Source organism: Papaver somniferum, chromosome 6, assembly GCF_003573695.1.
Source record: "Papaver somniferum cultivar HN1 chromosome 6, ASM357369v1, whole genome shotgun sequence".
NCBI classification, from domain to species: Eukaryota; Viridiplantae; Streptophyta; class Magnoliopsida; order Ranunculales; family Papaveraceae; genus Papaver; species Papaver somniferum.
Window position 1 is genome coordinate 67,971,415 of NC_039363.1, and position 72,089 is coordinate 68,043,503.

General features: G+C 37.0%; 4 protein-coding genes and 1 non-coding gene across 11 annotated transcripts; 2 read left to right on the forward strand and 3 right to left on the reverse strand.

Moving 5' to 3' along the window:
* Nucleotides 1-23,827: 23,827 nt before the first annotated feature.
* Nucleotides 23,828-26,744, forward strand: LOC113285749 (isocitrate lyase-like). The gene is made up of 3 exons (XM_026534522.1): nucleotides 23,828-23,917; nucleotides 24,635-26,237; nucleotides 26,368-26,744. The coding sequence occupies exons 1-3, from the start codon at nucleotides 23,888-23,890 to the stop codon at nucleotides 26,463-26,465; spliced, it is 1,731 nt and encodes a 576-aa protein (XP_026390307.1). The 5' UTR covers nucleotides 23,828-23,887; the 3' UTR covers nucleotides 26,466-26,744.
* Nucleotides 24,478-24,549, reverse strand: TRNAW-CCA. The gene has a single exon. It is a non-coding gene; the product is annotated as a tRNA-Trp (tRNA).
* Nucleotides 26,745-26,894: 150 nt separating the features above from the next.
* LOC113287868 (syntaxin-132-like) lies at nucleotides 26,895-36,876 on the reverse strand. Of its 6 annotated transcripts, none has more exons than XM_026536734.1 (13): nucleotides 36,571-36,876; nucleotides 35,118-35,316; nucleotides 34,913-34,969; nucleotides 34,630-34,678; nucleotides 34,424-34,512; nucleotides 34,171-34,346; nucleotides 34,040-34,082; nucleotides 33,499-33,559; nucleotides 28,691-28,716; nucleotides 28,537-28,614; nucleotides 28,227-28,307; nucleotides 28,091-28,156; nucleotides 26,895-27,205 (listed from the first exon to the last, which is right to left on the reverse strand). In XM_026536734.1, exons 2-13 carry the CDS (start codon nucleotides 35,172-35,174, stop codon nucleotides 27,044-27,046), a joined length of 945 nt encoding a protein of 314 aa, XP_026392519.1. In that variant the 5' UTR covers nucleotides 35,175-35,316; nucleotides 36,571-36,876; the 3' UTR covers nucleotides 26,895-27,043. The 6 variants fall into 6 exon arrangements, with proteins under 6 accessions (XP_026392519.1, XP_026392517.1, XP_026392516.1 ...); XM_026536732.1 differs by having other exon boundaries at nucleotides 36,338-36,876; XM_026536731.1 differs by having other exon boundaries at nucleotides 35,118-36,139; nucleotides 36,338-36,876.
* A 926-nt stretch (nucleotides 36,877-37,802) lies between these two features.
* On the forward strand, nucleotides 37,803-53,296 carry LOC113290887. The gene is made up of 3 exons (XM_026540475.1): nucleotides 37,803-38,448; nucleotides 52,482-52,546; nucleotides 52,697-53,296. Exons 1-3 carry the CDS (start codon nucleotides 37,803-37,805, stop codon nucleotides 53,294-53,296), a joined length of 1,311 nt encoding a protein of 436 aa, XP_026396260.1.
* Nucleotides 53,297-53,734: 438 nt separating this feature from the next.
* LOC113287869 (probable dolichyl-diphosphooligosaccharide--protein glycosyltransferase subunit 3B) lies at nucleotides 53,735-57,748 on the reverse strand. Of its 2 annotated transcripts, none has more exons than XM_026536738.1 (2): nucleotides 56,535-57,748; nucleotides 53,735-53,752 (listed from the first exon to the last, which is right to left on the reverse strand). In XM_026536738.1, the coding sequence occupies exon 1, from the start codon at nucleotides 57,608-57,610 to the stop codon at nucleotides 56,567-56,569; it is 1,044 nt and encodes a 347-aa protein (XP_026392523.1). In that variant the 5' UTR covers nucleotides 57,611-57,748; the 3' UTR covers nucleotides 53,735-53,752; nucleotides 56,535-56,566. The 2 variants fall into 2 exon arrangements, with proteins under 2 accessions (XP_026392523.1, XP_026392522.1); XM_026536737.1 differs by lacking the exon at nucleotides 53,735-53,752 and adding an exon at nucleotides 54,203-54,346.
* Nucleotides 57,749-72,089: the final 14,341 nt, after the last annotated feature.

Consider the following 72,089-nt stretch of genomic DNA (forward strand, 5'->3'; position numbering starts at 1 on the left):
CACATTGCAATTTTCCTTGTTTCTGGTGTCTTGTGTTATTTTTTTACCGCACTGTATCGTTTATCTTTGTAATTTGAAATATCACAAGTAATAAGTTAAACAACCTAGATAGTTTTAACTCAATTATAGAGAACCGGAAAGACTATTTCAGGTACATACTAGGTTGTCCTGGATATACAATCATGTACAAGAATCTTTTACTGTTGATCTATAATTATTGATTGTACAAGGATCTATCCATACAAGTTCACGAACCAAAAAAATGGTGGTGTATTAGGTATCCTCTCTTTTTCAACCCTCATTATTTTGTATTTTTTTCTCCGAATTTTATATGCATTCCTGAACCAACTTACTAATAAAAATTATACAAAATCTTAATGCATAAAGCAGTAGTTTAATTTTTTTTAACTTCAAAAGGTGCGATTTTAGGGAGACAAACGCCAAAACAACCGATTCACTGACATGGTGGCAAGCGTTTTTCGAAACTTCACAAAAATGAGCCTTCCCACTAGCACACTTAAATAAAAAGGTGCATCCCCCATAGAATTTTCATTAAGACTTCAGTAAGTTTGCATGACCGAAAATTTTGGAAATAGAATAAAAGCAGACATCACTATAATATATCGGTAAAGTTGTTGAGTAAAGATACCAGCTATCTGAGTTCGAAATTTGTTGGGATATGGATAGGGAATTCTTTTTCATTCTTTGCCAAGATATTTGGGATTGCAGGTAGCAGGTCTCTTCTTATAAATGAGGTTTCTAAAAAAAAAAGTTACACAACTATAACAACTCAAGTACACCTGGATCGAGGGTTACAATGTCCATACCAAGAAATTGTAAGATAATTTAAAAAAATAAATGCTACACCAACATACTATAAAATCTGCCATTTCTAGGGGCGGCTTTTTTATTCCTATCTAGTGAAGATAGCTATGGGATGTCTTAAAAATAAAATTTGTCTATATTTTCATAATTGGTAAGTAAAATAGATTGTTATCACATATTATTTTTGATTACAAAATTCAATTTTATGTACTAAAAATTAAGAACGATTGGTAAAAACGAACATCACTTATCTACCGATTATGAAAATAAAGAAATTCAAAATCCCATTAGTTTAGAGAAAGCTAGATTTGGGGCGACTATCACAATCGGTAGATAATGAACATCACTTATCTACTGATTATGAAAATAGAGCAATTCAAAATTTTATTAAGTTTGAAAAAATTTACATTTGGGGCGACTATCACAATTGGTAGATAATGAACATAACTTATCTACCGATTATAAAAATAAAAAAAATCGAAATTCTATTAGCTTTGAAAATTTTATATTTGGAGGGACTATCACAATCGGTAGATAATGGACATCACTTATCTACCAATAATAGAGAAATTCAAAATTCCATAAGTTTTGAGAAAACTAGATTTGGGGCTACTATCACAATCGGTAGATAATGGACATAACTTATCTACCGATTGTGCTTCCCTATTAGAACATAAGAGTATAATCGGTAGACAAAGTATTATATTATCTACCGATTCTGGGACGTTAATGGCGTTGAATGCATTCAATCGTCTCTCTTCATTATTGAACCTTCACAAAGTATTATATTTCTCTCAGTTTTTTCTTTTTCCTTCTTCTTCTACTCTAAAACTCTAAAACTCAAAAGAATGACCTAACACTGACCATAAATTCTATTTCTCCCGATTATAATTAAATTACGATTATAATATTAACTACCACTTAGAAAAATTGAAAAATATGGGATGGCTTCATTTTAGGTTTGAGTGATTCGTTTTTGTCTTATTAGTCACCCCTAGATCCTTTTGAGCCATCCCTAAAAATGCCAGCCTATAAGAGGGCAAGCAAACCTATGCGCTTCAGGTCCAAAGGTTAGTTAGGAACTCGTAACAGGTTTAGCTCCAGAATTATCCTAGTATCCATGGATTTTGTTAACGATTTATTACAGGAATGATAACCAAGCCGGAACAAAATTACAGGAATGATATTTTGCGACTTTCATAGGACTTGAATATATCATGTAACAAACATGCAATGTGGTTGTGATAAATCTTAATATATTAATAGGCATTACAATACGATTATCACTTAAGACCCCAAATTCTAAGTGAAAATCAGAAAAGTGGATATTAGTGCAATGCACTAAAAAACTATATTCAAATACGGAAATATATTTCAGTCAACCAAGTCATTTGTTATGGAGCTATACATCTTAGTAAATGGTTCATGGTTGGGTGTAAGTATCCAGTTGTGATATTTTTGTTGTAGCTATGGCTTCTAATCCACCAATTGTCTTGAGCCCATGTCCAATGCTTGCGAGTTTGGGTTGCATAAATGCGTGGGCCTTTAAGATCGATAAACCAAAGCAAAAGATTTTCACTCAGATTTTATTAGGAACTCTTTATTAGGGTGAATATGGATCGGTATGCATTGGTTATCACCTAATCAGCATCCAATCCGATATATTACGGATTTCATGATTGGGATGTGCATCCAATCTAAATTTGCATCTAATATATACAAGGATGAATGAACTGAATGCGCATAATCTAATGGTTTTGTTTTAATTAAAATTTATAATAAGGAAATAAAGTCAACAACAACTTGTACCGAGGAAATGGGCGAGGATAGATTATTCATTTATAATCATCTAATTATATGCCTCACTTTCTCTAACAATTAACTATTTTTTTTCCATACTATTGTTTTGGTGCGTTTATACTTAGGAACTACATAGAAGAGATATACACTAAATAAACCATGACATCCCAATTTTACATACAAAGTACCTAATTTATGTTTAAAAAATAAATAAAAAAACCTAACCGTATGGCATAATCAGTGGAGAAAAATCATGTTTTAAGAGAATAAATTTTCTCAAACTTATCTATTGGGTAGGATGTCCAATGGATTTTTAAGGTTACATTCGGACCCAATCCGTTAGCAGTTGGATTTTAAAAATAGGATCCACATCGAACCTATTAGCGAACATCCGAGTAACCATCCGTAAAAATACGATTGGTCTGAATCAAATCCTGGGGGTTCCGGGCATGCTCACCCCTAGGATCAGTTCCAACTCGTCAATCCAAATCCACTTGCAATTTGGAGGTGGACATCCAACATGCTCATAGGTAGGTTGGACTTGGATCCATTCTTGAAAGTCCATTAAATATTTGATCGAGCACGGGTACATGTCCAGAAGTTCATTGGATACCCACACCCACAAGGTTAAAGGTATTTTTTAAAATATGCAAGATATAAAAGTAGTAATTTATACTCAGTAGTATATCTACTTCGCAGACCTGGTTTAACTCTTCTCCTCCTGAAATCATATCTTTGTTACAAGAGGATATTAATCATGTACCTGCTTTATCTTAATGAAATAAATCTACTTTCAATTTCAAAAAAAAATAAAAAAGATATACTCAGTGGTATATCTACTTCGCATTATTCATCTATGAAAGTTTTAATTTTACACGTTACTAGTAGAGATGGCGAGGGGTTAGTTAAACATATATATCTATTATCATGATTTAGGATACTATAAATTGTTAATTAAATAACATTTTTATTAGTTTTACTTTCATTTTACTTAAATACAATTTTTAATACAAATCCACGGATCCAACCGCATCTAACCCATCCACCTGCCTATATGCGAATATTTGACCCGAAGTAACAGATTGGACGCGGATAGAAATCTAACACTCGTCATTTAGATAAATCAGTTTTGGATGATACCAAATCCATGGATATTATCCATTTCTCATGCAACAGAGATACTAATGACATAACAAAAATTGTTCCTATATGCAAAAAAAAAAACCATTTCTGCTGGCAATTTTTGAAAAGTTGCTAGATATTCCTGAGAAACAACAACACAATAATCACTTGTTTAGATTATTTTACGTCCGATTTTAATTCTTAAAATGTTGACTTGCTGATCCAACTCAAATATAATATTCAAACTAGGGGCAGAGCCTTCCCATTGCAAAGGTGTGCACTTGCACCTCCTGCCCAGTTGGCTCCAAAGTCCATCTTAAACCCAATTAGATAAAAAGGTTCATATATAAGCCTGTTTCGTTTTTTTTTTGCACCCCATCTTATAATTCTTAGCTCTGCCCCTGAAGCAAACATATAAGTTTTAGCTAGGATATGTTTCCTATAATCCAATCAGTGCTCTCAACTCCTAAGATTTTAGTTCCGCAACTGTTTTTTCAAATTTAGTTTGCAATGTTATCCTTCTAGGAAATCCTGTCAGAGTGACTAGCGGTAACGCATCGAGTTTCAATTTGTCCTCCTGATTTACTTAACTGGTCAGGATTCGGGAGTAAACGAAAAAACATAACACGCAAACATGAAAAGCTCTTTGTTAAATATTTTTCAAATACTTCCATAAAGAATGCAGCTGTAACTAAGGAGGCGATCATATATACCTCTTGGCTCTTGCTATTGAGAGCAGTTCCTATGGAATGAACAAACATGAAAAATAGATGTTCAAATCAACAGAATTGTTGATTTGAACAACGAGAAGGAACACCCAGCGTGTGCCTGTGCTAAAAGTGGGCAGGCTTGTCAAATACGCCGGCGTGTGACACAAAAACGCCAGCGCATGTAGTACCAATGCGCGTCGTCAGTTAAAACGCTAGCGTGCCTCATAAATACGCCAGCGTCTGATCCAAAAGCGCCAACGACTCAATCTGAATGGCTGAAAAATCTTGTGATCCAACGGCTATAATTCTTGAATTCTATAAATACTCCTCATTTCAACTCTAAATTCACACATTCTTCACTCTCAAATCATCTTAGAAAATGCCTACCAGAGTTCCGGGTGTTAGATTCACTCAACAAGAGGATTTAGCTATTTGTATTCATGATCTCCATATCCACAATGTTTGCGGTGTAATAACTCCTTCTTTAATTTGGCTTTAAGTTTAAAGTTTTTTTGCAGAGTGTTGCAATATTTTCTTGTTCTTCTTTTTTAATCTTCATAGCATCATCTAGCATATGTGGTTCCTCAGGACAATTGGGATCTTGACATTGCAAATACCTGAGCTTTTCCGGTTGTGATTCAATCACCATTATGATGCGTGAACAACCTTCCCGTGGACACTTTGAATACATTCAAAGACATTGCATAAGACTTTGGTTATCCATGCAACATAATGGACAAACCTCTTTTGCTTCGACACATAATATTTGCTTCCCTTTGCCTTTAGAAATCATGGTGGATTTTGAGAAAGAAATATGTTGGTTTGGTTGTTGAGAGTCACCCCTAGTTTGGCGTATTTATAACAAGAAAATAGGCGTTGGTAAATCGAACGGGCGGTTTTAGTAAAGCCGCGCGGTTTTACTACAAACGCCACCTTCTATGGTAATTCAAACGGGCGCTTAAAGGAAATTCGCGCGCTCTTACTACAAACGCCAACAGCTAAATCTCCAGCGGCCAGATTTTGTTTCTCGACCTATAAATTTCTTTCCTATCATCTCCAAATTCACATCTTCTTATTCTTCATTTTTGCTAAAGCTCTTCCACTCTGCAGAAATGTCTGTTAGAAATCGTGGTCCCAAGTTTATTGAAGAAGAGGATATAACTATATACAAAGCATATTTTTTTCATAGGGTAATCACTGATGTCCTTTATCAAGACGTTTATTTTTGGGATAACGTTTTTTCAATGTTCATCTCACTGACGGGAAACCGAGGAAACCGAGATGCTCGTCGATTGCGTGCTCGTTTTCAATCTATTAGGATTGTAATACAGTCATTTGTTGCTCTAGTAATGGAAATTGATCGAGAAAAGTTCGTCGGTTTAACTGAAGATGAAGTGATCCAAACAACTCTTGAAAATTGGGAGGATGCTCACGGTAAACCTTTTATTTACGAAGGGTGTTTCAGAATTCTAAAAGATGGTTCATCTCAAGCACATCGTTACCGCACTCGAATGCCGCTCCTGGTCTTTACAATGGAAGAAGATGTTACTCTTGTTCGATGTTGGTTACATCGTATGATGAGACCAATGAACCATGACCATTTTTGGGAAAAGGTATTGGGACATTTTGTAGCATCGCGGAACGAAACCATAAGAAAAAGTAAGAGCCTAGAACTAAGAATTGCATTCATCACTAAGGAAGTCAAATATTATATGGAAGTTTTGTGGATGGTTCACCGTAGCAATTCTGGACTTTCCAACGAACTGGTGAGTATATTATTACCTTTATCCTCATGGACTCAACTGCATCATAAATATCTGAACTTGTTGTTTGTTTTACTGAAAACCATCGCTCAGACCAAGTTGACTGAATAAAGCGGAAGATAGTTTAAGCATTTTGAATGTTATAAACTCTACAAAGAGAATGTCGCTGGATTTGATGTAGTTTGATGTTTTTGTTGTGGTTTAAAATGTAGTTTGATGTTTTTGTTGTGGTTTATTAAAATGTAGTTTGATGTTATTTGCAAATTTAAATTGTAATAAATTTCTCTTAATCTTAAGTGGAAATCTATTTTCATTCACTGATGCCAATTCTTTTACAAGATATAAACTTAGGAAATAATAAAACGTATTAAACAACTTCAATAAAAAACGAGTACAAGTTTTGGCTTCCTGTTTATCTTTATTTGACGTATCTTCCATTCAACGCGCTCTTTCACAGTTTCGCCTTTGTTTTTGAATTTTTTGTTGTTAACTTTCAAAACTGGAACTTTTCTTTGCCTTTTAGCGGAACATATTCTTGAAGAAACTTCAAAAACTTGCACTTCCCTCTTACAATTTTCAATCTTTTTAAAACTCTTACATATCTTAGAAACAACAGCTTCAAGTTTTGCATCGCAAAAAAGTGTGATCTCCTTTTCAGCCATTTTAGAAGAGAAAATTCAAGAGAAGTGAATTTGGTGTGAGTGAATTGTTTGAAGATGGTGGTAATTTAAAGAGTTGAAAAGTGAATTTCGAATTTTAAAAAACTACCTGTTGGAGGGTGTATAAAAAACGCCAGAGTTTTATCTACAGACGCCATGTTTGTCCTCCCAACGCCAGCGTTTTTTCTTGCTACGCCAGCGTGTTTCCTCCATACGCCAGCTTTTTTCTTATGACCGCGCGCCTGACCTTCAATCACCCTATCGTTTACCATAGTGGAAAACCCGGTTTTGCCATCCACGTGGCTCAACAAACATTTTCAAAAGGCCATTGCCATAGGAATTTCCCTGAGTCCTAAAAACATAGGGAAAATAACAACGCTAACATTGATAACAAACAGCAAAGTATGTTAAATATTTTTTAAGCACGATAAAACTTCTTTGAACCCCTTAATTGATACCTTACCAGTAAAAGCCTTCTTCTTCCAGCACTGTCTAATAAGACTGCACAATTTCACAATACAAGAATGTTTGGTGCACCGTGCGGTGTGTGCACCGTGTGAGAGGAGAGTGGGGCCCACTACTGCCCCACTTCCTATCCCGATGTTGAGAGGGGATCCTGGACTGTCTGATCCCCTCTCGGTGCACATCATGGTGCATAATCACGGTGTGTCTATCACAGCCGTTCACATTATGCTTGCGTCTATAATTAAGCTGACAAAGGTGATTTCCAGTTTAAAACAATTCATTTGTTCAGTTGAGATGAGATAACAACCCAACACCGAAATTACATAACATGTCAACTTTGATCATTTATATTGTGAAAGTTTTGTTGAAGAATAAAACAAGATATTATGAAGAAGACAGAAGGGATCAACAAGAGTTGTTGATACAGTAGTATGGATCAACTATGAGAGTTGACAGAGTATGGTTGGATCAACGGGTACAGTTGACATGAAGTGAATGGATCAACAAGTATTGTTGACACGTAGTACGGTATTTAGAAGTTTACTTGGGTTGCAAGTATTACAGGTTTTAGAGCTTGTTTACGTAAGAATTTTCTAGAAGTGTCTTTGTTAGAGTTTGATTAAGTTAGGAAAGTGTTTATTACTTGAGAGTCAAGTTTGTTAATCTTATAAATAGGATGTTGATCCATGAGTCGAATTACATCAATTAAGAGAAGTATTGTTTGGGTTTAGTTTTGTGTTCTTTCAATAAGTCTTTGATATCATATTTTCTACATCTGGTATCAGAGCACGGGTATCAGGTTCTAGGGTTGTGGGTATTAGTTGTTAAGTTGAAGAAGATGATGAGTTTAAGTTCAATTAAGGTACTAGTGTTTGAAGGTAAAAACTTTGAACACTGGAGGTTGCAGATGGAGAATATATTCATATACCAAGAGGTATGAAATATTGTGAAAGATGGTTATGTAGAACCAGCATAAGGAGTTGTAGTTGAAGGAGATGTGCAAACTCAATTAACTGAAAACATAAAGAAGAATTCTAAAGCAACATATATTCTTCATCAGGGTATTCATGAATCTCTCATGGATAGAGTTATCTACATCAAAGAAGTTAAAAGAGCGTGGGATGATTTGATAAGCTACTACACAGGATCTGACAAGATCAAGAAGGTTAGATTACAAACTTTGAAAAGAAAATATGAATTATTGCAGATGGAGACAACTGAAGCAATTTCAGAATTTTTCTCAAAGACACTTAATCTTGTCAATGAGATGAAGGCCAATGGTGATACTATAGAAGATTCAGCCATTGTAGAGAAGATTTTAAGAAGATTGCCTTAGAAGTTTGAATCAAAGGTTACTTCTATAGAAGAGTGCAATACAGTTGCAACTATGACTCTTAATGAGTTGTTGGGTTCATTACAAGCTTATGAACAAAGATTGCTAGAAAAACAGTAGCTGCAAAACAAGTTGATGAGGCACTTCAGAGTCAAGTTAACTGGAGAAGTATTTAAGGAAAACCTAATATTGGAAGTTTTCAAGGAAGATATAACAATGGAGAAAGATCAAATAACGGAAGTTATAGGAAGCCATTAGACAGATCAAGAATACAACGTTATAATTGTGGCGATTTTAGACATATTGCTACCGAGTGTCCAAAACCAAGAAAGACAGTTGCTAATAATTACAAAGCAAATTTCAAAGCTAATATTGCAGAAAGTCAAGAAGAAGAAGCATAAGAGCAGAATGATGAAAACATGCTACTTGCATGTCACACGGCAGAAGAACAACCACAACTTAAATGGTACTTAGATACTGGTTGTAGCAATCATATGTGTGGCAGAAAACATTTATTTGAAAAACTTGATGAGCATGTCAGATCAACAGTAAAGTTTGGCAACAGTTCTACAATTCCAGTTATTGGAAAAGGCAGAATTGGAATAGTTCTTGAGAATAGTTTAAAATCATATATCATGGATGTGTTTTATGTACCAGGTTTACATCAAAACTTTCTGAGTATGGGCCAACTGTCTGAAATAGGATATTCTATGAATATTTACAATGGTCTTTGTTTCATCAGAGATAGAAGAAGAAGGTTGATAGCAAAAGTATAGATGACCAAAAACAGATTATTTCCTTTGAATATTCATCATCAAAAGTAAAGTTGCTATATAAGTAGTGTTCATAATGATTCTTGGTTATGGCATAAGAGAATGGGACATGTGAACTTTAATAGTTTACAAACCTTAGCAAAGAAGGAGATAGTGTCAGGATCACTTTTCATTGAACTTCCAGAATCAAGATGTGAAAATTGCATCTTTAGCAAGCAGCACAGAGATTCATTCCCAGTTAACAAATACAGAAGAGCTGATCAACAATTGGAGATTGTGATCCTGTAACTTATGAAGAAGCATCAAAAGAACAAGGTTGGATTCAAGCCATGAATGAAGAACTGAAGTCAATTGAGAAGAATGATACATGGGAATTAACAAAACTTCCACCAGGGAAGAAACCTATTGGTGTTAAGTGGGTTTATAAAAGAAAATACAAGTCAAATGGTGAAGTAGATAGACTGAAAGCAAGGTTAGTTGCTAAGGGATATAGACAAAGACAAAGAGTAGATTACTCAGAAGTATTTGCACCAGTTGCAAGACTTGATACAGTAAGAATGATAATTGCTTTAGCTGCACAAAGCATTGTGAGATATTTCAGATGGATGTTAAGTCAGCATTCTTAAATGGAGTTTTGGAAGAAGAAGTTTATATTGAACAACCAGCAGGTTACATTATGGAGGGGAAGGAGAATGAAGTATACAAGATAAACAAAGCTTTGTATGGTTTGAAACAAGCACCAAGAGCTTGGTATACAAGAATAGATTCTTATTTCATTAAGAAAGGATTTACAAGATGTCCACATGAGCATACTTTATATTTGAAAGCTGATACTCTTGGCAATCATATTATAGTATGTTTGTATGTAGATGATCTTATTTTCACTGGAAATAGTTCTGAGATGATCAATGCATTCAGGGAGGATATGGCGAAAGAGTTTGAGATGACAAATCTTGGTTTAATGTCATATTTTCTTGGCATAAAAGTACAACAATCTGAAAGAGGAATTTTTATAAATCAGCAAAGATATGCAAAAGGTATACTAAAGCGTTTCAAGATGGATAATTGCAATCCAAAAGGTATACTAAAGCGTTTCAAGATGGATAGTAGAAGACAGATTGAAGTTGACAAGAGAATAATCAGGAGAACTTATGAATTCAACAGACTTTAAAGGTCTTGTTGGATGTCTGAGATATTTGAATTCTACAAGACCTAACATTATGTATGCAGTTGGTTTGGTTAGTAGATTTATGGAAGAACTCAGACAATCACATTTACAAGCTGCAAAATGTATTCTGAGATATGTTAGAGGAACAATTAGTATCGGAATTGTCTATAATGTTTCAGAAGATCCAAAATTAGTTGGTTTTACTGATAGTGATTGGGCTGGTGATACAGAAGGAAAAAGAAGCACATCAGGTAATGGATTTCAGTTAGGAACTGGTTTTTTCTCTTGGTAATCAAAGAAGCAACAAGTTGTTGCTTTATCTACAACAGAAGCTGAATATATAGCTGCTAGAAACTGTGCTACACAAGTTGTATGGTTGAGAATGATACTGAAGTCATTGTTTCAAGAACAGAAGACACCAACAACAATAGTTTGTGATAACAAGTCTACAATTTCACTAACTAAGAATCCAGTACTTCATGGAAGAAGTAAGCATATTGATATCAAATATCATTACATCAGAGAGCTTGTAAGAAATAAGGAGATAGTTGTTGAGTTTGTTGAGAGTGAAGAGCAAGTGGCAGATATTTTCACCAAGTATTTGAAGTCTAACACTTTCATTTACTTGCGTGGAAAGTTGGGGATGATTAGCAAAGAATATCTTGGTTTAAGGGAGGATGTTGAAGAATAAACCAAGATACTATGAAGAAGACAGAAGGGATCAACAAAAGTTGTTGATACACTAGTATGGATCAACTATGAGAGTTGACAGAGTATGGTTGGATCAACTGGTACAGTTGACATGAAGTGAATGGATTAACAAGTATTGTTGACACGTAGTACGATATTTAGAAGTTTACTTGGGTTGCAAGTATTACTGGTTTTAGAGTTTGTTTACGTAAGAATTTTCTAGAAATGTCTTTGTTAGAGTTTGATTAAGTTAGGAAAGTATTTATTACTTGAGAGTCAAGTTTGTTAGTCTTATAAATAGACTGTTGAGCCATGAGTCGAATTACATCAATTAAGAAAAGTATTGTTTGAGTTTAATTTTGTGTTCTTACAATAAGTGTTTGATATCAGATTTTCTACGAGTATGATTTTCAGTCTTTGGCTTTCTTTTGATTTTCTGTCCTCTATGACATTTTACGCACAGGCTTTACTAGCTTAGTAACTGCTTGCTTTTAAAATTTTTATTTACTGGCTGTATACGGGAAGGTTCTTCTTTCTCGAAGTGCTCAAAGTAAGGCTCCCAGTAATAATTGATGACCTGCGGGCCGTTTGCAGATCCCTAGATGGAATGACAGAGAGACAGACGTAAATTGGACAATCCATAATTCCATATCCTTGCAATGCACGAGCAAATCTTATCATCTGCATCCACCCGTCCATGGCAAAAGGCTCATAATATTCCACATCGATATAAACTCAATCTTGACGGTGTGGATAAGTTTATTTAAGGAGTTACATGGCATATTCATAAACCCTACATGAGACATGTAGCATCCCAAGTAGATGTTATCTTGCCCATTAACAAAAAGTAAGCGTGGATCTCTCTAATCTCGTGGTGCAACGGTTGAGGAGATAATGATCAGACGACTACTGTCTTGGTTTGTCTGGTTATGCAAGTAGTACTAGTAAAGAGATCAGATTGACTGCGAGCAGGAAAGAAAGAGAGTTGAATTTGCCCACGTCTGTTCAAGTTGCCAAAAAGAAAAGGATGATGAAAGAGGTCTTGTTTTTCTACCTTCTTCGGTACGAAGTTCTTGGGAATGCAAAAGTTATAACGGTTTAGTCGTCAGTGAACAGGCCACAAATAAATAAAAAACAAAAAACACCCCAAAATGATGCGGGTACAAATTTGGACTCGGATTAAAGGTTTGAAAAACCGACTTCGGCTATGGCGGAAATGGAAAACCTTTTCACGCCAATTTGAAAACGGTAGATTTTATAAACATGAAAATTTGAAGACGGTAGATTTTTAAACATGAAAATAATATGCATCTTAAATGCACATGAGAGTAGCCGAGCGATTTGCAATCCAATTCAACATTTTCGTTAAAAAGGAAAATAAGAAAAGAAGCTTTTGGATATTAATCACCACAACAGTAGGTGATATTTTGGGTCATGTCGATAGTACCCAGAACGACAACAAAATGCAATTAGTCAAAAGTGCAATTCTGATATTTTGGATCGGATTCAGAAAATCTGCATTCGATTTCTAAATTCTCATACTGAACCTCCAAGATGGATCGTAGTTATGATTATCGAAATCAAGCAAAGAATGCACCAAATTCTAAAATGTCTTATCCAGCACAATTACAGAGAAGGAAATCGTGCAGCGGATGATTTGGCGAATCATGTATCAGATGGTAGCCAAACTGGAAATCTTACAACAATAATTTGAGACCACACGATCCCATACTTCTTTAATCAAACTGTATTAAACGACTCTATGGCTTAATAAACCCTCGTGTGATCGTTCTTTAATTAGCTAAATAAATGTCATGCTTCAAAAAGAAAAATGAGCTGGTGGCGGCAAAGTCTTTTTTTTCTTTTTGTTCTCGTGGCAGAATCACTTTTGTTTTTGGGGTTACTATATTAGCAAGAGCTTTTATTGAAGATTTTTTTTATTTTTTTTTATTTAGTAATAAGTTTTTCTAACTTGGGTTGTAACCAGGGGCGTAGCCAACCCATGGCAAGGGTACAGGCAGTTGCCTACCCTGCTGGGCTGGCTCTTAAGCCTAACTTTATCTATCTCGAGATATTTTTTTCTCGTATCCCAAACCTATTTTTTTCTTTTGCTTACTCTTAACGATTTTTGCCTCTTATAGGTAAATTTCTGGCTCAGTCCTTGGTTGTAACTGTCTTTCCTAAATTCTTTTTTGTCAACTAAACTGAGGCCTATTAGGGTCCAAGCTTATAGCTCAATGGTTCCCCATCAACTTCAGTAAGGAAGAACTCAGTGGTTCAATCCCCACCGTAAAGGATTTGTATTATTGGGTTTGGCGGGTTGGATCTGGCAGAGGGACCAGTCCGACTGCCTGAATCCGGCTTTCGCGTATCAAAAAAATAAAAAAATATCTAAGGCCTACTAAAATTAATTGAGACCTACCAAATTTAGTCCCGACTAGGGGTAGGAGATATAAGGTGTCTAAAAAGGATAAAAATACTATGTTACTCTCATTGGTTATATTTCTATCATTTATCTCTAATACTTTTGATCCATTTTTCTCAAAACCTAATACTTCCAATTTGATCTTTTCTAAAAACAATCTGTTGATACGGAAGCTACAAGACGGTGATTATGATTGATGCTCTTCATTCATGAAGAACATCACTCCAAAATCGGCCGATTTTTTTTTCATTTTCAAAGATGTTTGTATACAACTGGCAGATGAACTAAAGTACACCTGCGGATTCTTGGTTATACATATCTTCGAAAATCATACGTAGAATTGGTAGATATTCTGCATTTTGTGATTGTTTGTACTCAATCCATGGATGCAATGAAATATTTATGCTTAGAGAATAGGTTTTTCGCCACTAATAAAAAATGGTTGAGTAGTGGGTTTTTATATTACTTCAAAAATGATAACTTTTTTTTTATCTTATCTAGTAATCTGCAGTTAATTCGATACGTCTTAATCTAGCCGGATTTTCTTTGATGATTATTCTAAAGACTGCAAGAATTCTGAAGGGTGCATTTTGACTATACACATTAACAATGAGTGAGATAAGGAGTATCTAAAACGTAAGAAATGAATAAATTGTCCTTTCTTTTAAAAGAAAATTACCTGACGATCATTTATTTTAAAAAGATTTAGTTGTACGAGCGAAGAAGGGGTCTCCGCTCCCCCAAAAATTTTACCCAGAATCAGTTAGGTTTTCTAAGCGATTATGGTGTGTCAACCCAGGATTGGTATGAAACCTAGTCGATGCTTGGTATACTCATTCTATTTTAAGGTCGACTATCAATTTACCCAATTTTAAATTAAATATACACTTATACTCATTCTAAAATCGATTTTATACTAATGACTATAGACTTATATCCATTTTAGTACTGAGTATGAGTTTATATATGTTCAAACTAAATAAAGTATTCATATATTTGGAAAAATAATTACACATCTATCTATTGTTAGGTTGAACATGAATTTTCTAGTCGTACATTGATTTTACACTATCTACGGTTATAAAATTATGAACTTTCTATGGTTACCAGTTCATCATTTCCTAGTCATAGATGGGTTTGTTCTTCGTAAGTGAAGAACTAATCCAGATACGGTAAGGATTTTTTTTTTAAATGGCCTGGAAGTAGATATAAGTTGAAGTATTTGCCTGCTTTGTATATTATCATAAGCTATTTTTCCTGGCGGTAGAGAATAATTTTTTATGTTTGTGAAGTGATGTCTACTCTACGGTTAGTAAAAAAAACTTCTCGGCCTAACTGAATACAATCCTATTGTTAAAGACGGTAGGGTACCAAGTACACCAATATCTTTTTTTGTCCGCGAACCTTTCTAGACAAAATCTAATACAATCAACAATTATATAAACAATATCGATCATTGTATATAATTGTATACAAATTTCTCTTTTTCTTGCATAATTAATATCTACATCCCAGAGGTTCATGTACCTGATTGTGTACAAGATCTCTTGCATGATCTCAAAATTAATATCCAAGATCAACCTAGTACTTAACTGAATTGTAAAAGATCAGAGTTCTAACAAGCACAAGGCTTGTAATCATTATTTCAACAAGACAAATCTTGTGAGATCTCAATCAACTAGCGCTCGAGTACTATCTAGGTTGGTTATGTAATACTTAAGATATTCCTATTATAAAGATAAAACTACATAATGCGGAAAAAGAAATAACACGAGACACCATAATTTTGTTAACAAGGAAAACTATACTATGCATAAAAATCCTAGACATTAGTCTAGTTTTAATACCACACTATATTAAACCACTGCAGACACTAGCGTGCTATAAGATTTCAGACTAGAATGTGATTAAAACCAGATTCACCCTCTGAGGAACTCAGGTTCAGTTGTGCCTCTTACATCTCTGGATCCAACGTCATCCCACGCATTTGATTAATTCCCTTAGATGACGTACTTTATAGCTGAAGAGTTGTTTCAGCCTAAATGGAGACTTTTGAACTTACCTTCCTCTAACAAAAAGCCTATTAATTTCCTTCAGATATGTTTCAATCAAGGTAATAGAAATTTGTTTACAGTAGAATAATCCTCAACGAAAGAAGATGTTCTGGCAAACCTCAATGATTAGGGTACCTTACTCTCTTCAAAATTTATAGTGAAGATTAATCAATTTTTCCTCACAAGATCAATCCAAACAAATCAAAGAAGAGTTTATATATCTATCTTGTGGAATCACAAATTATGATACGAAGAGAACTTTAGGGTTTCTGTCTAACTTGTTCGGTTATTCCTGATCTATAGTTCGTGAATTACAATATTCAATAAAACAAAATCTCGATACAAAACTATCAGGTAAAAGATAGTTTGATCGGGATTCACGAATCCTTGGGTGAAGTCTTGAAAGTCGTATAACCTAATAAAGTTTCACAAAGAAACCTATGTTCTAGAGGACGACTCTAGCTTAGAAACTACGACACCAGAGCGCTAGGGATTGAGAATGCAAGAGTCTCTTTTTTATAAAGATATCAAGGCTTGGGGTTGCTTAGAGTTCAAGTTAAAACAAATTCGCTAATTAGATAATTCCAAGTTAGAAAATCATGTGAACATGTGAGGTATTTTCCTTGTATCACAAAAAAGAATATGCATTCGTGGTTCGGTTGGTAAAAGTAAGGTTGTGAATCAATAATAGTGGTCATAAACATTCAATACTAAACAATAATTCACAATCCCAATAAGATTTTGTGAATAAAGTTATCATAAAAGTGTACAAAGCTATATCAAAATTGACATGATTGCATACCCTTTGGAAATTATTGCATTGTAGCCTTATCTTAAAAGACAAGGTATGCATACACTTGGCGTTTCATGTACTCTTGCCTTTATAAAAAAGTTCCATAACTATGTCAAAATGGACATGGTATGTAGGGCTTTCAATGGGTACGGTTTTTCCTGGATACCATTGGACTTGGAATCTAACCCGATAAAGATGGGTCTGAGTCCAAAAGGTTTCGGTTCTAATTTAGTGGATCCAGAACCGAACCTAATACAAACCCTAGATAGTCGTTAGGTCCAGATACCCGTTGGATATTGAAGAACTATTAAATATTTTCTTGAAAACTTCATATATATATATTAATCTTTTTGATTTAAATCTGAATTACTTTTATACAATTAAATATAAAAAAAAAATCAAAGTCAAAACCAGATAAATACTTTGAATTTCTCCAAAAGAACTAATGACAAAATGAAATAAAAGGTACCCGCCGGGTATCTACATGGCAAATGAATCCACTTAGGATTTTGGACTGGACGAATCAATCGGGTCCAATAGGGTTCTAGATAATTGAGTACACATTGACCACCCTAATGGTGTGCATACATAAATTAGTTCATGTACTTTTGTCTTTCATATATATCCATTCATAAACATACCAAAAAATCACAGGTATGCATACCAAAAACAGTTTATGTTACTGTTTACTTGGTTAATTTTCAAAAGATCAATTTAGACAAAAAAGAAAATAGTTTGTAAACAATAAATTGATCTTGACTAAGATTGCTAAAGATCTATAAACAACCATTGCTTGATTCATATTTGGAGATTGATCAAGACAAGCTTGAACTTGAAATTATTTGTTTGGAATATTCAAATCATACTAAAATGATACAACATATCCTCATAATATAGAACGGTAGAAATATTGAATAAATAGGATAAGTTAGTCTTCACATAAGTTTGTTGACAAAGTTCCCACGAATATCCTCTTTTTCCCTTCAGTTTTCAATCTTCGGGGATATTAGTTGATATTTGATACTAAACTACCATGCTTTAATCCTAATATGAGAGTTAACTTTAGTATACTTGAAATCAAGATATAATATTCTTCAACAAACTTGGGATAGAAATACTTATGAGTTTGTCCGAGTGATACCCTGACAGTTATATTTAGACAACTTCAAGTAGGGTCTACAATTATGCCGAATGTTTTTCTACCTAAATATTAATTTTTATTTTTTATTTTTTGAAGTATTGTTTATAGGAACAAAACTGTTATACCTAACCATGCATAAATAGTTTTGTTCCTGCAAATCACTTCAAGTATGATCTACGATTAGGTCGAAAAGGGTAAAAATCTAGCCGTAAAACCTATTGTTTGTGCCCATAATTACGTAGTGATTGACTAGTATAAACTATTATGTACGAATGCCATTCGTTATAATATATGGTTACAGGGTTATTGGTTTTAATTCCACATAGTCTTATTTCGTCTTATTTTGTATCCCTTCAAAATTGTTGCAGCCGCAAAAATAAGGTTTGTCCATCATTTCATGTAAAATATACTTGTAAACTGCTTTGAAATGAAATTAAGTTGGAAATATTGATGTCAAAAGAGAGATATATTCTTTTAATCGCTTAATTTTGTGTACCCTTTTTAGCTACTCTTAATCTATATATACTTGTTGCACTAAATTTGAGGTCCACAAATCATTTTGTTTTACCTAATCTAGTTACAGTAAAAACCCCATATATTGATACTCCATATATTAATAAACTCTATATATTAATAAAAAATCATAGCCCAACTTGGGTCAGTTATAAATAGTAATAACCTCCATATTTTAATATTAATATATTTTTCTAGTCCCATCATGAGGGATTTACCTCCATATATTAATATAATCAGTCATTATTAGGAATTTATAGATCTTGTAATCGAAATTTAAGATGAAATAAAATATTGATCTATAGTTGTTTGAGAAAATGATGTAACTTTTTGGATTGTTATGGAATCTTTTGATTTGCATATGCGTAAGATTGCAATACTATGGGCTCTTTATTATTGAATCCAAAATATTTCCAACTTGTCGAGCATGTTTAAAGCTTTTTGGCATGAAACTTTTGGTATTTCTGTACTATCATCATCATCATTATCTCCCTTTTCTCATTGTCTAATTCCATCGTTGATTTCTTCTTTGGTTAAAGCATATACGACTTATTGCTCATTCGAATGATTAAGGAAGACATCTATTATCTTTTACATACTTTGAGTTAGCAAAAAGAGTCATTTCTTTTGGTATACCTCCCTATATTAATAAATTCCATATATTAATAATTTTGTGAAGTCCCAAAACTATTAATATATGGAGTTTTTATTGTATCTATATTATAAATCTCATTCCCAATGAATTGATTGTAGCTGCGTTTTTTCTATAATTACACCCAAAAAAACCTACCGAGAATAACCCATGAAACATGATGTAAACCATAAACATTAAGTAAGTGCAGGAAAGTAAATATATCCACCATGGTTTTTTACGTCACTTCCTTGAAATTATTTCCTACTTCGCCCGTTTCTTCATTAAATTTTATGCCTCATATTTGAACTTGGTCGTCAGATGGCATAATCAACTTTCAAAAAGTTTTGACTTAGTTTAAATGGTAAATACCTTGGTTCAGGTGCAACAAATTATAAGGTTTTGTTTTTTGCTTTGTGTCTTAGCTCTTATTTCACTTCCCTTCAATCAAATGCTTCCACGTGATAATCAAGATATTTTACCCTCACACATATGTCACACAATAATTCCCTCTACCTAAAATCATGTTATCTAGATTATCAATACCTACATACAGATTGCAAATCATTTTGACCGGTTTTTCTTATCTTTATTAGAAAGAAAGAATGGAAAACAACATATTAAAGAGTTCCTGAATAAAGACAAAATACAAATAGAACCGGCTTAATGGGGTGAATCCACTGTATGCACGTAACATTCCAAATGTATTACCCATAAATAATCGATCGGTTTATCCAAGAACTCATATTATCACACGAATGACAAAAGGTGGATCAATGCGGGCACTGTCTTCTATCAAATGGAAAAGAGGTGAAATGAGAACCCTTTGGATTGTTTTCTCTGATACTGCATTAAATCAAGTTACGACTCTGATCAAAAGATTCTTTTAGTTTACTTATGGTTATACTATTAGAGTATAAGATTAATCATGGTAAAAGTTTTAGTATTGGGGACACACCAAATTAAGAACGTATCCTAGTTTAGAAATTTCTAATAGTTTCTTGTTCGTGTTTAATGTGCAAATAATTGTTTCTAATAGCTATGCTAGATTTAGGGATTTCCTTCCCCTGTCTTCTCTACCATCTTTGTTCCTATTCTTTTGTTGGTTTCCTTAATTTGGGTTCAACCTATCTTTTGACATGTCGAATCTATGATTTCAGCAAACATTTAAGGCTTTCAACTTATTAAGATTTTGGTTTTTCTATTAAGTTTTCTTTTTTTTGCCGATGTCATTGTAGTATCGTGGTAAATTCATTGGGTGATGATACCAGTGACCGGAGTTCAAAACTCGTCAGCACCAAAACCAATCAAAAAAAAAAAAATCTTGTTTTTCTCTGTCAAATCATCTTTGGGGTTTGTTATTAGGGAATTTTGTTTCAAAATCTTGTTGTTTGGATGTTTTTGCTTTGTCAATTCATGATGTGGGTCAGATTCACTGGAAAGGTAGTTTCCAATAGAACGCCAACTTCAACAAGAACAAAACTAACATAAAACACTTCAACAGAAACAACAAGGAAAGCAAAAACAACAACAACAACAACAAAAGCAACAGTAATATCAACAACAACAACACCAGTCTCTGAGACTCATTAACCACTTCAGACTGATTCAGGCCACAACATACCGGTTCGGACCATTATAGATCGATAAATACCGATTCTGATTAAGCTTGTTACTTTCTACTATATTAGTTTAATTTTAGTTTGTTACTTTAGCAACTTTATTATGGAAAATCTTGAAAAGTGGATGGATCATTTGCCGATTGTTGTCTTCAACAACCCAGACATGACCTTTTAATTTAACTAGTTATGACAAACCCTGAGAAATAGATTGGTCACTTGTTGATCCTAACATCTCTATATCGTGCAATTATGTTAATTTTTTTGGTTTTGCTTATAACAATCGAAATATGGCCATTTGACCTAGTTTTGTTTATCTATACTAGTAAAATCGCATGCACGATGCGCTTGCCTCTTGAACCGGCGATTCCGCGTTGTGGTGAATATAAAGTCATATATTGTATTTCATTTTTCTCAAAACACAGGTGAGTTATACACATCACGTAACAATGAAGACCTAAAGGGCATGATGCCTCGTCATGGAAGGATAGACCTATAACTTGACCTCTCTCTGACATAGTAATTTCATGGTATGCATCAATATCGGAGAAATTATGGAATAGTTGAAAACATGCATAACCTTGCATATAAAACTCAAGCAGACACAAACACCAACTTGATTACAATTCTCAACTACATAAACAGGGAACTAATCATACACATCATAAGAAATCAGTAGTGCTAGGATGACCGGGAGGAATCTCGTGGATTCTCCGAGGGCTCTAATAGGGGCGGGCCCTGCAAATCTCAATGGTGTGATGGAGCCCAACTTCTATTAGAGTCCCGGAAGAATCCACAGGATTCCTCCCGGTCAACATATCATTGCTGATAAACAATTGATTTCACCATAAAATTTATGAACTATGGTTCAACTTTGTTACGGTAAATTCATTTCACGACAATTCTTTGTAAAATGAACAGAATGGCCCATATTGTGTTTCAGCACCACCTTTCAACCGTAACCATAAAATGGTCTATCAATTCATCATCGAACAACTTATGATCTCGACATCAACATTGCATAAAACAATTGAATTCATACCGGCATAGTCATAATTCCAGCACAACAAAACACCTACAAAAATTCAATGGAAGAAGAGGTATTTGTTTTGCAGGACAAAAATACTGCAAATCGCGAAGGGGGAACATGAGCCTATTATCGATACATGCAATTTAGAAATTAGAACTAATAATATTATGAATTTCTGAGATTATGGAATCTTGGTTTCTATGTGCATGCTGTGCTTCTCGACCTTGCTTCTCGTGTTTGGTTTTTCGGTAATGTAAATTGTACCCATCAGTGCAAGGTGTGAAACCTGCTGCCGCCGTGAGTCAAATGCTACAAAGGAAAAAACTTCTTGAATGGAGGATTTCAGGTTGTCACATTGTGTCTTAATGAAAGTGATGTATGAGAAGCTATTCTAGTCATGCGATTACCAACAAAACATGTTATGTATAGAATCCAGATTATTCAACGTTTATTGCAAGTGGAAGAGTGGAAAAAACCTACAGTTTTCTCAGTTTAAGAAGATCAAGGTCACCATATATATGAGAACATTGAATAACCATAATCAAACAAAACTACTCGGGTAGAAATCACATAGTATTAGGTTCAGAATGTAATTTTTGTATCCTAGGAATTCCGTCAAACAACTGAAAGGTATAACATGGAGAACCTACGACGAAGGAAATAAGGTAAATTTTGTGCAAACCTACCGTATGAAATATGGAAATCGTTGTAGGTGACGCTGTAATCCAAATTTCAGCTGATTAATGTTCGGGAAAAAGAATCAGCAACGGCCTTTTCAGATTTCACCAAAATCTCATGATGACACAGCCGAATAATCAAGAACATAAGGGGCTCTTTCGTATTGAATCGGAACTGAATACAGAGTATAAAAAACACGGAGGGGAAAAGTGTTAAAATCTTGTCGGTCCGTTGAAACTCACCCTTTTCTTTATTATAGTAAGATTTGGCATTTGACGACTTTGATGGTTGTAATGGTTGAATTCCTGAATTGTGGGGAGTTCTGAGTATTGATGGTGATAGCTTAATCTTTGAATATGTTGCCTTGAGTAATCTCAAAAATTATTCCTATAACAATCCTGAATCCGTTTTAGCGATGAGATTTGCCTCTTTTTCGAAAAAAAAAAAAATCTCACGTGACTTCTCAATTCCCATGAAATTGATTACATGAAAACAATTCAGACTGATTACGTTAAAAACTGAGAATATAGTAATACCGTGATTTATTATTCAAAAAAGCAAATGTTTGCAAAACACAAATAGAAAATTACTAAAACCTTTTGGTTTAGGATATATTTATAATCTTTGGGTCCTTAGTTGGGTTGCACTAACGTGGACAAGGTGACGCGGATACGACGGGGCACGAACACAAACAAATTCTCAAAAATCTGAGACACGCACACGCTATGAAATTAGTAATCTGTCCTACTAAAATGTATATATTATGAATGTAATTTCTTAACAATGATAATAAATTATTCAGGCACTTTTAATAGACATTTATTTTAGAATAATATATGACATATGCATGTGATGTCATCGATGTGTCTATCCTGGAGACGTGCACGTCTAAGTGTCGGACGCGAGTCTAACACGGGCACATGACCATTTGAGGCGCGTCCGTGCTACCCAGGTCCTTAATACTAAATTTTTTACCTCTAGTAGTCTAATGTACATCAAGAGTTCTAGATCACAAAATTTTGATGTTGTGTGGGAACCACGTGGCAAACGATGTAAGAACCAGTAACAGCTCCTTCCAGTTCTAATCCGGGATGAAATCAGCCGTGTAACCGATCATTCAAATGCGTCGGCACCGCATGTAACAGAAGCTGTACATTTATTAGATTAAAATCTGACATAAAAAACTAACGAACTGATATGTATTGTCTGTTTCCTAGCTACTATCTATACGTGTCTGAGTGTATTGGAACTAACGATTTTACAAATGAAGATAAGCTTCAAACTTACTATTCAAAACCAATCCCCTTGAAATGAAGAATACCCACTGACTGGCAATGCAGTCATCAAACTTAACTAGCTGCTCCTTGCTACTCAACCTAAATCTTGAAAAATTTCTATGACATCACACTTAAACAGAACAAGACAGAGCGAGCCATTGGGTTATCTCTATCGAATTAACAAGGCGCATTTTAGCACAAGTATCAACATTTATCTCTTTGGACAAATAAAATAATAGTATAAAATGATATCTTAATCAGACGGGAAAATCAATAATAGAAGTTACATCAGTAATTCACAGTTGTTATAAATTGGGGAATGCTTGGACGAACTATTGCATGAACTTTTTTCCTTCTACTGTTGTAACGAAAGCTAGTTTATAGAGTTATAGTTTCTTTTCTGTCTGAGGTTCTAGCCATGGCTTCATCATTCTCAGTACCTTCAATGGTAAGTTAACAGTTTCGCCACCTTTCTCTCTACCTGTCTTAGCTAAAAATTACTTCTAGCTTCTTAGTTTTTAATTGAAATATTTCGTTTGAGTAATTTGTGGAAATGGGTATGCAACTGTGCATGTCAGTTTCATTTGTCAATGATTCTCGAATTTTACATTTGAAGTTCTTGCCGGAAGCTTGTAACCCTGGTACATGGTCTAGTTAATCATATCCATATTAATTAGTACCACGCTACCACCAAGCACTCTGTGGGAATACCCATGTTTTTAGTTTGTACCATCTACACCCACGCTCGACTAATGGATTTCTTAGGTGTTTGATAAGACAGATCTGTAACTTTTGCGTTCCCGCTTTCTAAATTTCGTTACATGCATCTGCTCTGGTCAAGACCATGTTATTATGTTTACGAAGCTTATTGTGCGATCTCAGCTAAAAATTTATCAGAATCATTTGAGTATCTGTGAGAACAGAGTACTCACACCACTTCCTCGGGCTAGTGTGTCTTGTCCTGCCAAAAAATACCTGGTTTTGAAAATGAAAAAAAAAAAAAAAAATTGAAACTGACGTGAATCGAACACGCAACCTTCTGATCTGGAGTCAGACGCGCTACCATTGCGCCACAGATCCATTTTGTACATTTGTTTCATAGATATTAACTAGTTCTCTTTACATACAATTTCTAACCCATGTGCAATGACTGTTTTTTTGACAGATTATGGAAGAAGAAGGTAGGTTTGAGTCAGAAGTTGCAGCGGTGCAAGCATGGTGGGGTTCCGAGAGGTTCAAGCTAATTCATCGTCCCTACTCAGCTCGGGATGTTGTCTCCCTACGAGGAAACCTCAGACAGAGTTACGGCTCCGACGAACTCGCAAAAAAACTATGGAGAACTCTCAAAACTCACCAAGCTAATGGAACTGCCTCAAGAACCTTCGGTGCACTCGACCCTGTTCAAGTCACCATGATGGCTAAGCACTTGGACTCGATTTACGTCTCTGGATGGCAATGTTCGTCGACTCACACTTCAACCAACGAACCAGGTCCTGACCTCGCCGATTACCCTTACGATACTGTTCCAAACAAAGTTGAACATCTCTTCATGGCTCAGCAATACCATGACAGGAAACAAAGAGAAGCTCGTATGAGTATGAGTCGTGAAGAAAGAGCAAGAACTCCTTTTGTGGATTACTTGAAACCCATTATTGCTGACGGTGACACCGGTTTTGGTGGTGCAACTGCAACCGTTAAGCTGTGCAAGCTTTTCGTGGAACGTGGTGCTGCCGGAGTTCACATCGAAGATCAATCTTCTGTAACCAAAAAATGTGGTCACATGGCTGGAAAAGTTCTTGTTTCAGTGAGTGAACATATCAATAGGTTGGTTGCCGCTAGGCTACAGTTTGATATCATGGGAACCGAAACTGTATTGGTTGCTCGAACTGATGCAGTGGCGGCGACATTGATTCAGACTAATGTTGATACTAGAGATCATCAGTTCATCTTGGGTTCAACTAACCCACAATTAAAAGGCAAGGGTTTAGCCACTGTTCTTGCTGCTGCTATGGCTAATGGAAAAACAGGAGCTGATCTTCAAGCTATCGAGGATAACTGGTTGTCAATGGCAAACTTGAAGACATTCTCTGAATGTGTTGTTGATGCCATTAAGAGCATGAATCTTGGAGAGGCAGAGAAGAGAAGGAGATTAAATGAATGGATGAACCACTCTAGTTATGATAAATGTCTTTCTAACGAACAAGGCCGAGAAATTGCTGAGAGGTTGGGACTCACCAATCTTTTCTGGGACTGGGATTTGCCTAGAACCAGAGAAGGGTTTTACAGGTTCCAAGGTTCGGTAATGGCAGCTGTTGTTCGTGGTTGGGCTTTTGCTAACCATGCTGATATCATCTGGATGGAAACCTCAAGCCCTGATATGCTTGAGTGCACTACATTTGCTGAAGGTGTGAAGGCCAGACAGCCTGAAATCATGTTGGCTTACAATCTGTCACCTTCTTTCAATTGGGATGCATCTGGAATGAATGATAACCAGATGATGGATTTCATTCCTCGCATTGCAAAATTGGGGTACTGTTGGCAGTTTATAACTCTGGCTGGTTTCCATGCTGATGCATTGGTTGTCGATACGTTCGCTAAGGATTTTGCTAGGAGAGGAATGCTTGCTTATGTTGAAAGAATTCAGAGGGAGGAAAGGGTTAATGGTGTTGATACATTGGCTCACCAGAAGTGGTCTGGTGCCAATTACTATGACAGGGTTCTTAAGACTGTTCAAGGAGGTATCTCTTCTACTGCTGCCATGGGCAAAGGTAATTTCCACGCTCTCCCTTTTCTTAAATTCCTACCGTTTAGATATTGGGCATTCCTTGTTATGGATCATTTTATATCTGAATTTGTTGTACATTTCTTACTAAAATTTGAGTAATTTTCTGTCTCTAGGTGTGACTGAAGAGCAGTTCAAGGAAAGCTGGACTCGACCAGGAAGTGTGGAGATGACCGGAGGCGGTGCAATGGTGAATGCAAAGTCAAGGATGTAATAAGTCTAATGATGATCATGAGATGAAGCAAGCTAGCTATGTTACTTGCACTGATAATGAAGAAGGGTAGTTCATGAAGTTTTAATTACGTTTTATCTATTAATTAAGTGGACTTCATTAGAATAAGTATATTTTCATTAATTATTGTATAAATAATTCCAGGAGGGATATTATTGGGCTTACTTGATGATCATGGTTTTGGCATTTTAAGCCAATATATTTCATGATGGTTGGAACCTCTTTGTATAAGGTTTCTCTGAAGCTTATGAAAAATATTCAAGCAGTGTGTTTTTGAATTTGTATTGTTGGTATTTTGATATATGAAAAATTATTTTATTTCGTTTAATATTTGAATTTCTAATTGTTTGCTGGAAATAAATTAGTTTGTGCCTTTGTGGGCAATTAATATTTATGTCTTACCACTGTGAAAGACATAAATTCGATGTAAAAAGAGATGGGAAATGTTTCCCTTTTTTATTCCTTATCAAATGTTACAAAAAACGATTCTCCAAACTGATGAGAAATAGTAATCGATTACAGTAGAAACAAATAATCACCCTCTTCTTAAGCTTCTCTCCCTAATTTTTCCATGGTATCAAGACTGAGAGTACGATAATAGCTGCAATGATAAGAACGAGAAAGATAGCAATCATCATGCATTTCCTTGATTTTCGTTGCAAGCTTTTCGCTGTTTTTAAGGAGTCGTTTCCAGTCTGAACATGATCCTTCGTATTTGCAACCTACAAAACAAAGACAGCACACAAGTTTCTGAAGAATGAACAAACATAATCAACAGTTTAACTGTCTTCACCATCGTAAACATCAACGAGTAGACTCATAGACAACTTTCAGGGGTCTGGCGAGTGGGGAATTTAAGCCAATTTGTTCAAGAGAAGAAAGACAAAAAGATGCATTCTTCTTGCCAACTTTGGTATGCACCCTAAGGCAACAACCCACCATTGCACTTTGCAGTCTTTGCAGACAAATTGAAAACGTATATTTTCATGTTTAATTTGATTTAAGAAAAAAAATAGGGACAGAGGTCCAATATCTAACGTGCTAATGCTTGCCATATTCTAAATGCGATTATGTTGATATGCAGAACATGTGAAATTTACTCAACCGCCTTCTCATAATGATCATAACAACAAGAAGAAAATAACCAGATCTTTTCATTTCGTTGAAAAAGGTAGTTAATCAAGGCCGAGGTAAGGTGATCTGGAAATTTTGCAACCCAAAACTACAAAATACACTAATAACAATGAGTCTCAAGACAGAGCATTAGTTTGAACGAACAACAAACCTACAGAAAATCTATCATATTAAGGCCAGTCGTATGTAGGTGAATGCCAACCCGCCACAGTTAGAAACTCAGAAACGGGTGCACAAAACAGGAGATATACTCTAAGCACCATTTCCACTCTTCCATGGTTTAGTCACACTAACAATTGCCACCGCGACTATTATTAGTACCAGAATAACCGCTGTGCACATGCATTTCAGGGAACTCTTTTGCAGTTTCTTTGCATTTTGAAGTGCACAATTCCCTGAATATACATGGCCGACTGCGAAATTCCAATTCAGAGAGGGAAAGGGAGGGAGAGAGAGAGAGATACAGGACTTACCTGAATTTCAATGTTGTCCAAAAAATCGCCTTGAGCTTCCACAAGAACAGCTATATCACGGAAAACCTGAACCAGTACATAGGACGAGTTCTGAAATGTAGTTCATGATATGAACGCGGTTTGCAAAATATAGTACCTCATGTAAATCAAAAAGCTTCTTTTCAAGTTCCCTCACAGAATCATGTCTTTCCTGAATTTCTGCAACAGTATCTAACACCTGCTACAAACTCCCAAATTAGACAACAGGAAATGGCCATTATTTAAACAAAACTGACTTCAAAAGAAGTTTCACATCTTAATCCCAAAAAAAAAAACACTGAAAGTAAAGGATTCACTTATGATGATAATCTTGCAATCCCCGTGACGTGCTCAACAATCATAAATAGAGAGGAAAAAAAAAGAATTTGTACAAGTAACATGAAAAATAAAAATCCGCAGCACCAGACCTGTGCTCTACCCATTTCATGAATTGCCTTCTGAAAGATCTGTTCGCTGTTTACAGTCTCTATCAGTTGATCGATAGTCTAACAAAGAGTTCAAATGTGGTTAGGGTGACGTCGTATCAGTCAATAAATTGCAATGTATTACCAGTAGGCTCACCTCTTCATCCGGTTTAACCCCAGTTACTGATCAATCAAAAAAGTGAAAGTTAAAGAAACTGGAAATTACTAATAGGAAGGAACCATAATACCATACAGGGAAATGTTGGAATTTAATCTCAAACATAAGCTAAGTTTTTATCTTTCTGTTTTGAATAAGTCACAGTCCTTGGCCTTTGTTATACCGAGTACTTAGTAGAAATTGTTTCGATTTGTTAGCATTACTGGCTAGTTTTCTACTGGCTAGTCTTTCTGTAAACACCTATAAATAGGTGTTGTTCCTTGTTTTCTAAATACTGAGAACTGAAGTTTAAGTATCAATAAACATTCTTAACTTCTATTTGATTTCTTCTTCACTATCAGTTCTTATTGCAGGTAGACTAATAGTTGTCAGATCCTACATTTGGCATCGAGAGCTAGTGCTCGATCCTTAAGTTTCCACTGTGAACAGTCTTGCAGATTAGGTGTTTGATAAAAAGCTACAATGAAGGATTCAATATAGCCTCAAGTTCCACAGTTCAGTGGGAAGAATTACGATCAATGGAGCATCCAGATGAAAGTCTTGTTTGGTTTTCAGGAGCTTACGAAGATTGTTGAGTCTGGATTCTTTGATGTAGATGATTCGGCAGTTGGTGCAACTCTTCCTCAAGCCCAGAGGGATGATTTGAGAGAGAACAGAAAGAAGGACAAGAAAGCTTTGTACTTCATACACCAAGCCCTTGACGATGCAGTTTTTGAAAATATTGTAGCTGCAAAAACATCTAAGCAAGCGTGGGACATCTTGCATAAAGCTTACAAAGGCGATGACAAGGTGAAAAGTGTAAGGTTGCAAACCTTACGAGGTGAATTCGAAACTTTATCCATGAATGAATCTGAATCCATTTCTGAATATTTTTCTCGAGTTCAAGTTGTTGTGAATCAATTAAGGGTTAACGGTGAGCAGTTAGCTGATTCTCGTGTTGTTGAAAAGATCATGAGATCACTAACAGAAAATTTTGATTATGTTGTTGCTGCAATAGAAGAAGGAAAATATATGTCTACTCTAACCATTGAGGGATTAGAGGGTTCACTGTCTGCCTATGAGTACAAGATGAAGCAAAGAAAGACAAGTTCTTCTTTAGAACATGCTTTGAAAAGCAAGGCCATTATCACCAATAAGGAAAGCTCTAGCAAAGGAACATCATCAAGTCCAGGCAAAAGTAAACCTACACACAAGGAAGATAAGTCCAAAGAATGCTATCACTGTGGAAAACCTGGAAACTATAGCTATCATTGTTGGTTTGAAAATTCGAAAAAGAAGACAGAGCAGGCGAACTTTGTGGAGATTGAGGAACCAGAAAAGTTGTTTTTTGCTTGCAATATTTCACAAGAGGAAGATGGCAGCAACAACACATGGTTTTTGGATTCCGGTTGCAGTAATCATATGTGTGGCAATAAGGAGTTATTTGCCCATCTTGATGAATATGTTCGAGGAGTAGTGAACTTCGGAAACAAAGCCAAGGTTCCTATTCTGGGTAAAGGTAAAGTGCCCATTGCTTTAGCAGATAATTCACACCATTGTATTCATGATGCCTTTTATGTACCAAGCTTACATTGGAATTTATTCAGTATGGGTCAATTATCTGTGAATGGGCTTCGTTTTATCGTTGAAGATGGTGTTTGTACCATAGAAAACCGTAAGAAGGAGTTGATTGCTACCGTCAAGATGACTAAGAGTCGTTTATTTCCTTTGCCTATAAAAACAGAAATTATGTGTGCTTTCAGTAACATCATCCTAGATGACAATTGGTTGTGGCATTTTCGTTTTGGTCATCTTATCTTTAATGGTCTGCGTTCATTGGCGAAGAAAGAAATGGTTACAGGGCTTCCATTGTTGGACGAAGTTAACCGAATATGTGAAGGTTGTATCATCGGCAAGAAGCACAGACATCCGTTTCCAATAGGAATGTCTCGCAGAGCAACAAGGCAGTTGGAGATAATTTATTCAGACCTTTGCGGTCCAATGCAAACTGTATCAATGGAGGTAACCGTTATTTCCTTACTTTCATTGATGATTACAGTAAAAAGACATGGATTTATTTTCTAAAGAAAAAGTCTGAAGCTTTTGAAATATTTAAGAATTTTAAAGTTCATGTTGAGAAGCAAAGTGACAATAGTTTGAAGATACTTCGCACTGATAGAGAGGGAGAGTACAACTCCAAGGCCTTTGGTGATTTTTGTAGAATGCATGGAATTAGGCACCAACTCACAGCCAGTTATACTCCACAGCAAAATGGCGTCGCTGAAAGGAAGAATAGGACTATAGTTGAAATGGCTCGTAGTATGTTGCATTACAAGAACTTACCGAAATTATTCTGGGCTGAAGCAGTTGCATGTGCTGGATATATTCTTAACCGGTGTCCTACCACAAGTGTTCCAGACATGACTCCTGAAGAAGCATGGAGCAGTTACAAACCAGATGTTGCGGCTCTTCGTGTATTCGGATGCATTGCATATGCTCATGTACCGGATGAAAAACGACAAAAGCTAGATGTGAAGGGTGAGAAGTGCATCTTCCTTGGCTACAGTGATAGAACAAAGGGTTACAAGTTGTTCAATCCAACTACTGGTGTTGTGATTGTTAGTAGAGACGTTGAATTCTTTGAAGACGAAGCATGGCAGTGGACAAGTGCAGAAAAGGTGCAAATGGGAATTGAGTTAGATGTCATGGAGAATGAAGAACCACAGATCGAATCACTCGTGCCTATAGCACCGGAAAGTCCTACAACACCTGATCATAATATTTCTGAAACTGATTCCTCTCCAGAACAAGTGCCAACAACTCGTGTCTCTACACGAACTCGTTCTCTCCCTACCCGTTTTCAGGATTACATTGCAACAAATGATAATGATGAATCTTACGAAGAACTTGTAAGTTTTGTATTGTTTGCAGATTGTGATCTTATAACTTATGTAGAGGCAGTACAAGATGAAGGTTGGGTTCTTGCAATGAATGATGAAATCCATTCAATTGAAAAGAATGGCACTTGGGAGCTGACCACGCTTCCTCCAGAAAAGAAATCAATTGGAGTTAAATGGGTATACAAGACGAATTACAAGCCTGACGGGAGTGTGGACAGACTTAAGGCGCTTCTTGTGGTGAAAGGTTATAAGCAAAATCCCGGTATCGACTAATACGAAGTGTTCGCACCAGTAGCTAGAATGGATACTATTCTCCTTGTTATTTCCCTGGCAGCTCAAAAGAAAAGGAAGATTCATCAAATGGATGTTAAATCTGCGTTTCTTAATGGGGTACTTGAAGAGGAAGTTTACGTGGACCAACCACTTGGTTATGCTAAGAAAGGTGAAGAAAACAAAGTACTCAGGTTGAAGAAAGCTCTCTATAGGCTCAAACAAGCACCGGGAGCCTGGTACACTCGTATCGATTCCTATTTTCTTCAACATAGTTTTCAGAAATGCCCATATGAACCCACTTTATATATCAAGACTACTGCAGATGGAGATATGCTTTTTGTATGTTTGTATGTGGATGACTTGATTTTTACTGGAACTAATTCAAGTATGATATCTGAATTCAAGGAGGCTATGATTAGTCATTTTGAGATGACTGACATGGGTCTCATGTCTTATTTTCTTGGACTGAAAGTTGTGCAGGAAGATAACGGCATATTCATTTCCCAAAAGAAGTATGTTGCTGATGTGTTGAAGAGGTTTAAGATGGATTCTTACACTCATACAAAGACACCGGTATAAGCTAGAATTCAGTGGGAGCAGATAGATAATGTTGAGTTAGTGAATCAAACACATTATCGCCAACTGGTTGGGAGTCTATGCTACTTAACAGCAACCAGGCCTGATATTGCATTTGGAGTTGGTCTAGTTAGTCGATTCATGGAGGCACCTAGCCAAGCTCATTTACAAGCTGCAAAACGGATTCTCCGTTACGTAAAAGGTACACAAGCTGATGGTATTTTTTATGCATCATCTAATAACTCTGAACTGCTTGGATATGCGGACAGTGATTGGGCGGGTGATCATTTAGATCGAAAGAGTACTTCTGGTTTCTTGTTTCTTATGGGTTCTGGCATAATCTCTTGGTCATCGAAGAAGAAGCAAATAATTGCTCTCCCTAGTGTCGAAGCTGAATACATAGCAGCTAATGCTACAACATGTCAAGTTGTTTGGTTACGGCGTGTACTTGAAACATTGAATATCACTCAAGCAACAACAACAAAGATATTTTGTGACAACAAGTCTGCAATAGCTTTAACCAAAAATCCAGTATTTCATGGAAGAACCAAGCACATCAACATCAAGTTTCATAAAATACGAGAGTTTGTGAAGAACAGCGAGATTGAACTGGAGTTCTGTGAGTCACAAAATCAAATTGCAGACATATTTACTAAGCCACTGAAGGTTGAAGCATTTTACAAGATGAAAAAGCTTATGGGTGTTTGTAGTGTTTGATCTTAAGGGAGGCTGTTGGAATTTAATCTCAAACATAAGCTAAGTTTTTATCTTTCTGTTTTGAATAAGTCACAGTCCTTGGTCTTTGTTATACCGAGTACTTAGGAGAATTTGTTTCGATTTGTTAGCATTACTGGCTAGTTTTCTACTGGCTAGTCTTTCTGTAAACACCTATAAATAGGTGTTGTTCTTTGTTCTCTAAATACTGAGAACTGAAGTTTAAGTATCAATAAACATTCTTAACTTCTATTTGATTTCTTCTTCACTATCAGTTCTTATTGCATGTAGACTAATAGTTGTCAGATCCTACAGGAAAGGCCACAAAAATCGAACTACTTTTACCTGTAAAGACCCTCCTCTCGACAACTTCACGATATTCATCTTGAATATTTTGCCTCAGAACCTAAACAAGAAGAGTTACATGGATGAGAAAGAAGAACATTAAGGCGATGTTGATGAATTTGTAGCAAAAGAAAAATACCAAGATACTCCCTCCGTTCCGATTTACTTGACGTTGTAGAGTTTTTCACGGAGATTAAGAAATATCAGAGAGAATAAAATCTTCCCAATTCTACCCATATTAATTCTTCTTAAAAATTTAAATGGCCTAGTTTTTAGTTTTAGATTCTAGAAAAATTTATCAATCCGGTAGTGATTTACTTGGGATGTACTACCAAGATCTCCATCATTTTGGAACATAATAAAAAAATAGAGTAGATTTAAATATTAGAGTACTGATTACAATAAAAATTAATGATATTGTGTGATTCCAAAGCAAGGACAAATCAATGAGAATATGAGAAAAATACTAAAACTATCATCTATTTTGGAACATAAAGAAAACCCTAAAACATCAAATAAAATGGAACGGAGGGAGTAATACCTGAAAATCATCCATTCGTTCCTTTAACCTTTTCTTTAAGGCACTGCAGGTACATGTTCACCTTTTAACAACTCCGAAACTTAAAAGATTTAAAACTGGAGTGATATGTGAATTTGGGATCTACAACTTACGCTGTCATAGCTCCCCTGGATCGATCAACGCCGGTTCCTTTCCCACAGCCAGGCTTTTTTCGGTTGGCTAAGTTGTTGAGACAGAGGAAAGGATACAATATAAAGTGGATACAAAGTGTCCATTGTGTTCCTAGACGGATTCCATGTGCCCGCTGCGATGTGATATTAAATATAGACTGGAACTTCAGGTAAAATAGATACTTTGGAGAAAGCTAAAAGGTGACTGGTTTTTGCAAACAAATAGAGCCGTTACATCTTTGTCTATTTGGTCTAATTTTGTTTTGAGATTGTGTGCAATCTTTCCGACTACATCAATATCTTTTGCCATCCTCCGCTTGATAGCTGAAAGAGATTTCACAGTTCGTTAAAGTATAATCAGCAATACATCAGTAAGTAAGCTAGGTTCTGCCATGTGGAAAACAGGTTGATTTAATTGGAATAAAGGTTGAGCAATTATACCTTTCATAGCACCAGCTTTAGTAACGGACTTTGACTCCTCATTAGCATCCTGAAAATGATGTTATATAATGAACACTAAGTCTAGCAAATGACTTTTTTCTTTTCTGAAGACCATCATACAAACGATGTGCAGTCATTAGAAATGTGTAGAATGCAATGAATATCTCTGTCTCCAAAACTTGGTTAACCAAGAAAGTCAATCTTTGAGATTTGTTTCTCTGTTTGGATTCAGAATCCAAATTTGAATCCATAATTTATTAAAAGGTCTCAAGAGGACTCGTACCTGAAGCTTCTGAAGTATCTTTGCAAGATTGTCCATCTGCTTCTCAAGATCTCCAACCTATAACAGGAGCGACAAAAGTAGCGTAGGAAAACCATATGAGACTTCATATATGAAATACTCAAGTTTGATCCATCTTCCTCGATTACCAATAAGTTTGTACAAGTGCAAATATTTCCAAGCTTAAGACTTATACTTGTGAACACACCTGCTTAAAAAATGACTCCATTCCCAAATCTGAGTTACTCGGTGGAACCCTTCCCATTTCAACATCTCTGCCTCTTGGAGATTGGTCTTTGCCTCCACTTACAAATGAATCGTGCAGCAAAGCACAATTACATATTATGAATACGCTATCTAATAAAATTTAAGCGTGTATTCACGAACTGAAACGTTCACTGCGACCTCTACAAGCAGGTAAGATTCAAGTGTCATACCGAACAAATTTCAAAAATGGCTCAGTAACTTACTACATATGAAGTTGTTAACTGAACTACTGATAGTTTTTGTTTTTATTTATTTATTTATTTATTATTATTATTTATTTTTTTTAACAAGGAACCTTTTCACTAATGAAAATTCGAGGTTACAATGAGTTTAAGATCGAAAATAAGAGAATGCAAAGTAACAAGAATATACCGTAAAAGTACAATATCGAGAAATCCGACAAGAGAAAAAGAAGGATTATCGGAGTAATACAAATATAAGTATGAATAAGATTCGATTAAATTGGAAGATGGATGGTTTTTTTCGGAATTAACTTTCAACCATTTTATTTGTTTTCTTTTATAGAAAGATGTGCTCCCAAAGTAGGAGTGGTTTGCTCAAATCTCTTATAACTAGTGATGAAGCTTCCGTCGTCAAAAAGATCACCTATGGAGATTCCGTCGCCGGATAAGTGAATGATAAGATTCCGTCGCCGGAGATAACCAAGATGAAGATTTCGTCGTTAGAAAGCATCAAGAGCATTACTATTGATTTTAAAACCCAACCCAATAACCAAGAATCGCCATTAAAGCAAAATAAACCTCAAAAACCACCGTACCGGTGTAGATAAATATGAAACATAATAAAAACTAGACTAAACTACTAACTAACCTAAAAAACAAGGAACTATGAAAAATTACCGATCTGAGCGGAGAAGGATTGTTCTTGATAATGTTGTTGGAGAAGAAGGAATGAAAGAGAGGAGGAGGAAAGAAAATCTTTTGATGTTTCGTCCTAATAGGTCTTTTGAAAAACTACTGATAGTCAGTAATATGAAAACAACCCAAAAACAAATTACAAGTCTCCTTGTTCTTTATGGAACAAAATTTCTTTGCTTCCAGTGAGAGAGATTAAAACTCGAATATAAAGATGGCACAAAATAAGAAAGCAACAATATCATCATATAGTCCACAAAACAATCAGAGAATAGTAAAAGATTACCGTGAGTAAGTCGTTCATATTTGATCAAAACCAGAGACCAGAGAGAGAGTACAGGAAACGTTTGAAGGGGAATGAGGCCGTCAGCGAGAATAAGGTAGTTTGAAAAACGGAATTCTTTGTATGTAAAGAAATACTTATTGTTGGACGGCAAGCAAGAAAAAGAACAAGGTACAGACAAAAGCGGGATTAAATAACTTAACAAAGTTAGAAGAGGGCGTTACTAATTTCTTCACCTGAGATGTTTACGAGGTTTACGTTATACTTTGAAGGCCCAACTGGTTGGAACTTGGAACTGAAATTCTTTGTAGCCTTAATTATATCACTTTTCAGGGGTTTGTAAACCATTATAATCCACCTAAATACCTAATCCACTTGCAGATTTTTTAAAGGTTAGTATAACCAATCCAACCCACCTAACCTAATACACCTGGACTAGCCCGATTAGGCCTAAACCACATTATGCAAATCTGGATATTGAGCATTGACCTGTAGCGGAGTACCCAAACTAAATGGAATTGGAGATATGCAATTGAATCTGATCCACCGTTCACTCACCTGTTCACAGTATTGCAAGGAAAGATACATCATCAGGTGGCATGTTCGCAACTGAAACTGTGACCGAGAAGTGTTTCATGGAAAGCCGAATTGCTATACAAGGTTGATAGATCAACACCTGAACATCGCAGAAATATTTATAGGTCACTGGATATTAGGAGAAGATTGAATCTCGGCAGGAATTGGCGTTCAAATTAGCAAATTCCAGTCGTAAACGTTACCAAGATTTGGCCCATAAAAAGAAAAGAAAAAAAAAACATTCCTCAGTGCTTAGCTGCAGCTGCTAATCTCCGTAGAGACCCCTTTGCTTTAAGTTAAAAGCACAAAGTCAGATGGTGTCGGCGAAGAACAACACACGTTGGAGCCAAGGGGTTGAGGAATCGAGGCACTGGGATTTTATTTACATATGGGAGAACTTTCTAAGTTAAAGTTTTGGGTTATTTTTCTTAGGAAGTGCAATCAATTATAACCATTCATTTTCCTGACGCAAAGCTTCTTCACCTTCCACAACTGGGGTCGGACCATTGTCCAATAATGTTGGATAACACCGAATCAACTGGGGGACAAAAAACGTAACTGGAAATATTTCCAGTGTTACGAACGAGATGCAACTCTTAAAAATGAAATAGTCTCTGCATGGAACCATCAGTTCACTAGATCACAAGCTTACCAGTTCTCAAGAAGACTCAATGTGGCAAGAAAGCTTGTATCAAAATGGAGTAGGGAGAAATTTGGAGATATCCAAAGCAATATCTTCCTTCTGCATCAACAAATCGAAGCATTACAAGGAGGTACCCCATCTGCAGATACAACAAACCAAGTTCAGCAAATAGAGAACAAAATCGAGCACTGGCACCAAATACAGAATGATTATTGGGGACCGAAAGCAAGGGATGAGTATTATCTAGAAATGGATCGCAATACCAAGTACCACCATGCCAATGCAAATAAAAGGAGATCAAATAACAACATTGTAGCTCTTAAGGATGAAAATGGAAACTGGTGTACATCAAGAATTGATTTGGAAAATTTACTTACAGATCATTACAAAATGTTGCATACTACTAGTTCACCAGTAAGAGATGAACAAATACTTCAGTGCATCCCTAGTGTTATAACTGCTGAACAAAATGGTGACCTTATGAAGGTACCAGATGAAGCTGAAATTCTTAAAACATTAAAAAGTATGAGGTCATGGAAGGCGCCAGGACCAGACGGTTTTCCACCGTGTTTTTTCAAGTCACATTGGGAGATAGTTGGGTCGGATGCAGTGAATACATTTCAACAATTCTTTCGCACAGGGTTCATGCTAAAGTGTTTAAACGCCACCAACATAACTATTGTCCCAAAGACGAAGAATAAACAGTTTCCTTCTGATTTGCGCCCTGTTGCTTTATGCAATACAAGTTATAAGCTCATATCAAAAAGCCTCTCTCTAAGGATGAAGAAGTTAATGGGGAAAATTATCTCACCTCTACAAGCAGCGTATGTGCCAGGACGACAGATCTCAGATAATATCCAATTGGCTCAGGAAATTGTCCATACCATTGTAGATGGTGGATTTTCAACAAAGGGAAAAAACCGTAAAATCATGAGGCATGTTTTTGACATGGTTTTCAGGCATGCAACGATCATATTTTAGGAAGCCATGATGAATATGTTTTCGAAAATCCTTCACCAGCTGAGCGTTCGATCCCTGGCATTTCGTCGTGACCTCTATGCAGAATAAAGTATTTGGGAGGTTCTTCGTAGATTGAGAGCTTAACGCCTTCAGGACGTCGGTGATACTCACTAATCCCTGACCGCAGGAGAGAGACCCACCTCCATATATAAGAATAGTTGGGTGGCGGACGCCTTCAGGACGTCGGTGACACTCACCGTTCCCTGATTATGTGGAGAGACTGTGCATAGATTCAGGCGGTTCTCCGTAAATTGAGAACACTAATGCCTTCAGGTCATAAACAACATCGTGACTCCCTGACTATGCACCATTCAGAATAGATGTGACTCTTTAACTGGCTAATATCTTTTATGCAATAGATTAATCCTGCCGTGACATTCACTATTGAATTCCCAGAATAATCTATTATTGCTCCTATTCCATGGTCGAATCCAAGGCCTGATCCCATGGAATGGAAATAACAATTGCTCATATTCAATGGTCGAATCCACGGCCTGATCCCATGGAATGGAAATAACAATTGCTCCTATTCCATGGTCGAATCCACGGCTTGATCTCATAGAATGACAATAAAACAACTGTGCTATGTCATTACTCCGATCTCATGGTCGAATCCACTGATCTCATGAAATGGTAATAGATAATCTTAATTACTCCGATTCTATGGTTGAATCCACGATCCCATAGGATGGTAATGCTTGTTTTATTATTCTGAATTCGTAGTCGAATCCACAGCTGATCCTGCGAATTAATAATGAATAACTATTCATTTTTATTACTCAGTTTCATGGATTATTCTCCACAGAATTCATAGATTAGTAATAGATACTCAACAACCGGGCATCTGGACCATCACTGAGTAAGCCCCACAAAAATGGTGCGAGTGTACTCGATAATGATGCACGACTAAGCACTCGGATGCACGAACGAGTGTCCAAAAACATGAAATAATGAGGAATCCTTCGCAAAAAAGGAGAAAACAATAAATATTAAAAAAATAATAAGAGACGCCCAGGGCCGGGCCCACCAGTCGGCCGACCGGTCATGCCCTAGCCATGGTCGGTTCGTGCCTCTCCCATTAATTTCCTTATTTTTTGTTATTTCGTGAACTCGCAAAAACTCCTTGGTTTTAGCAACTTTCCTTGTTTTTGCAAAACTCGTGAATTCTCCATAACTTGGTGGATTCACGAAATAATATTATAAAATAAGGAGAGGTGTGCGGGACCGGGCAACCTAACCGGCCGGCCATGCCTAAGCCGTGGCCGGTCCCACACCTCACAATTCTTAGCTTTTTATAATTATTATTCCCTAATCCCACGAAACTCCTCCGTTTCAACAAAAACTCGTGGATACTAAATAACTTCAAGGATTCATGAAAAATAATAAAACAGGGAAAGGTGTGCGGGACCGGGTAACCTAGACGGCCGGCCATGCCCTAGCCATGGCCGGTCCCACACCTTGCAATCTCTAATCTTTCATAATTATTTTTTTCCTTAATTCATGAAACTCCCGGGGTTTGACCAAAATTCATGATTTCTCCATATTTTCTTGAATATTGCTCAAATCCCGAAAAACCAAAAGCCAACATAGTCACACAACTGGCTAGCCTATCACGGCAATTTTAAATATTAAAACACTTTTATTTTAATATTCTCAAGATATTGATGAATTGAGCATACATGCTCATCCCAACAAAAATCGAGAATTCTCAGTCAAGATGAAACTCTTCTGAAAATTCACTATGTTGCTCGAACGCGCATCAAAAAATACTGAAACTCTCAGTATGGAAACACGGACACCACGGAAACATGTGCATGCCTTCATGACCGACCAGAGTCATTCTTAGGTCTTTCACAAAGCCGGTCTCACAGGTTTTCATAATTCTGACCTAATTTGCTCAATTGCTCATACTGGGCCCGAACTCTCTCCAACCAACTGGAGGATTCTCCAAATAACCAATACCTGGTCCCATGACCACCAAGAACCGGTCCCATGCTCTCTTGGTCGTTCCTCATCTCTCATACCTAGTTTTTATCACCTAATGCTGAATCCAACAATATTTCAATAAATGATGAAACATGCATTTACTCATCGTTCTTTCACCAACTATCAAACTTAGAACCCTGGTGCGTGCTCACTCGAGCACTGGGCACCCATGAACGCTCATCATCCCATGTGGTCGGTCCCTCCTCACTCGTGACCAATTTTCAGCAATTCACCAATTGATGAAGGATTGATAAAAATTAGGGTTTCGAACAAACGCTCCACTCACCATTCTGAGCAAGTTCAAACACAAAATAATGTTGATTCAACAATCAACATCCAAATTAATAATATTCGGTAATTCACCAATATTTTTGATTAATATTTTATTGGGTCACGACACCAGTAAATAATTCGTCGAATTGAGCAATACTTGCTCAGTTGCTCGAATATTGATCTAACCATCAATGTTCAGTAATTCATCAGTAGTTTGTTGAATTGAGCAACACTTGCTCAGTTGCACGCCAAAATTATCAAGTTCATCGAATTCAGCAATACTTGCTCAATTGCTCTACAAACTCTCAATATTCAGCAATTCGTCGAGTTGAGCAATACTTGCTCAGTCGCTCTAGTCAGTAATTAATTGACATCTCAGAGAACTACATGTTCAATCCATGAATCACTGAGCATTCACCACTTATGCTCGATTCAACAAAACTAGACTCACAGTCTAAATCAGTCGACAACTGACTAACTAATACACGTCTGCTTTGCAGACTCCACGATTCATGAAATATCAATCACGTCACAAATGGGGGGATATCACTTAGGGTTTTGGTCTGGCGGTCTACGACACGTGGATTCATCCACAACGAGAAATGTGCGTAATTCGTGTAAACGGTTGAAGGAGTTAGCAAAGTAGTGGGTGCACGATCAGTCAAGTCTCCGAACGACATGGAACTGACTTTACCACGACCTCCCACTTTCCCACTATTTCACTCAAGAAACCGTCACACTTACAGGGATCAGTGGTACATCATTCTGGCAATATAAATAAGTCTAAATCGAGGACATCAGGATATCATCAATCATCGATTATCATCATTATCCGTCAACAAATCGATATAAACTAACCACAGAACTCAACTTCAGCAGTTCAGCAATATTGCAGAAACCTTCAACACACCCACAATCCTTGATCATCACTGATCCCACACAACTCTCAGCTTCCCTCCTACAGATCAACTCATCTCCCTCTTTGCAACAAGATATTAGGGAAAGCTTAGGAGAAAGGAAAATCCAAAGAACCATCTCCGATCGCTGGTCCTGAAGTCATTCTGATCCATGTAGTAGATGATGATGAAGTCTACAAGGCTGCAGATAGCCCGCCAACAAAGAAACCTGCGGGCTTCATCACTCGTGAGGACATGAAACGCTTCACGGAGGATCAAGGAAAAGACAAGACACCGTTTGTCCACCGTCATCAACCTCCATATCCTGCTGCTACTCAAATAATTCCTCTCCCTAAGAGATACACTTTCCCAACGTCCACATTATACAACGAAACAGGGAACGCTCGAGAACACGTGATTCATGGAGGCACCAAGAGAGCATGAACACAGCGGAATGATCCCAATCTACAGAGCCTTGCTGGAGAATCTGCGATTCCAGACTTTCTCAGAACTCCATGGAGCAGCCAAGCGATCATCAATGCTTTTGCTAGAAAGAGCAAAGTCTGCAAGGTCGAGGAATCTCGAAGCATCCGAAGCCTAGTCAACAATCAGTACAATCTCCATCCTTCCACAAATGTTGTTGCAGAAAGGATCAAACAGAAATTCGAATCACAGCGCAAGCACGCTTCTCTCCAAAAAAGGGGTAGTCAAATCCGGGATGCACAATCTCCAACTCAAAATGCAGATCCAGCAGAACCTGATTTCCCTTTCTCCATCGAAGAGGTGATCGAACTACTGGATGTCTGGATCCAGGATGGTGCAATCAAGCTGCCATATGTCAGAAAAGAACCAACTGAAGAAAAAATGGAGAATCCTCGCTACTGTCGTTTCCATAGGTTCGTCAATCATCCTACTAGCGACTGCAGGATCTTGAAGCGTATATTCAAGGAAAAAGTCGGATCTAGGGAACTTAACTTGGAGACTGAAAGAGTACATAGATACCATCTTCCAGTCAGAACTTTCACAATCTCCGACCAACCAGTCAAAGAAGCAGTTCAGTCAGGTATGTATGCGAATTGTTTTATCTGTTAAAGGCTGAAAAGGGATACATGTTCACGGCTTTGAACCATATTCTATAAGTGCCTCCAGAACCTCCCGCCACAGACAAGGAGATGCATGACTGAGGACTTCTTACCACAGTCCATCTTAGAGGAAATGAATTCAGAAGAATGTCGATCGATGCTGACACCGCCATCAACATCATTCCACTGAAATCCCTCAGAGTCACAGGCATCAGTCGACAAGAAGTACTCATGCACCCATCTCAATCAGAGACCATGAAGGAACGCTCAGAGATGGTTATGTCTACATCACTCTCAAGGTGAAAATACGTTCAACCTGAACATATAACAAGTTTCACATAATCAGGAAAATCCAAGATATGACGTGATAGCATGGACCCATGTTGAAAACATGACTATAAACAAAGCATCTTTTGTTGCACATCTTTCCAACAAAGAAAGTTCTGATCCAGAAGATTTGGCGGACGTTCCATCATCAGAGCACTCGGAGGAAATTCGAACTCTGGCGAGGTTGAAACAATAACCTGCAAAAGATAAATAGAAATTCATCAAGAGGTTTCGCATTCAGGAAAGTCTCATTCCTTCCATGTTTGTGTCTTTCATTCCCTCACATGTTATTCTAGCATGGGGACTCAATTCAGCTAGCATCTCTACTATTACAAGTCGCTATGAGTGGGTAATCTCACTCCAGCAATATTTTACCAAGTGGTTGAACCTGACACCGCTTCAAATCGAGCATCTCACCGTGACATTCACCACTGAGAGATGACTAAAGCATGGCAAAGAACACTTTGGGAATTTCTCCATAGACTTGCAGGAATGACCACGAGTGCCACAAAATCAGAAATCTCTGATGTCTGCACAAGTGTTGAATCCCTTGCAGCGGAATGCTGAATCGACAGAAGATACACATAGCCGAGACGATAAAGCATAAGACATTCGACGCTTCAGCGCTCGAGCACATAAGAAGCCTTCGAATTGTACTCCCAATCAAAGAGTACACCTTCAATAATAACTCCCCTTGCTTCAGCACAATATCTCGACGTGACACACCGGTTCAACACCGACACGATCAAAGTATAACTGAATTACAATCGATAAGCCTTCAATATCCCATTATAAGACTTCTGAAGTATATGCAACACCATTCATCAATGGATGCTACAAACTCCTTGAACACTGCTAAGTGAATGAGGGATGCACTGGGGACTTGATTTTATTGGAAATATCAACTCAATATATTTCAAAAAACGTTATCCACATAACAAGTCATTGCAACCTAATGTGATTCCATGAAACGTCGTCAAACGGAACCTCTCTACATCAAAATCCCCTGCACGACTGGGGAACTTCCTCTCTTCACCAATCATATCCAGAAAGAAGACTGCTGCTGCTATCTACCGCGCAACAACATCGATCCTATGACGAAGCCACTTCACAGTAAAGTCATAACAGGAGGATTTAGGTTGAAATCCTAATACACCTTCATCTTAGGAATGCTCAACTCACCAATTAGTTCGTGCATGCTCACTGGACGGAAGAGCAAAGACTATCATCTTCGGTCTCTGTATCAACTCCAATCATAGTATCGGCATCAACATGTGGAGGAACTCTATTCATGGTCTCAGCATCAACAAGAATTTATGGAGAACTTCCAGTTGTAATCTCAACATCACTCTCGGGCGCAACATCCGTCTTCATCAACTATCCATTCTCTATGGATCATACTTCTTCAAGCCCTAATGATTCATATCAATATGTGTAAACATGAAAACATGCTAACATGAACGTCTTCCCAAAGCTTTCCCGGCAGACGGTCACAAAACCAAAACCTTCTACAAGATGTTCTCATCGCCTCTACAAGTGAGATACGACATGCTACAGGCCATAGGTTTACAAAAACGTACCAATGGGTGAGTAATGGGACAATACTTCCTCAAAGAAATATGTTCTTCTATGTTCCTTCTAAAACATACCAAAAGGGCGCATCAACCGGGCATACGAGCTGAAAGATATGGCCTTTACTGTCAGGTCTACGACATCTGAAAAATTTGTACGGGATTACAAATTACAAATGTGCACACTTAGTTAGCTGACCTTTGCAACTCCAAATTGAGTGATTAGTTTCTCATGTGATAACTCAGTCTCTTAGCTTCAAAATTTTGGGTCAAACATCGAATTCCGACGTCGTATGAGGTTCCTACAGCTTCCATAGCATACAACATGCAAGCAGCGATTTTTAGATGGGATTCATAACCTCCACAGTCGATCGATGTCCACCAGGTCCTTCCGCTAAATCCTTCATTAAGGTACCTCCAACTTCGACCACCTAGGTCTTTACATCAATTTTTCTACCTGGGTCCTCTATCTAGGTCTCACCAGAAGAAGGGAAAACGAAAGGGAGAGACTTAACAAAATACTGGGGACTGACGGTCTACTGGTCAAGACGATCGATTTCACAATCCAACACCAATCAAGAAATCAAAACCAAAATAAAACCTCGCATCTCTCAGAAGTCCAAGGTTCAAGATATCATGGAAAGAAAACTAAAGAAAGTCAGCAAAAATAAGATTTCTTCTTTTCTGCATCCTCCAAGACTTGCAAAGCAGCTTTCTCCACCTCCAGCTTCTTGGTCAGCTCAGCAGCTTCATCCATCTTCTTCAACACGGCATCACTGGTGGTGAAAGGAGTGTCACCTTCCACTGCTTTCCTGATAGCATCAATCTTTTGACGAAGCCACTTCAGATTGAATCCAAGTTCTTCAGCTTTCTTCAAGTTGTACTCCCAATCAAAGAGTACATCCCGGGTGACAGTATTTCTAGATGTGATACGGATGTCATTTATAACATGCAATATGACCTCTACTTGCCTCGTCAATAAATAGCTATGCTCCGGATCCTTGGTAACGACAATGTGCCCATACATCTTCCACGGTTTCTTGTACATAGCAGCATATCCAATGGGAACGCTAAATCCACCAAGAAACCTGTGATATGGGAGTATATCACCAAATGGAGGAGTAAAAGCAGTCCCTATGTTGGGATAATCATGCACTATTATCCGGTTCTCATTCGCTGGAACAACGTCAGCAATCATAGGAACAACTTCGGTTGGAGCAGCTTCTTCCATTCTCGATTCAGGTTCCACCATCTCACGCACAATTGAAGTTTCAGTCACCTCCACGGCATCAAAAAAAAGTGTTACATGACCTTGAGGTACAAGGATGGAGGTCTCATTATCAACGGCTCCATGGTTGCTCAAGTCATCATTGTTGGATCCATTATTCCTAACTTCAGCATTTGACACCTAATGTGAAGATTACATGGGATTAGAATGATTCAAGCGTGAAAACCCAACACAACCATAAAATCCATCATGTAAGTGAACTAAAATTATCTAAGTTCTTTACTATGCATCTAAAACATGAGCAAATAGTGTAGAAGCTATGGAACACGTTTTTCAGACAAGCTCATCTGAAGAGATTCTACACTGCCCTATATTAAACGACGATCTGGGAGCAATTGGTAAGGAATTTAAGGTTGGGTCATATACCATTCTATTCGTATGGATGTTTTCTATAATATACCAAAATTTCATAGCAATTGGATGAACGAGCTAACAGATGTCGCTAAAACATCGAACAACATGCAACCTGGAAAAGTTCTAAAGGTCTCCTGGAAGTTCACTATTTCGCCTTTTTCAGGCCATAAAAATGCTCTAAATTCAAAAATATACTCTTTAAAGCTTGGAAATTTCCTGGGCTTAAAGATACATACGCAGACCGCGAAAATACGACTTCGGACGAGGATTCTACAGCGTTTCTAGTAAAATCTGAAGTCTGAAATTTTCTGGTGACGTATTTCGGCAAAGTTATCCATAAATTTACATGGATTCTCATTCATTCATTCACAAATCAACAATTTCATACTTCTATGAAGACATTACGTAGATATACTTACTAAGGGAGTCTCTAAATCATTTGAAGGATCAGCAATACCGGGATCTCCATTGGAAACCCCGTTATCTCCATTCGGTTCGGGATTTCGGGAATTCTCCATATTCCCATGTCCCAAAGAAGAGTACTCTTCATCAACATGCTGCTTATCTACAATGATTTCTTCCTGGATTCATCAACAACAATTATTATTATTTCATTCAAGGAGATGCGCACAAAAAAGATACTTACATCGACTTCTTCATCAGTGCTGGATTCCTGAATTTTGCCCGGGAATAAGTTGAAGACCGTCAATCGATGGAGCAAAAGTCTGAAAAGAAATAACAAACCTTGGTCTCGTGATCCTAATTGCACGGTCAAATTCATGACACAAGGAGCATTAACAACTCACCAAAGAAACGGTTGGGGACTGCACGTCATTTGCTAACCTCTTGTAGTCCTTACTTATGGGTTCTCCGCTCCCGTAGACTTTCTTCCATTTCCATGGAGTCTACATTGATCCGGGATTTCACTATACGATCATCTTGCGGTAAAGATAATAAAATAACCAGAAGTACAAATCGGTATGAAGGATCTCTCACCATTACTCAGAGGTCCCAGGAGTACCATTTCTTAAAGTTTCATCCGTAGAGATGTCATCCCTGGAAACGTCGTCTTTGAAAGTGTCATCATGGGAGTCAGTCATTATTGCAAAGTAGCTGTGACTGATGCATAACATTCAGCGCATCATTCATACAAAGCGCAGGATTCAACAAAACAACGAATCGTGGAATAGAGATGCTCACATCAGCGTCTGCAAAAATGGTAATCCCCAACTCTTACCTATTTTATGATTTCACTAGACTTTACTGATGACATGAAACTTCGAAAACTTGCTCACTCCTTCAAACCTGCGAAGACGAGCAAAACTTATCATTCTAGAGTCAACACTGACTTTTCACAAAACTATGAATAGTTCACATAACCTTTCATGTGAACATTCGTTGATTTTCTACATGTGTGCATACACTATAAAATCACCAAACTCATACATACATTATTTCATTACATATACAATTTTTTGCTTTCAGCAATTGCTCAAAAATCATAAATTGATTTTCATAAAACCATGAACAACCCATGTAAATTTTACTGTGCGAACATCCACTGATTTTCCAAAATTGGACAAACGTCCATTCTATAATTGTGAAAACTCAGACATTATTTCACCATGTATGATTCTCTACTTTCAACAATTGTTCAAAATCAAAACATTGATTTTACAGAAAATATTTTTAACGTGAAACTCACGTAAATTTGAAAATATATATTTTGCTCCCTTGTGCGAGCATCCATCTTTGAAACAAGAGCATATTTTCAAAAATAAAAAATTTCATGAAAGCTCATAAACAAAATTTTATGTCATTAGACTCAGGTCTATTTTGTTTGTTTCATAAACTAACGAACGAACGTCTGTTCCTAAAACAAGGATTTCCTTTTTTTGGCCGAGCCCATAAACGCTAAACTGACCAAAACTGGACTTTCAACAGACCAAATCAGCGATGCTTCATCTCCGTGCTCACGGAATCACACTCTATCACACCATCAAGGTCCTCACCCAAACATTTGCTCGTACATGATACCATTGGAGAAAATCGAGGATTCTGACGATACCTTAGTAGACCGAGTTCAACCACTGATCTCGTCGACTGAAAATCACCATTTAATGCTTACTGCAGAACATGACTGTTCCTCACTAAGCAGGGGACTTAATGTAGATGGTGGATTTTCAACAAAGGGAAAAAACCGTAAAATCATGAGGCATGTTTTTGACACGGCTTTCAGGCATGCAACGATTCATATTTTACGAAGCCATGATGAATATGTTTTCGAAAAGCCTTCACCAGCTGAGCGTTCGATCCCTGGCATCTCGTCGTGGCCTCTATGCAGAATAAAGTATTTGGGCGGTTCTCCATAGATTAAGAGTTTAACGCCTTCAGGACATCGGTACTCACTGTTCCCTGACTGCAGGAGAGAAACCCACCTCCACATAGAAGAATAGTTGGGCGGCGGACGCCTTGAGGACGTCGGTGACACTCACCGTTCCCTGATTATGTGGAGAGACCGTGCATAGACTCAGGCGGTTCTCCGTATATTGAGACCACTAACGCCTTCAGGTCGTAAACAACATCGTGACTCCCTGACTATGCACCATTCAAAATAGATGTGACGCTTTAACTGGCTAATATCTTTTATGCAATAGATTAATCCTGCCGTGACATTCACTACTGAATTCCCAGAATAATATGTTATTGCTCCTATTTCATGGTCGAATCCACGGCCTGATCCCATGGAATGGCAATAACAATTGCTCTTATTCCATGGTCGAATCCACGGCCTAATCCCATGGAATGGCAATAACAATTGCTCCTATTCCATAGTCGACTCCACGTCTTGATCTCATAGAATGACAATAAAACAATTGTGCTATCTCATTACTCTGATTTCATGATCGAATCCACTGATCTCATGAAATGGTAATAGATAATCTTAATTACTCCGATTCTATGGTCGAATCCACGATCCCATAGGATGGTAATGCTTGTTTTATTATTCTGAATTCTTAGTCGAATCCACAGCTGATCCTGCGAATTAATAATGAACAACTATTCATTTTTATTACTCAGTTTCATGGATTATTCTCCACTGAATTCATAGATTAGTAATAGATACTCAACAACCGGGCATCTGGACCATCACTGAGTAATCCCAATAAAAATGGTGCGAGTGTACTCGACAATGATGCACGGCTGAGCACCCGGATGCACGAACGAGTGTCTAAAAATATGAAATAATGAGGAATCCTTCGCAAAACAGGAAACAATAAATATTAATAAAATAATAAGAGACGCCCAGGGCCAGGCCCACCAGTCGACGGCCGGCCGTGCCCTAGCCATGGTCGGTTCGTGCCTCTCCCATTATTTTCCTTATTTTTTGTTATTTCGTGAACTCGCGAAAACTCTTTGGTTTTAGCAACTTTCCTTGTTTTTACAAAACTCGTGAATTCTCCATAACTTGGTGGATTCACGAAATAATATTATAAAATAAGGAGAGGTGTGCGGGACCGCGCAACCTAACCGGACGGCCATGCCGAAGACGTGGCCGGTCCCACACCTCACAATCCTTAGCTTTTTAGAATTATTATTCCCTAATCTCACGAAACTCCTCTGTTTCAACAGAAACTTGTGGATTCTCCATAACTTCAAGGATTCATGAAAAATAATAAAATAGGGAAAAGTGTGCGGGACCGGGCAACCTAGCTGGCCGGCCATGCCCTAGCCATGGCCGGTCCCACACCTTGAAATCCCTAATCTTTCATAATTATTATTTTCCTTAATTCATGAAACTCCTAGGGTTTGAGCAAAATTCATGATTTCTCCATATTTTCTCGAATATTGCTCAAATCACGAAAAACCAAAAGCCAACATAGTCACACGACTGGCTAGCCTCTCACGGAAATTTTAAATATTAAAACACTTTTATTTTAATATTCTCAAAATATTGATGAATTGACCATACATGCTCATTCCAATAAAAATCGAGAATTCTCAGTCAAGATGAAACTCTTCTGAAAATTCACTATGTTGCTTGAACGCGCATCAGAAAATACTGAAACTCTCAGTATGGAAACACGGACACCACGGAAACATGTGCATGCCTTCATGACCGACCAGAGCCATTCCTAGGTCTTGCACAAATCCGGTCTCACAGGTTTTCATAATTCTGACCTAATTTGCTCAATTGCTCATACTGGGCCCGAACTCTCTCCAACCAACTGGGGGATTCTCCAAATGACCAACAACTGGTCCCGTGACACTAAGAGCCGGTCCCATGCTCTCTTGGTCGGTCCTCATCTCTCATACCTAGGTTTTATCACCTAATGCTGAATCCAGCAATATTTCAATAAATGATGAAACATGCATTTAATCATCGTTCTTTCACCAACTATCAAACTGAGAACCCTGGTGCGTGCTCACTCGAGCACTGGGCACCCATGGACGCTCATCATCCCATGTGGTCGGTCCCTCCTCACTCATGACCAATTTTCAGCAATTCACTAATTGATGAAGGATTAATAAAAATTAGGGTTTCAAACAAACACTCCACTCACCATTCTGAGCAAGTTTAAACACAAAATAATGTTGATTCAGCAATCAACATCCAAATTAATAATATTCGGTAATTCAACAATATTTTTGATTAATATTTTATTGGGTCACGACACCGGTAAATAATTCGTCGAATTGAGCAATACTTGCTCAGTTGCTCGAATATTGATCCAACCATCAATGTTCAGTAATTCATCAGTAGTTTGTTGAATTGAGCAACACTTGCTCAGTTGCGCGCCAAAATTATCAAATTCGTCGAATTGAGCAATACTTGCTCAATTGCTCTACAAACTCTCAATATTCAGCAATTCGTCGAGTTGAGCAATACTTGCTCAGTCGCTCTAGTCAGTGATTTATTGACATCTCAGAGAACTACATGTTCAATCCATGAATCACTGAGCATTCACCACTTATGCTCGATTCAACAAAACTAGACTCACGGTCTAAATCAGTCAACAACTGACTAACTAATACATGTCTGCCTTGCAGACTCCACGATTCATGAAATATCAATCACGTCACAAATGGGGGGATATCACTTAGGGTTTTGGTCTGGCGGTCTACGGCACGTGGATTCATCCACATCGAGAAATGTGCGTAAGTCGTGTAAACGGTTGAAGTAGTTAGCAAAGTAGTGGGTGCACGATCAGTCAAGTCTCCGCACGACATGGAACTGACTTTACCACGATCTCCCACTTTCCCACTCTTTCACTCAAGAAACCGTTACACTTACAGGGATCAGTGGTACATCATTCTGGCAATATAAATAAGTCTAAATCGAGGACATCAGGATATCGTCAATCATCGATTATCATCTTTATCCATCAACAATTCGATATAAACTAACCACAGAACTCAACTTCAGTAGTTCAACAATATTGCATAAACCTTCAACACACCCACAATCCTTGATCATCACTGATCCCACACAAATCTCAGCTTCCCTCCTACAGATCAACTCATCTCCCTCTTTGCGACCGAATTGACTCTGGAACGGCCATTGTCTTGGTTTAGGCCGGAGTCATACAGATTGATTTTCCAAATCTAAGCACCCCCTTTACATCGGTGCATCTGTGTGAGGTTCAGCAGTTCGCTCGGTTGAGGAGTCTCGACAGCACGCTCGATTCTCCACTTTCATAGAAAACCAGCAAACCGTTTTTCCCATCTACAACCATGAAAAGCAAAAAGGAAGATTCTAAACATCTAACGCTTAAGCTGGATATGTCTAAGGCTTTCGATCGTCTGGAGTGGTCCTTTCTACTAGATGTGATGAAACAGATGAGTTTCTGTGAAGCATTTCGGAATCTATTACTGCAGTGCATAAGTACCACAAAAATATCAATAATTCTGAATGGAGCTCCATGTGCAGCGTACCAGCCTGCACGAGGAGTGCGACAGGGTGATCCGCTTTCACCCTATCTATTTATTATTGTTATGGAAGCTTTTTCACGTCAATTATTTCATGCTGCAGCAGATGAAGAAGCTAAAGGGTATTAAAATAGCGCCTGGTGTACCTTCCATATCACACCTGTTTTTTGCCGACGATTGCTTATTGTTCTTCAATGCAGACCTACATAATGCCAATAATGCTCTACAGATAATTGAAGATTTCGGAAAGGCCTCCGGGCAACTGGTAAACTTCAACAAATCCAGTGTGCATTATAGCACAAATATTCCTTAGTGTTTCTGCAGAATAATAACAAGACGTTTGAAAGTGCCAAGAATGGGTACAAATGAAAGATATCTCGGAATACCTTTCATTATTGGAAAAAACAAAGTGCAGTGCTTTAATCACCTGTATGACAGAGTTCAAAATCGCTTGTCAGCATGGAATGGAAAGACTATGTCTCAATGTGGCAAATCCCTGATGATAAGAACTGATACAAACACAATTCCTTCATACTCAATGAGTTGTCTTCAAATACCAGCTGAAATTATCAAGAAAATCAATGCAGCACAGAGAGATTTCTGGTGGGGTTATGAAGAACATAAAGGTACTTATTATACTTCATGGAAAAACTTTAATCTACATAAAGATGAAGGTGGACAAGGTTTTCGAGATTCAAAAGTTTTAAATCAAGCTCTTTTAGTCCGAGAAGCATGGAGACTGTGTACTAATAGAGAGGCAGAATGGGTGAAAGCTATGCAAGCAAAGTATTATTCTGGAACAAGCTTAATTCATGCAACACATAAGAAGAACTACTCATGGGCATGGAATGGATTACAAAAGAAAATACCTTTCATAAAACAGCATAGTCGCTGGAGAATTGGACAAGGTAACCAAGTCAAAATCTGGGTTGATGTATGGATTTTGGGGTTAGATCACCCACCAGAACCCAGAAGTGATGCAGCAGACTCAGAAAGTTTCATATGGGTTAAATAACTTATTGTTCAAAGCAGTAAGCAATGAAATACCAATCTTGTTCAGAGATTGTTCGATACTGACACATCAGAATTAATATTAAAGATGAATGTCCCATTTCAGCAGAAGATAAATTCATTTGGACTGACGAAAAATGGCAACTTTACACTAAAATCAGCTTACAACAGGCTATTTGAGATCAGTAGAGGTAATCTTCAGAGTTTTACAATCATTCCTGACACAAGTATCAAGTGGAAAGATTTCTGGTGTATCCAAGTATGGCCAAGAGTTAAACATTTCTTTTGGAAGTGTTTTCTGGACATACTACCCACAAAAGAAAGATCTGCAAGAGTTTGCAGATTTAGTGATCAAAGATGCTCGCTGTGCAACCAGTTTGATGAGGATATCATGCATGTGCTATTCACATGTCCTTTCTCGAGAGCAGTGTGGTTATTAGTACCTGGTGGTTCTGCAATTCTGGCAGGAAACATCAACAGTATTGAGACCATGTTTGAGAGCTGGTGGCAATCAAATGGACAACAAATAAGTCATACATGATGGTTACATATGGCAATGACAGTCTCGTGGATGATAAGGAACACTAGATGTGAAGTTCATCATCAGAAGACTAAGGCTGATCCAAGGGAAGTTGTCAAGAAAGCAATCAGTTTTAACAGTTATATGGACAGCCTAACTGTTAAAAAACAAGTGAACAATGCAGCAGAAATTCATGAGTTGCATCATACATCACAGTGGAAACCTCCAGCTTTAAATTTTTTAAAACTAAACTGTGACGCATCTTATGATTTACATACTTATGATTTACATACTGGATTAACTAGTGTTGCTCTTGTGTTACGTGACCATGCAGGGAAATGGAGAGGAGGGCTCGCAAAGTGCTATGCAGGAATAGCAAACTCGGAGCAAGCGGAATGTATCGCATTCAGAGATGTTGTGTATTGGAGCTTGGAGTTGCAGTTGACGAAAGTTTTCTTGAAGACAGACCTCCAAGGGATTGATCGATACATCAACAATAATTCACCAACCATAGCATGGGAGAATGAAACTATTCTGCTTGACACAATAGAGAAGCTTAAGAGTATTCAAAATTGGGAATGTCATTTTGTCCCAAGAAAATGTAATCAAGTTGCTGATAAGCTCGCTAAATTCAGCAACAAATTCAGAATTACTAGTATTTGGTTAGACAGTCCACCTAGTATCATCGAAGGTTATCTTATGTCAGACATTTCACCAGTTCATTAATAAAATTCTTTCTTAGCATCAAAAAAAAAAAGTGCAATCAATTATGAACTGCATAACATGGCGTCATGACACTTCCACAAACGCAGTGCCATTTGCTCTATACAAGCATAATATGTACCAGTTATGGTGAAGCTTTAAAATCCAGGACAGAGTGAAACCTCCCCAATCATGTACATTTCCTTGTGCATAACAAACTTTAACAAAACAATGAAAATTAAAAGAAATGGTGAACCAGTGAGGAGAAATTACGGTCAGACAGTCGGACAGAGCGACTCATCCAAGGACAGTATTGCAGACACCCTGCTTAGAACCTTAAGAGCATCTCCAATGCAAGGTGTCAAGGTCTTACAATTGCATGACACCTAAGATTTAAGACCTTGTCCACCAAATTTTCATCTAAGGGTGGAGGTCATAAATTAAGATGATATGGCTAAGTGGGGGTAAAGGAGAAAGTCTAAATAAGACTTTCTCATAACCCTGGGTCTTAAGTCCATATCATCTTTTGTCTCTAAATTTAAACAAAAATTGTTGGATAATACCTTGGGGATTAGAGATAAAATTTAGGTAGAGAGTCTTAAATTTATTCATTTTTGTCATGTAGTAAATGACCCACAACCAAAAGATGTTAATAAGAGCTCCACGTAGGATGACCTTGACCCCTAGCATTGGAGATGTTCTAAAGATCTACAATCCCCTATATGGGGATACCTGCAGGAGGATAGTCAGGCAGAATGACTCATCAAAGGACAATGGGGGACACCCTGCTAAAAGTTCTTAAGATCTACGATCCCCTATACAGGAATACCTACTGTACATAATGTTCTTATACAGCAATACCTACGGTGAGATCCTATGGCGAATACCCTGCTAAAAGATCTTAATATCTACAATCCTCTATACAGCAATACCTATCTAAGCCTCTCATGCTTGAATAAAATAATGAAGTACATATTTAAGTAGGCCAAAAAAACAGCTCTGGAACTAAAAGTTTTGGACAAGCACAATTCTGGACATTTTGAGTGGTCAAATTTGCTCCAAAAAGTGAATCAAATGCCAGCTTATTTTCCAATGTTGAAGCATGGTCCTAAAGAAGTGTGCTGCCTCAAGGCAGTAGTACTGTGATTAATTAGGATCCATGGATGTGTGAAACCTGAATTCGACACTACACTAAAACTTATGTTGACGACATCAGAGAAGATGTTAATGTAATCATAAGGCGCACACTGTGAGGTGAAAAGCTACGGCTACATAATCTCAGAACATGGTCTGTGAAACATTAGAAGCACCTATTCACTATTTGGGCATCAAATCTAACACAACCTAGTCGAAATCCTTACAGTACAGTTAATACCCAGGTTATTAGCATAACAATTTCAGACCCTAAATAGAATCATGTAAAAATAAATATTTTCTAAAGTTCTAATCCTGAAACATGACATGTTTTTGGCATCAATTAGTATATCCAAAATTTTCTCTCTATGCAACGTTTGCATAACCGAACCAAATTTGTGTTCCCTGAAAAAACTAAGACATGATTTCAACTGTATTTGCACTACCCAATCACCTCAAAAATAAATACCCTAAAGCAGGGAGACAATGAATTATTGTTGATGTTGTGTAAATGACTACCTACCGTAAATACAAAAAGTAATTGATAATCCACAGAGCACACTATCTACAAAAATACTTAAAAGGTAATCATTAAGCACATTTTAAATGGCTCCATATAATATATCATACTACCTATGCCCAATGGCACTGAAATTAGCTGATCCAGTACAACAAACCGGCAGAATTGAGTACACATAGGAACATATTGATTTCAAAATTTAACTATAAATGAAGCATGTATTCGTCATCAATGTAAACTTCCCAAGCGTACATAATGAGAAAAACAACAGGATAGAAGTTTGCATTTAGTGTTTCTATAACAGAGTTCATGAAATTTAAGTTCATACACTTCTTAACTAAAACATGTAAAAATTAAAACCCTTACCTCAGAAAGAGATAATCCTATCACCGAAAACCTTAGTTCCAACTTGAAGGCCAATATCCATGAATCCCATAACCAGTCTTCCAATTATCCAAGAACACAACTTTCTTCACAGCCCAAAACGAAACAATCAGCGCAAACACCATAAATCCTCTCTGCACACTCCTGTTCCTAACCTGAACAAGTAAATGAGTAGCAATTGCCAACAGTAAACCCACAAGAGTATACAATCCCCCGACTGCAAATCCTTCAGCACCAAGTTGCATCCCCGAACCTTGATAAAAGAAAGATAGCTTGGACGGATCGTTTCTATCAGCTATGAACATAGGCATCTTTCTAATGATGTTAAACATAGCACCAGAAACACTAAAGAAGTAAACAAACACGGAGAAGATTAAATACAACATAGGTTCATGAAGCAATGTGTTTCCAGCAAGAACTCTTTTAACTAAGAATGGGGATGAAATCAAAAGTGCTAAAATCAAAAACCCAACTTGTTTCTGTGAAACAACAGGTGGTCTCTCAATATTACCAACACTAAGCTTGGTCTTTGATTCAACGAATTCAGCCATTGATTCAGCCATCCTAGAGAAATCACTTTGATCCATTTGTTCAGAATCTTTAACATTACGTACTTGTGGACTAACATGACGGATATGAGGAAGCGCATTCACACCAAATAATCCAAAACTATTTTGTGATTCTTTAAATTCAATATCACAAAAGAATAGTTTAGATTGAGATGGTGTATCTTTATTGTTCTTGATGAATGATGCTGATACAAGATCGAATTCAAATTTCAGATCTTTTAGATGAAGTTCTTGTTTATCATGGAGTTGGACAGCGTCGAAGAAGATGATTAATGAGTAAGATCTGGACTTTGCTGATGTTAAGAAACGATTTAGAGATTTATCATTGAGATGAATTACACCTGATTTTGATTTTGATTGAAGGGAAAGGAGTTCGGAAACTCTGTCTGAATCTGATTCTGATGAATCTACGAGGAGATTAAAAGATGTTGACAGAATGAAAATGGTGAAAAGCAACAGGGGAAGACAGGGTTTTCCAGAGATCCACATTTTCCCTAGGGTTTTGGTAAACTCGATCGGGCAAGAGATGGTGAAGAACTATTGAGGAGGAGAGATAGAGAGAGACGACTTGTAGTCGTCGAAGATGAAATCTGCCGGGTGGAACTGGGAGATGGGTACTTTCACAGTCGAAGCCCAAAGGCCATTTTGAGGAGGCTCCTTCGGTATTCTTCGTACGGTGCGGCTACAATGTGGTCGTGGCCCCCGTCATACAAAGTGGAGAAAATCTGAAAACCGATTGTAGAAATTGACCTTTAGTCCCAAAGTTGATGGGCTATAGACATTCTAGTCCAGCATCCTCAGACCTAATACTTTCTAGTCCAAAGAAAACTCTCTGTAAACAGTTTGGTCCAAATTTCTAACGAGTTAGTCCAAACTCGTAACGATCCAAACTAATCTGTTACCATAATTACCCTTTTGTATGAGCATATAGGAATAAGAATGAGTTTTTAATTTTTAAATCTCATATTCAAATCAGGAGAGAAACAGAGAGATATTTTGAGGCGATTTCTTGGAATTCAATCGTTTGTTCATCATATTTCGATCTCAGGTAAGAGACTTAAATTTCAATCTCATCTTTCATTCGATTTTGTTTGTTACTTCGATTATGTGTTTTTGATTTATCTTTTTTTAATGCATGAGATGAAATCGATTTTGTCTTTCATCTTGCTTTCGGTCTTTTGATTTCTTTTTTTGGTTTTGATTTTGTTATTTGTTAGGTTTTGATTTTTATGAAACGCTTTTGATTTATGTTTTTCATTTTGATCTTTGTTTTTATTTGTTTTTGGATGTATGATATGTAATCGATTCGATCTTTGATTTTTTTTTATTTTCCATTTCTTCATCTGTGTGTTTAATTAATGGTTATTCATGGTTTACCTTGATAGAGTAATTGATTTTTTAAGTTTTTGACTATGCAAAATGTGTACTTTCTTGTACAATGTATATGTTCCGATTTTTTGTGATTTAACGTTGATTCGAAAAATTAGTTCTCTAATAAATTTAAATATGATTCAGATCTTTAGATGTTACATCTTTGTGTTACTGGATTCGATTGAGATCTTTTAGATGTGACCCAATTTTTTTATTAGTTATTTGATTTATCATTTGTGTGTTGATTGAACCTAAGAATGCTATTTTTTGAGATATTTTGTATGTTGTTTAGAGCTTAATATTTTTTTGATATATATTTTTTGTAATATGCAGGTTATCAACCATGTCTGAGAAGATTGTGTATGCTATCTTGAATCATGGTGAGCATTCGCCCCTATTTGGTAGGTGTGTACATATTTGTATAGTGAAATTCTCTATGATGAATGGTTGGGTTGTATTGTTTGAATCAATGCTCTATTTTGTTAGTTTTATGTAAATATTTACATACTTGTACACTAGTATGCTCTGTGATGAATGCATGACCTTTTTTGTTGATATATATGCTAGATTTTGGTAATTTTCTGTAGATGTGTACTTGATTGTACACTGAAATTCTATGTGATGAATATATGGCATGTCATACGGGTATGGATGTTGTTGGGAAAATTGGTACCAAGAGCGCAGCGGAAATCAGGATCACAAAGGGAAATTGGTGATTTGAACCAAACATGGGAGAAATAAGAAGAGAGAGACAAAAGATAACAAACCAACAAACAATTACAACACAAGATATACGTGGTTCACCTTTACAGGCTACATCCACGGCCAACACCACCAGAAAAACTTCTATTAATCAAAGACCATTATATGCTCTTTCCGCAACCCAAGACAAGAACAAAAGAGTTAACAAGACATACCCGAGAGCACCATCGAAGAAACCATAGAAACCAATTATGTAATCATTCCTCGAACCAGCCTCATGCCTTCTCTTCTACGACTTCTTCACAGCTGCTAGTAACAGAGGAGAAACATGGAAACACTAGAAACTAGGTTTAGGGCAAAGCCCCAAACCCTAAACACTCTAACACCAAAATCCCCTCTCTACAAGTTCTTCTATCACACTGATATTGACCTTCATGGTAGCACACGATCCTCCCTACCAAAGAGACCAAAATACTAAGCACAAGGATTTACCACTCTTCTAGGTTGGATTTCAACAAACCTACAATTTTAGTCCTATATATAGAGAACATAAACTTGGACAACAAGTATTAGTCTCCGGTTAGGAAACTAAACTCTTTCCTAAACTGTATATTACCTAGATTAGGAAACCCACAATGTGGAAAAATCCCAAAGATAGAAAACTCACGGTTTTCCTAACAATCTCCACCTCGGATCATATTTTCAAGCATGAGACGATCACAGTAAATTACCTCCATCTTCCACCAGAGTTATTCACCATCTCTATATACCCGTAGAATTACTTCTGAAGCTCAAACCCGAACTTGCATCTTCATAGTTACATATCTTCGACCAAAACACAATGACATTGATAAAAGTCTTAAAACCATCTTCTCCACGAAGAACACTTGTGAAACTGGCCACGTTTCACAAACACCATGAAAATATTCAATCACCATCAATGAATCCTTGCACAGACTCCACCATTGATCACCAAGAGAACTATCCAGAAGAATCACCGGTAGCTCCACCTAACCAGTAAGCTAACAACATATTGAAATCTAACCCAGAAAGGAAAAATTAGCTTCAATATCATACTCCAGCACATGTCATGATTACCGTGTATCTGAAACAAACCATCAGACATCTCCACTGTGATTAACATGCTTAATTCTTTAAGCGATTCTCAAATCCATCACCAATCTGACATACTTTTACCACCATCACACCCGACATACTCGCTTAGAATATATACCATGTGAATGCCCATATTACCGTGGTACATGCTTATAATATATACCGTGTGAATGCCCATATTACCGTGGTACATGCTTCCGAGATCGAGCACATTCTTGATATTACGTGCAAGTCATAAAGAATACTTTAACATAGACTTATGAACATAAATATATAACATCTCGTGCATAACTTCGAAGCGTTGTTGACTTGCTTCTACATGAGACTTTACATCCCCATCCTTTCTTCAAACTTTGTAACTCATTCTTTATAGTGTATGATTACTAACACTCTTCAAGAAGTATATATGTATTCCACCTCATTCAGACTTATTTTGCATCCCATACTACATCATAAAACAAAACGAGGAACATACACTTCTACCAAGTTGAACCTCCGATTTATAAATCACATCACAAATCCATCTTTTTGTAAATACCGGTTGAAACATTATCTTCAAAAAATATTTCTCCATTCGAACAATAAACCATCGTTCAATTCCAGGTTCAATCACACCAGCCCGTCCTTGCTCTGATACCAATTGTTGGGAGAATTGGTACCAAGAGCGCAGCGGAAATCAGGATCACAAAGGGAAATTGGTGATTTGAACCAAACATGGGAGAAATAAGAAGAGAGAGACAAAAGATAACAAACCAACAAACAATTACAACACAAGATATACGTGGTTCACCTTTACAGGCTACATCCACGGCCAACACCACCAGAAAAACTTCTATTAATCAAAGACCATTATATGCTCTTTCCGCAACCCAAGACAAGAACAAAAGAGTTAACAAGACATACCCGAGAGCACCATCGAAGAAACCATAGAAACCAATTATGTAATCATTCCTCGAACCAGCCTCATGCCTTCTCTTCTACGACTTCTTCACAGCTGCTAGTAACAGAGGAGAAACATGGAAACACTAGAAACTAGGTTTAGGGCAAAGCCCCAAACCCTAAACACTCTAACACCAAAATCCCCTCTCTACAAGTTCTTCTATCACACTGATATTGACCTTCATGGTAGCACACGATCCTCCCTACCAAAGAGACCAAAATACTAAGCACAAGGATTTACCACTCTTCTAGGTTGGATTTCAACAAACCTACAATTTTAGTCCTATATATAGAGAACATAAACTTGGACAACAAGTATTAGTCTCCGGTTAGGAAACTAAACTCTTTCCTAAACTGTATATTACCTAGATTAGGAAACCCACAATGTGGAAAAATCCCAAAGATAGAAAACTCACGGTTTTCCTAACAATCTCCACCTCGGATCATATTTTCAAGCATGAGACGATCACAGTAAATTACCTCCATCTTCCACCAGAGTTATTCACCATCTCTATATACCCGTAGAATTACTTCTGAAGCTCAAACCCGAACTTGCATCTTCATAGTTACATATCTTCGACCAAAACACAATGACATTGATAAAAGTCTTAAAACCATCTTCTCCACGAAGAACACTTGTGAAACTGGCCACGTTTCACAAACACCATGAAAATATTCAATCACCATCAATGAATCCTTGCACAGACTCCACCATTGATCACCAAGAGAACTATCCAGAAGAATCACCGGTAGCTCCACCTAACCAGTAAGCTAACAACATATTGAAATCTAACCCAGAAAGGAAAAATTAGCTTCAATATCATACTCCAGCACATGTCATGATTACCGTGTATCTGAAACAAACCATCAGACATCTCCACTGTGATTAACATGCTTAATTCTTTAAGCGATTCTCAAATCCATCACCAATCTGACATACTTTTACCACCATCACACCCGACATACTCGCTTAGAATATATACCATGTGAATGCCCATATTACCGTGGTACATGCTTATAATATATACCGTGTGAATGCCCATATTACCGTGGTACATGCTTCCGAGATCGAGCACATTCTTGATATTACGTGCAAGTCATAAAGAATACTTTAACATAGACTTATGAACATAAATATATAACATCTCGTGCATAACTTCGAAGCGTTGTTGACTTGCTTCTACATGAGACTTTACATCCCCATCCTTTCTTCAAACTTTGTAACTCATTCTTTATAGTGTATGATTACTAACACTCTTCAAGAAGTATATATGTATTCCACCTCATTCAGACTTATTTTGCATCCCATACTACATCATAAACAAAACGAGGAACATACACTTCTACCAAGTTGAACCTCCGATTTATAAATCACATCACAAATCCATCTTTTTGTAAATACCGGTTGAAACATTATCTTCAAAAAATATTTCTCCACTCGAAAAATAAACCATCGTTCAATTTCAGGTTCAATCACACCATCCCGTTAATTTAAGATTTTTTCGTGGTTGTAATAATGAGGTTCAAACTCTCGGACTTGTGAAGATTAAATTTAAAGATTTAATAAAATTATATACAAAATTATTAACAATAGGTAACAAAGACACTAGATTCCACTATTATGCAAAATTGAATTATAAATATTTCAAAACTCTATTCAATTCTTAAGTCCTTTTTTATCTTTAATTCACTATCAATCATACAGATTCTCAAACATTATTTGCAAACCTTAAGCATAGATTATCAAGAGATTAAACCAAGCATAACCTATCAAACTGAATAACAAATAATTAAGACAATCATTCAAACAATTTATAACTCTGCAAAAGCAGCGATTAGGTGAATTATATAATTAAATGAAATAGTTACCCATTTATGTTGCATGAATAGCTTCCTCCATTTCCTTGGTTACGAGGGAATTAGCTCATCATAGTATAAATGCTCTCAAAATAATTTATTATGGCTCAAAAATGGTTTACAAATGATGAGAAGAAGAGAAAATGGTGTAAACTGTAATCTGCGAGGCACAAAAAGCGTCATAGAATGAACGATAAATGACTAGTGCTACTGCTGTTTAGACTGTGCTGCGACCCACGGTTGTGCGTCTTAGACGCTGTTCATAAACGACTGTCCTTGAGAGTCCGTTCTTCGTGTTCTTGGTGTTCTTCATCATCAGCAGCAGCAGCAACAGAGTTTCATCAACTCTTGATTTCTGCTTCTCTGGCCCTCCGATCGACTCCCCAAACTCTCGACAACCTCTCTGTAGCACATTAGGAACATATTTATACGTAATTGAACCATTGAATCTCCTCCATTAACTACAAATAATCTTCATTTACTCGGCCATTGAAGAAAAATATTTCGGAATATTTTCTTCCCTGAATTATCTCTATACGCGTCTGGAGCTGTAAATGGTGAGTAGATTTTCTTTGTTTATCTCAAACACATTTCAGAATATAGCCAAGCCCCATCCAAACACGAGCAGCACACTTCCAACTCATCAAAACCCCGTGAAATATTTTCCATGCACGCGTCTGCTCTGATTTCATATGATGGATTTTCCAGCCAAATTTGATCGCATCCAACACCCATATCCTTCCTGTCTAGCCCAGCAGAAGATACCCAATGAGTTTCAGCCATTGAATCGGCCTGAAACTCCTTCAAAAATCGATTGGCAAATATGCCATTAAATAACCAAATTTTCCCGCCAATTTTGGAATTTGAATTTGGGAAGAAAACTGGCCTCCCCCTAATCCAGTTCTGGTGTCCCTTTAGCAATTGGGGCTGAAATAGTAATTTTTGGGTGGAAATAGTATTTGTTTCTTGGTTCCTCCGGGACATTTCTGTGACGTTTCCAGTGCATTTCTGGGGTTCCTTTAATACTTTATCTTGGGGGTGTAAAACACCACTTTTTGAGCCCATTTCGCCGCAAGGGCTTATTTCTCTAAAATTTCCTACAAGAACACAAAATAACACAATAAGTACTTAATCGAGTCTAAAAATACATAATATTGAGAACAAAATAGACATATAAATGCGTCTATCAAATACCCCCAAACTTATTATTTGCTAGTCCTCGAGCAAAACTAAAAAAAAAAACGAGTTAATCTCGGGTGGGTTTAACAGAGGTGTACCCACAAAAACCATGACTTCTAATTGGTCACAAGTATCCAAAGAGTTATGAGGACATACATATTCTCAACCTATCTACAAGTAACTAGAATGCCAGAGAAATTAAAGGTGTCGGCTCTAAAGCTGACTGAAAAAGAGGGAGACACATCCCACTGCTAGATAAGAGATATCCGCTACACAGCTAGATAACATTGTAAGATGCGTTCGCTTCTTTACAGCTGGATAAGATTAGGAAAGAGATAATGATAGGGACATCTGCTACACATCTGGACTAATTACGTGTGATGAGTTAAACCAGTGCTAGAAAGATCTTGTGCCAGATTGAAATCAGACTAACAAAGCAACCAAAATGCATCTTTCTTCTTCGACTCTCTCACAGTGCTCAGTAGAAATAACGTCTTCTCGGTCTTCAACTGTTGATGATAAACTCTCGAACCTCATAGAACCTTGACAATTAACTCTTCTCTTCGATTTCTTGCTTGACTTATAAATTTCTTCTTCCCTATGGCCTTATTGAACAAAAAGAACGTAATGATGTTTTTTTTTTTTCATTTTTTTTTTTTTCATTTTTTGTTTTTTACAAGACAAATTTACATGGCCATGAGAGAAGGACTTTAGAACTTGGATCTTCACAACTTGTGATGTCTTGGTATCATGAACTTCAACAACTTATATCTTTGCTCTTGTAACTTCTTGTAACTAAGTCTTCAACTTTGATTTTGAATTATTCTTTTCTATTGTTGCTTCTAAACCTTAAACGTCTTCAACTTTTCATAAATTTTGATGTCACTCGCTTGTTGATGATGATAAGTTTCTACTGAGAGAGAGTCGTAATCCAGTAACTAAGAACATTGTGAGGTTGCTCTGTCTTTCTGGCATTTCCTTCTGACCTACTTGCCTTTCCATCATGGATGGTTAGGTCCATCACGGTTACCCTCTAAAAGGAACAAGTTCTCTCCTGAATTTCAAGGATCTCAATGTCTTTTCTCTAATGTCTCAATAGGTTGTTATCTCTAGCATTCCAATTCTATCTTTTCGGTGAGAAACAGTATGTAACTTAGCTAACCGGGTACTATGTGACGCTAGAATTTTCAAAAATGCGACTAAAATGTTTCTCCCATACCCCCAAACTTAAATCTAACATTGTCCTCGATGTTCTAAAGATAAAATTAAAAGCATGAACAAGGAGAAACTGTTACCAATGAAGCAAAAAGATAAGGAAAGATATTACCATGTCGCATGAATACTGGGTTACCTCCCAAGAAGTGCTAAGTTTAAAGTCTTCAGCCAGACTAAGCAAGATTAGTCACCACGTAGATCATATAATAGTAGCCGGAATAACTGTGGGTCATCTGGATCAAAAGTGTTACCCACAAGAAGAGAAACTGCAACAGACCAAGAAGATACCGAACATACCCTTGCTTAAGACAACTACATCTAGTTGTGGTTCAGGTTCAGGCTCTATAAAAGGGTCTAAATAAAAGGTTTTCATCGGTTGGATTTCCTCAAAGCTAAGATCCGGTTCAGGTATTAGAGTCTGGAAAAACTCAACTAAGAACTTATAAGCACATAACAACAACCTGAATAACTGGGGATCCTCTAAGTCAATCAGATTTGACTCACACAGCTGACCACAATGAAAGAGGTGGTCTTCCTTAAGAAAATGTGTCGACCCTAATATCCTAAAGTGATTAGGTTTAGTCTCAAAACTTAATAACCGACACATCTTAAAATCAAAAGTTCCCACAATTGGTAGAAACGTTTTTGGTGGGAAAACAAAGTCAATCTTGGATTATTGCCTGAGCTAACCTCATCAACCAGAGGATGCGTTTCTAACAGTTGAGACTCGTGTTGAATATTATTAAGTTCGGGAAAACGAGTACGAAGATAGTCTCGTAAGATGGGTGAGGCATTGATGTCAAGTCCCAAGTGAGGGATATTTTTAAGAGTTAAAGAACATGGAGAATGATAATCACCCCCAAACTTAGAGTTTTCGGCGTCTCTAGGTAGACTGGTCATAATCTCCCTAATTTCTAGGTTATCAGATTCCTGAAAGTGGGCGATTGATTTTTCTAAGTCAGGTTCATCCCCGCTAATCTCTACGAGTTCTTCTAAGACTATTGTTTCTAAATCGTTTGACTCGAAAACAGTACTCTCAAGATAAACTGGTTCCTCTAAACCATCATCGGTTTCGTAATCATCGTCTAAAACGGGGGTATTTCTAGTCAAATCCTCGTCCTTTTGAATAGGTAAATAATTATTAAAATTATTTGGATTTGAACTAGAAATATCATTATAATCATCATCACCATCCTCCTCCTCATCATCATCACAATATAATTTTTGATATTCACGAATTCTCAAGCTTTGTTCCCAACTACATGGTCTATGTTTATAATATTTCTCATAGATCGTTAGAGGTGATTCCTCAATAAAAGTTGGAGTATCCATATATCGCTGCCCACGCATATATTCACCAAGAGTCATTTCCGAAGACGTCTCTTGATAACGAGAATTTCTAGACATATATTCTCGCAACGTCATCGCAGGTGGCGTCTCCTCAAAAGGATTCATCACCGAAGAAATATAAACTACAGAGGGATTCTATACAATCACAAACAAGGCCGACTCGACTCCACCAAAGCAAACCTAAAGATTTCTAGCAAACAAAAAGCATGATGGCTCCACTTAGATTGTTTCTAGACCAGCTTCTATCTCTCGAAGGGGAATTCGTTACAGTTTGAGCAACCCTCTGGATCAATCCGAGCTAATGTGAGATGAAACTGAGGCGAGGGAAGCTCAATGGAGCTTTGATACCCAAGGCCTCACCGGCGTTACAAGGCGGCTTGTTTCAACTCCCAGAAGTCACCATGAACTTTGAAGTTGCTTAAAAGGTAACCAATATCCTTCGAAAATTTTCCTAACAAGCTCGATACCCTATAGGTCTCTTTCTAATCAGATTTTAAAGCTTGGGTTCGCGTTAGGTTTTGTTTTCCTAAAACGGGCAAGAAGGGAACGGTGATGAAATCCGAACCCTTATCTTGTTTAGGCCAGGCCTTGCCCTTTACTAGGAAAATAAAGACAGTCGGTTCGTCCTCAAACAATTATCACCTTAAGGCATACAGTAACTCGCTTGCAGGGGATTCGCGAGTGTTTCGATTGGACTTACCTCCCGTACCAGAGGGGGATGAACCGTTGTCGTCGACTCGGGCCACGACTCCTATGCCGTGTACGAACCCGAGGGGCCGAGACGATATAGTAATCGTCGTCCTTCCCTGCACACAGTTTATAAATTTTTTTTTTTTAATAATACCCTTCCGTAGGGTTAAAAAAAAATAAAGTCCGATTGTCCAGAATAAAGTCCAAATAAAAAGTCCAAAAATTACAAAAATTATGAAAATAAAGCCTATTTACAAATCCTAAAAAAAAATTATGTCTTTTTTTTCTTCTCTTTTAGCTTTTAGCTTTAAGCTTTTTGTTCCCAAGTCCTTAGTATTCCACTTCGAACCTGTAAATCAAAGACACAAAAAGAAACGTAAAAAGGAACAAATAATAGTAAAAAAAAAATAATAAAAACCTAAAAATTCTACCTAACACAAATCCGCGTCGGCGGCGCCAAAATGATTAAAGATTTTTCGTGGTTGTATAATGAGGTTCAAACTCTCGGACTTGTGAAGATTAAATTTAAAGATTTAATAAAATTATATACAAAATTATTAACAATGGGTGCGAGAGGTAACAAAGACACTAGATTCCACTATTATGCAAAATTGAATGATAAATATTTCAAAACTCTATTCAATTCTTAAGTCCTTTTTTATCTTTAATTCACTATCAATCATACAGATTCTCAAACATTATTTGCAAACCTTAAGCATAGATTATCAAGAGATTAAACCAAGCATAACCTATCAAACTGAATAACAAATAATTAAGACAATCATTCAAACAATTTAAAACTCTGCAAAAGCAGCGATTAGGTGAATTATATAATTAAATGAAATAGTTACCCATTTATGTTGCATGAATAGCTTCCTCCATTGCCTTGGTTACGAGGGAATTAGCTCATCATAGTATAAATGCTCTCAAAATAATTTATTATGGCTCAAAAATGGTTTACAAATGATGAGAAGAAGAGAATGGTGTAAACTGTAATCTGCGACGCACAAAAAGCGTCACAGAATGAACGATAAATGACAAGTGCTGCTGCTGTTTAGACTGTGCTGCGACCCACGGTTGTGCGTCTTAGACTGTTCATAAACGACTGTCCTTGCGAGTCCGTTCTTCGTGTTCTTGGTGTTCTTCATCATCAGCAGCAGCAGCAGCAACAGAGTTTCATCAACTCTTGATTTCTGCTTCTCTGGCCCTCCTATCGACTCCCCAAACTCTCGACAACCTCTCTGTAGCACATTAGGAACATATTTATACGTAATTGAACCATTGAATCTCCTCCATTAACTCCAAATAATCTTCATTTACTCGGCCATTGAAGAAAAATATTTCGGAATATTTCTTCCCTGAATTATCTCTATACGCGTCTGGAGCTGTAAATGGTGAGTAGATTTTCTTTGTTTATCTCAAACACACTTCAGAATATAGCCAAGCCCCATCCAAACACGAGCAGCACACTTCCAACTCATCAAAACCCCGTGAAATATTTTCCATGCACGCGTCTGCTCTGATTTCATCTGATGGATTTTCCAGCCAAATTTGATCGCATCCAACACCCATATCCTTCCTGTCTAGCCCAGCAGAAGATACTTAATGAGTTTCTCCTTCAAAAATCGATTGGAAAATATGCCAGTAAATAACCAAATTTTTCCGCCAATTTTGGAATTTGAATTTGGGAAGAAAACTGGCCTCCCCCTAATCCAGTTCTGGTGTCCCTTTAGCAATTGGGCTGAAATAGTAATTTTTGGGTGGAAATAGTATTTTTTTCTTGGTTCCTCCGGGACATTTCTGTGACGTTTCCAGTGCATTTCTGGGGTTCCTTTAATACTTTATCTTGGGGGTGTAAAACACCACTTTTTGAGCCCATTTCGCCGCAAGGGCTTATTTCTCTAAAATTTCCTACAAGAACACAAAATAACACAATAAGTACTTAATCGAGTCTAACAATACAGAATATTGAGAACAAAATAGACACATAAATGCGTCTATCACCCGTCCTTGCTCTGATACCAATTGTTGGGAAAACTGGTACCAAGAGCGCAGCGGAAATCAGGATCACAAAGGGAAATTGGTGATTTGAACCAAACATGGGAGAAATAATAATAGAGAGAGACAAAAGATAACAAACAAACAAACAAACAAACAATTACAACACAAGATATACGTGGTTCACCTTTACAGGCTACATCCATGGCCAACACCACCAGAAAAACTTCTATTAATCAAAGACCATTATATGCTCTTTCCGCAACCCAAGACAAGAACAAAAGAGTTAACTAGACATACCTGAGAGCACCTTCGAAGAAACCATAGAAACCAATTATATAACCATTCCTCGAACCAGCCTCATGCCTTCTCTTCTACAACTTCTTCACAGCTTCTAGTAACAGAGGAGAAACATGGAAACACTAGAAACTAGGTTTAGGGCAAAGCCCCAAACCCTAAACACTATAACACCAAAATCCTCTCTCTACAAGTTCTTCTCTCACACTGATATTGACCTTCATGGTAGCACACGATCCTCCCTACCAAAGAGACCAAAATCCTAAGCACAAGGATTTACCACTCTTCTAGGTTGGATTTCAACAAACCTACAATTCTAGTCCTATATATAGAGAACATAAACTTGGAAACCAAGTATTAGTCTCCGGTTAAGAAACTAAACTCTTTCCTAAACTGTATATTACCTAGATTAGGAAACCCACTCAATGTGGAAAACGCCCAAAGATAGAAAACTCACGGTTTTTCTAACAGATGCTAGATTTTATCAGGTTTCTGTATAGGTATACATGTCCTGTGGGTATGATGCTAAAATTTGTTAGTTTTCTGTAGAGGTGTAAATGTTTGTACACTAGTATATGTTTCACTTTATATAGCATGTTCATGCACTTTAATGTACACCGTATATGTTATTGATATATGTTTTTTTTTGTTTGTAATATATAGGGTACCAACCATGTCTGAGCATTATGTCATATATTGGTACATGTATACCTATTTTTACATTAAACTTTCTCTCTGATAAGCGCATGGGTTGTTTTGTTTGAGCCACTGCTCTATTTCTATTTTTTTCCGCAGATGTGTACATACTTATACACTAGTATGGTCTCTCATGATTTTATGTTATGTCTTGCAGATATGGATGTTGAATTTGGATTTTTGAAGGTGTGTACATAATTTTACACCATTGTGTTGTCTCAATATTATATGGCATGCTTTATTGGTATGCATCTATCCCCTTAGCCACCGTTGACATTAAAAAAAAAATTGTAACAGGTGCATGAATCATTTGGTCACAGTTAATGAAGATTGTTGGACATGGATACGATGCAGGGATTATTACCTCTTGATTATTCTATTTATAAATGGTGGATATCACTAGGGTAAGTTTCTTTACCTTCACAATTGAACTTGAAACCTTATTTTGAGCATAGTTCACCCTAGTAATGATGCCGATGATATTCAGATTGATGATATGTCACACTTCAAATTTCATATGTTATAAATTTAGGGACTCAAGCTCAAAATGATTTTATTCAATATGGGTAGTGATATTGTTTCTTAGGTACACGATTCAAGTTGTATGTGTGTATAAAATGGTGCACGTTGTGTTGTCTCATTTATATATGGCATTTTATGGGTACAGATATGCACATGTTGATTGTTTTGAAGATGTGGATAGTTATGCAACTAAGTGTACATAGTTGTACACATGCTTTTTCTTAATGATATTTAGACACATGTTTATTATTTTTAAATTTGCGCATAGTTCCACAACTTTATGTTGTTTTACTTTTTTCAGATCATTTTATTGGTGTTTTATGTTTTATTTTCCAGGTTGAAGATTATCGTATTGATGTCTAAGAGACAGGTAAAAGCTCTTATGGATAGGATCATTAGTCTTATATCCATGTCTCCATTTGGAGGAAGAAGAACTCAATGCAATAAAATTGTAAGGGAGAAGTAAAAAATACCTATGATGTACACTGAGTGCTTTACTTACCCCTCCCTTGATGATTTACTATCCTTCTTGCTTACGGCTTTGTGCTTTTTGTTTTCATGTAGCTTGTTAAAATGGATGAAATATACTATCTTATTTATTTGAAGAATCTAGTTTGGTTTTTACTCTAATATATGTGTTTTTATTTCTGCAGGTATGAATAATATTTTGACATGTCAGTACATGTTCAACAACATGTACATTTTAATTTTCTATCATGTCAGTAGATGTGCACCATCACGTACACCATTATGTACACATGATTAATTTTTACCTATAATATACCCTATAAATTTGACGCCAATCTACATTCAAAATATCATTCACGCTAATAATAAAATTAATTCAAAGTTTACTAGTAATAATACTTGTTTAAGAAAGTTAAGAAACATAGTTGTCAAAAGTTTAACAAAGTTACAAACAATTTTAAGCAAGTTTCAAACAACAATCAAGTTGTTGCTCTCCTACTTGCACGCTAATCTTGGTATTCTTTATCTTTCTGCGATATTTTACAGTTTGGCAGGATCACCGATAGGT

Excerpts from the sequence above, each read along its gene's own strand:
- LOC113290887 (XM_026540475.1), top strand. The coding sequence starts at position 37,803 with ATGGATCGCAATACCAAGTACCACCATGCCAATGCAAATAAAAGGAGA. Across the intron at positions 38,449-52,481 it reads TGTCCATACCATTGTAGATG|ACCTACATAATGCCAATAAT; the intron begins GTGGATTTTCAA and ends TCTTCAATGCAG. Across the intron at positions 52,547-52,696 it reads GAAAGGCCTCCGGGCAACTG|TGCTTTAATCACCTGTATGA; the intron begins GTAAACTTCAAC and ends AACAAAGTGCAG.
- LOC113287868 (XM_026536734.1), bottom strand. The coding sequence starts at position 35,174 with ATGGGAAGGGTTCCACCGAGTAACTCAGATTTGGGAATGGAGTCATTT. Across the intron at positions 34,970-35,117 it reads TGGAGTCATTTTTTAAGCAG|GTTGGAGATCTTGAGAAGCA; the intron begins GTGTGTTCACAA and ends CTCCTGTTATAG. Across the intron at positions 34,679-34,912 it reads AGATACTTCAGAAGCTTCAG|GATGCTAATGAGGAGTCAAA; the intron begins GTACGAGTCCTC and ends CATCATTTTCAG.
- LOC113285749 (XM_026534522.1), top strand. The coding sequence starts at position 23,888 with ATGGCTTCATCATTCTCAGTACCTTCAATG. Across the intron at positions 23,918-24,634 it reads CATTCTCAGTACCTTCAATG|ATTATGGAAGAAGAAGGTAG; the intron begins GTAAGTTAACAG and ends TTTTTTTGACAG. Across the intron at positions 26,238-26,367 it reads TACTGCTGCCATGGGCAAAG|GTGTGACTGAAGAGCAGTTC; the intron begins GTAATTTCCACG and ends TTCTGTCTCTAG.
- LOC113287869 (XM_026536738.1), bottom strand. The coding sequence starts at position 57,610 with ATGTGGATCTCTGGAAAACCCTGTCTTCCCCTGTTGCTTTTCACCATT.